This window comes from Equus caballus, chromosome 24, assembly GCF_041296265.1.
Source record: "Equus caballus isolate H_3958 breed thoroughbred chromosome 24, TB-T2T, whole genome shotgun sequence".
Classification (NCBI taxonomy): domain Eukaryota; kingdom Metazoa; phylum Chordata; class Mammalia; order Perissodactyla; family Equidae; genus Equus; species Equus caballus.
The window spans coordinates 53,987,018-54,058,906 of NC_091707.1; the positions used below are offsets into that span (position 1 = coordinate 53,987,018).

At 50.0% G+C, this 71,889-nt stretch overlaps 1 long non-coding RNA gene across 4 annotated transcripts; it reads right to left on the minus strand.

The window, feature by feature from the left end:
* Window positions 1–28,411: 28,411 nt before the first annotated feature.
* Window positions 28,412–43,981, minus strand: LOC106782549 (uncharacterized). 4 transcript variants are annotated; one of them, XR_011431867.1, is made up of 9 exons: window positions 40,855–40,988; window positions 40,184–40,392; window positions 34,392–34,516; window positions 34,146–34,201; window positions 33,086–33,178; window positions 32,699–32,799; window positions 31,683–31,775; window positions 29,295–29,773; window positions 28,412–28,882 (listed from the first exon to the last, which is right to left on the minus strand). It is a non-coding gene; the product is annotated as an uncharacterized lncRNA (long non-coding RNA). The 4 variants fall into 4 exon arrangements; XR_011431868.1 differs by lacking the exons at window positions 28,412–28,882; window positions 40,855–40,988 and having other exon boundaries at window positions 28,910–29,773; window positions 33,836–34,201; window positions 39,980–40,242; XR_011431870.1 differs by lacking the exons at window positions 28,412–28,882; window positions 34,146–34,201; window positions 40,855–40,988 and having other exon boundaries at window positions 28,917–29,773; window positions 39,980–40,207.
* Between the last annotated feature and the right edge of the window lie 27,908 nt (window positions 43,982–71,889).

Sequence of the window (71,889 nt, forward strand, 5' to 3'; positions counted from 1 at the left end):
AACATCACCAACAGGGTGACTAAAAAAAATAATAATACAATAAATGATGCTGGAAGAATTGAATATCTACATGGCATGGGAAAAAAAATTGACCTAAATCCATGCCTCACACCATATACAGAAATTAACTCAAAATGGATCACGGACCTAAATGTAAAACCTCAAATTATGAATAAGTCTTCATGACCTCATTTTTCTATCCCCGGACATTTTCTCAGGCCATTTTCTCTACCTGGAGTATCCTTTCCTTCAGCTCTGGGTATCAAGATGTTACATGAACAACTGTTCTTTCAAATCCACAATTTTTCAGGATGCAAATCAAATACTATCTCTTCCACCTTTCCTGAAATCTTCCTGGTAGAATTTCCTGTTTTGAAACTTCCCAACCCATTCTAGTTTTTCAGCATTTCTCACTGACAATCTAGAATTACATATCTTGTATATATCTCTTAATTTTCCTGTAAGACAGGCAGAGCTCCTTGAAGGCAGAAATCAGGTCTAATTTAATTTATATTCTAATTTCTCCCAGTGCCTAATAAGGTACTTGGCCCAGAGTAGCCATCACGAACCTTCACCAAGACATTACCATTTGCCAGGGGAGTGACAGAGGTGACAGCACAGAACCAGCCTGCTGGGATTTTAAGAGCTGGAAACATGCCTGATGGATGAGGCTGACCAATGAAATATCAGTCATTAAACCCACCGTTGTGCTGTGAGCACCAAGCGGTATACACTTGGGCAACTGCACCAACAGGTCCAGTTCAGACGGCTGATGCACCTGCATAATGGAATCGTTTGATCACTCAGGAGTTGCATTGCCATTTTCACAATGTTTTATTATTTTTTGAATGTCCCTTCTACTTGATTGCATAATATCACTGAAACAGGGTCTTGGCCTCAATTCTAGCTTTGCTGGGAAAAAAATGTAGATTTAATTATAAATTTACACAAAAGAAGGTGAGACCAAGGGCTTGCGGGACCAGGGAGGATGTTTCTGGTATAGGACGGCTCCCGAGGAGGCTGCAGCCGTCTTCAACCAGATCCAGGAATTCGCAGGAAGAAACTGGCATCTACGACTTGGCCCGTTAAATGAATAGTTAAATGTGTTGGCTTCTGTGCTGGGTGCCAGGAATGCCACCCCAAACACAACCAGCCTCTCCCTCAAGACAATTTCAGTGCAACAAATGTGTAAGAATCACAGTAAGCCCAGGGATTCTTGACCACACAGAGGAAGGGCACTAAGTCAGACCTGGGGGAAGGAGAGAGGTCTTCCCGGAAGAGGAGTCAGGAAGACAGACTAAAGGAAGCCTACCATCTAACCAGAAACAAGGTGACACATGCAGAGCCTTCTGGGCAAAAGCCCAGATGCAGGAGAGCAGAAGGCCGCTCTGGGCCCTCACGGGAAGGGTGGGGCGGCTGGCACCAGGGGGTGAAGGAGCTAGAAGTGAGGATGGGCTGGAGCAGGAGGCCGGAGCCAGATCAAGAAGGACAAAGGGCCCAGGGTGCACAGCTCAGCATTTGGGCTTCACTGTGAAGGCAGTGGAGGTTAATGAGAAGTTCAAATACTCTGGAGAGGGTGTGAGGTTGGCTGCACTGAGTGGGAGGAGCTTCAAGGACCCCAGAGCCACCTGAGAGCCACCTTCACAAGGAGGGAGGGCCATTTTGAATGGGTTGTGGGGCCAGAAGTGCCCAGACAAGCATCAGATTGTCAGAGAAAGAAATGTTAAACTACAAACTGAGATGAATACCAGGAAGTTTTGCCATGCGGTGCTACAAGAGCCTCAGGATGTAGGAGAAGACTTCCCAAAAAGTGACATTTGGGTGGGGACCAAAGAGATGAGAAAATTAGATGAGAAAGGGTAAAGCCCCACCCTCCAGTCCTCCTGAGCGAACCCTGCAATCTTGTCTGCCTGTCTGTGCTGCTCCTCCTTTCCCTGGGGCCCCTCAGGTCCGATCCAGGGGCACCTCCCCTGTAGCTCACCAGGTGCTTGGCCACGTGCCACTCTGTGTCCCCACGACACCATGGACGTGTCTCCCCTCTGGTGTTTATCGTTCCTGACGATACTGACGCATTTGGCTTTCCCCCAGAATTGTAAGCTCCTCGAGTCCGTGTTTTGTTTTGCTTTGTTTTCGTCTCCGGCGTCCCCATGGTCTGGCGCATGGCAGGCCCTCCGTGCGGGGGGATTCTTACATCAAGAGATTAATCCAGGTCTCTCCACCTCAGCTCCGTTGACATTTGGGGCGGATACTCTCTATTGTGGGGACTGTCCTGTATGTAGTAGAATGTTTAGCAGCATCCCCTGATCTACCTATTGGATGCCAGGAGCAACCCCCACCCCAAGCTGTGACCATCCAAACTGTCTCCAGATGTTGCCAAATATCCCCTGGAGGGAAGTCGCTCGCGGTTGAGAACCACTGGATTCACCCATTCTGAGCTTTCACTTTTCCAGGCCGGGAAACCATGAACAGGGCTTGGCTGTGGGCCAGGCGTTTTCTCTTCTCTCGCTGAAGGCCTTCTAGGTGACAGGTAAACAGTCGAGAAAGAAGTTAAAGTCAAGCAAGAGGGAAGGAACCCAGCCGCCATTCACACAGATGGTCTCATCTTGACTCTCCTGCCAGCAGCAACCATTTCACCCTGGAGTTGACGCCCATCTCGTAAACAAGGAGGAGAGTGGCTCACAAGACAACGCTCTCCCTCCCAGGCATTGAGAAAGGCCTGGTCTCTCTCCCACCCCGGGACAGGTGGCAACTCTGAGTGTCCCCATGGAATGCAAGGCCCTGCCCCACTGCTGGGGGAAAAGGGACACCCGGAGTCCATCCTCGGAAGTGCCAGCTGGGGCTGCGAGTGTCAGGCTGAGGAAGGAGCAAGTGAGGAAAGCAGCCCAATGGGAACAGGCGGAGGAAGGACACAGCGAGGCTTTCTCACGCGAGAGTTTTCCCAACTAGGAGAGGAGTCCCAGTTTAATGGTTAAGAGCATAGACGTGTGGCCAGCTTACATAAGGCTTGGATTCTGGCTCTGCCACCTACTGGAAGTATAACATTCACTAAATTACCAGCCTCTCTGAACCTCAGTTTTCTCACCTGTAAAATGGGCATCATTATAGCACCTCCCATGAGTCAACTGAGTGGAGTCCTTAGCACAGTGGGGATCAAGTACAGGGTAAGCACATCTGCAGTCATGCACTGCATAATCACATTTTGGTTAGTGACAGATCGCATGTACTACAAAGGTCCCATAAGATTAGTATCATCTAGCCTAGGCGTGTAGCAGGCTGTACCATCTAGGTTTGTGTAAGTGCACTCTACCATGATCGCACAATGACAAAATCACCCAACGACGCATTTCTCAAAATGTTGCCCCATCATTAAGCAATATGTGGCTGTACGCGTCACCTGCTATTACGATTGCCTGTACGCACACCAGGTCAAGAAAGTGGGTCTTCCCTGAAAGATTTCAAGTGTTTTAAGAATGGTAAGGATGCAATGTGACATGTGGACTTGAAGTGAAAGGAGAGGAGGAGAAGCCTGGGTCTGCCACTTAACCTACCTTCTAATTTTGTTTTCCTCATTGATGCAAAGCAAATAATGAAAGCTCTTCCGCTTGCTTGTCAAAGCCATAGTGAGGGTCAAATTGGATCAATGTTTTCCTTACATTTTTGACTGTGACCCACAATAAGAACTATATTATATAGCAAAATCTAGAACACACACACGACAAAAATTCCACAAAGCCTGACTATGTGCCATGCACTCTGATAATTCTATTCTCTTTGATTTAATTTTTTGAAACCCACTAAAATGACCTTATGATCCACTAATAAGTCTGGACTTCCCATTAGAAAACCACTGAATTTTAGAATAAATGGGAGAGGAGCTGGTAAAATTGTAGAGTGATAGTCATGCATGAGTTTGCATATTAGTATTTAAGTAGTATTCCAGTTAAGCATTGCTGCATAACAAGTAACCCTGAAACATGGTGGTTTTGGGGCCGGCCTGGTGGCGTAGCAGTTAAGTTCAAACATTCCGCTTCGGTGGCCCAGGGTTCGCCAGTTCGGATCCCGGGTGCAGACATGGCACTGCTTGGCAAGCCATGCTGTGGTAGGTGTCCCACATATAAAGCAGAGGAAGATGGGCACGGATGTTAGCTCAGGGCCAGTCTTCCTCAACAAAAAAAGGAGGATTGGCAGCAGGTATTAGCTCAGGGCTAATATTCCTCCAAAAACCAAAACCAAAAAAAAACATAGTGGTTTAAACCAATACTTCATTATTAACTGTCACAGCTGGTAGGATTGACTGAGCTAAGCTGAGTGATTTTCTCTCGGGTCCAGCTGAGACTGTAGTCATCTGAAAGTTCAACCAGGCTGGACATCCAAGATGGCGCACTCAAATGGCTGAAGGTTGATGCTGGCTATCACTGAGAGCTCAGCTGAGGATGTCAACTACAGCACCTACACATGGCTTCTCCATGCGACTTGGACTTCTCACAACGTGGCAGCTGGTTTCAGAGAGAAAGAACCAAGAACCAAGAACAGATGTTCCAAGAAGCCAGAAGGAAAAGACTCTAGGCCATTTAAGGCTATGCCTGGAAGTGGCACAGTGTCACCTCTGCCAAGGTCTATCGGTGAAAGCAGTCAGAGCATCACCCCAGATTCAAGGGAGGAGAAATAGACTCCACGTCTGGAAGGAAAGGTGGCAAGTTCGCCTTGCAGAAAAGCTTGTGAGACGGGAGACGAGGCTGCATCCATCTTTGGAAAATACTGTCTGCTGTAATTGGTGAGACGACCAGCCTTTCTCAATCCCAGCTCACTCTGTGACAGCGAGCAGATCCCTTCATCTGCCTGGGTCTCAATCTCATCAATAGAGAAAAGGAATTGATTAAATGTGTCAAAAGACCTTTGAACTCTAAAGTTCTGCGTTCGGGATAAAGTTGGGGGACATACACGCCATCTAACAGTTTGTGCGTTTGGCATAGGCTAAAACCGCCCCCTCTAACTCACCTTGATTCCTGCTTTGTATTGGCTAAGCACTGAAATCTTCCCGTTGGTTTTAGAACCCGAGAAGACCCCTCCGTTTCCTCCTACCAGCCCGGCAAAGTCATGCTGACAAGATCCTGAGGGCTGTCCTTACTCTTCACTCCTCAGAGCCATCAAGGCAAGAACAAGATTCTCTGAAGCCCTCATTTGGCCAAAACCGAACAGTCGCACGATGAACATTTGCAGCAGGTGGAGAACCGCGCTCTCTCATCGGTCCTGCACAAGCCACACGAGAAAGAAGCAAAACCACTGGGACGTGATGAAGCATCATGTTGTCAGGCTTAGGGGAGGTGGGAAAGAAAGGAAGCAGCAACAGCTCCGAAAAGAACGTATCTGCCAGACTTCAGGATCAGTTCCAAATATAAACGAAAATGACTGCTTTTCAGAGCGAGTCACGTTTCTCGTCCACTGTACCAGGAAGCTTTGACCCTTAAAGTATTTGAATCTGCTCTCTTTCTCCTTGGATACGATCACTAATCTTTCTTCCTTGCCTTCTTTCTTTTTTTTTTCCTGGGGATGAAACCTACTCACTTGGCACATAAAATACTCATATTACAACACCCAGGCTTTAGAGATTTACATGGAATCAGCAAACCTTATTTCAGCCCAATATAGAGAAGGTGCGATGCATGGAGGGAACTCTGGGCTTATTCCCCAGATAAGTCATTTATTTCTTTCCTCAGAGAAAAATCCGATATTCTGAGATCAGATGCATATTGAAGCTTTGCTGGAAACGAACCAGACGGGGCTGGATTAACACGTTCACTTTGGCCTCTCCCTGGCATAGTGATCTGTGAGGCTGCAGGGAGCATCCGTGGAGGAATATCCACTCCAGGCAGGGGCAGGACCCCTGACCTGGTCATTGGCCACACTATCCTGAAATGGCTAGCATCCCTCTCATCTTAGCGATTCTGGAATTTACCAAGTCATGAGAGACGAGTGTGTTTCTCTCTGTGCTTCAAGATGCTACTTACAAGCCAGCAGAAGACAACAAGCCAGGCCTTCATGCCTATTCCGGACCCTCCTTCCTACGTCTGGTCCTGCTGTTGCCCTCCGTGCCCTGCAATGCCATCTGAGCCAGGCTGTTGCAGGCCCCTGGGCCTAGCACATGCTGTTCCCCCTGCCTGCAATACTCTTCCCTGTGCCGTCCCTAGTTAGTAGCACCTACTCATCTTTGGGTCCTTAGGAACCCCCTGCCGTGACAGGACCCTCAGGGGAATTTGCCTGTCCCCATCCCTGTGCCAACAGCCCCGTGGTCCCTGAACCAAATTCAGTTATGCACTTTTATATGTTCTCATCTGCCTCACCAGAATGGCAACTTCTTAAAGTCGGAAACTCATATTTTTGTGTATTTGGAACCCAAAACAGTGCCTCACACACAGTACATTTTTATTAAATAACTCGATGGACAGTGGAAAGAAGGACCATCAGCCACCAGCTAGGCTGCAGGTTTTGTTTCCCAAACATCATCTTTCAGGTCAATTACTTGGCACCAGCCTCAAAACATGGCGCCACCCTCCGCCTAGGTTCTCGCGGCAGAAATCCAGGAATCTTTCCTGGTACCTCCCTCTCCCTCCTGCCACACATTTCTCCCATCCCCAGGTCCTGGCCATTCCATGTCTAAAGCAGGTCTTAAAACTCCGCCAGCTTCCTTCCACAAGGCACCACCATCTCTCGCCCGGCCCCCTGCACGTGTCTGGCCACATGCCGACCCCACACATGTCCTTCCACTGTCTGTTCTATACCTGTGACCCGAGTCACATTCGTAAAAGCAAATCAGGTCATGTCACATCCCTGCTCAGCCCCTCCAGTGGCCCCCCTGATTCTTCCAATTATATCCTAATTCCTGTGAATTCCGACCACACCCCGCACGATGGGGCCCACCTTCCCCTCACCCCCACCCGGCTCTCTCCTCTCTCCCCTCGCTGACTGTTCCAGATGCCCGGCCAGTCTCCAGATCTGAGAATACACCAAGCTCTTCCCTGCTTCGGGACCTGGGTGTACCTTGTTCCCTCTGCTGGGATGTTCATCCCGCCCCTCCCGACTCCCCTGGACCCTGGGCACACGGCTGCCTCTGCCTCATGCCCCAGATCTCAATATAAACGTCACCCCCTCAGTGTCCTTACTTGACCCCTCCTCCAAATAAAGTTATGCCTTCCCGTTATCCTCTGCCCCAACACCTGAATTCTTCTCCAGAGCGTTTGTCAGTTTGTAATCATATATTTCTTTGCTCCTTTGCTGGTTTGGTGCCGCTGTCCTTGCTAGAGGGAAAGCCTCAGGAGGACAAGGACCCTGGCTGGTTTGTTCACTGCGGTACCTCCAGAACCTAAGCCAGCGCCTGGCCCAGAGCAGGCCCTGGACCAGGATGGGAGCAAGAACAAAATCAAGAGTGCTTTCCCACAGAAGCATCACAATGAGTGAGAAGTGGCTCAAAACCCGGAGCCCTTGGTAAGCCACATCCACTCCATGTTAGCAAAACTGTCAGAGGTCCAGCGGTCAATGGCGTCATAGGAGATCCCCTCCAAAGTAAGTAGAAGTGTTATGTTGATTACCTCCTTCCACAAAGAGAGAAGCACAGTGCCTGGTAGGCCTCTGAGCTCTAAAGGCAGCATATTCCATCCCCAGGAATACTGCCCTGGACCATGTATCAGATGACACCGACAGCTGCCAACTTCAGCAGGGACCGGGTTACCGTACAAGCAATGATGCCACTCAGGCCATATGACCCAGAAGATCCTCTGATGTTAGGAGTGTTGGTCGTGGGAAGGGGAGCTACACAGAGCTTCTGGCAGGCCCCAGTGAGAGAATCACAATGCAGGAGTCCCCTGGGGCCTGCGGCAAGGTCACCCATCTGCAACGGAGAATCAGACGCCCTTTGAGAAGCAAATCCTGCCGTGCCACTGGACCCCGATAGAGATGGAAGCCCCGGCCATAGGATAATAAGTGACCAGGTATCCAGAAGCACCATCATGAGCTGGGTCTCTCAGAACCACCAGGACGTTAGGGTAGGCAGGCCCAGCAGCAATCCATCATAAAGTAGAAGTGGTGCATTGGAATGGATTGTGAGGAGGACCAGAGGGCAAAGCAAGCTGCACGAGCAGGTGGCCCAGGCCTCTGTCAGGCAGCACAGCTGTACGTGCCCTCTCCCTCAGCACACACCTGTAACTGAGCAAGGGGTCCCTTACGAATCCTCCCAAGGGGCAGAGGCGGAGCCCCTGCTCATCCACCTTGTGTAGAAGAAGAAGTGGAGTGAAATTGGAATCTGTGTGGACTCAGGGGCAGAGGTGAATCACCTGGATGGCTGAACAGGGGCTTGTAAAGAGACAAACTAGAAGATTAGGGAGAAGAAGGTTTGGGGTAGAGGCATGCAGATGGATACACGGGAGAGGCGGAAAGTGTGGTCTGTGCGGCACACGTTGATGCCCACCGACAGCGCCTGTCCCCAGCCACCCTATATGCAGTAACTGCAGGGGGAGAGATGGAGGCTGTGCATGAGATCCCCTGGGGTCCCTGCTCAGACCCTGCTTCCCGATCACAGTGCTAACCAGACAATGCAGCAACCCAGGCCCGAGAGAGTCGTGAGCAGGATCTCAGGCCTCTCGTGCCATCAGTTGAACCACTGAGACCAGCAAAGGTTCCAGCCAACGGGAAGGGGAATCTGAAGGAGGTGGTGTGGGAAGGCCCCCACGAGCATCGGCTGCAGCCTGAGACACCTGCCGTGCTGGAGGCTGTAGTCCACCCACTAATCTTGCTCTTCTCAGTTCCCCGAGGAAGATGCTGGCCGGAGTCCTGAAGGAGCTGCTCTCCACGTATAAAGAAGGGAGTGGACCAGGCTGGGCTGGGCATGGAGATGCACCACCCAGATCCCCCTTAAACAAGAATTTCTTGCCCCAGCTGCCAGCAGACGGCCTCCAGCTGTCACACCCTTCAAGGAATGCCTCAGCTGCAGACACCAGACTCACCCAAGAGCGTGCCCTTCCCAGAGCAGTCCATAGCCAACGGACTGTTTCAGCTTCATATGGCACAACTCTGACGGGCCATAAGTGCTCCCCACAGGGCTGCCGAGGTGCTGGCAGCCTGCGTCGCAGCTGGACTTCGTCCTCTACCCAACTCTGCATCCTCCATTGCCCTCCCACATGTTTATCCCTAAGAAACACCCTGTCCATCAAACTCCAGCTCAGCGTCTGCTTCCTGAGAGGCTAACCTGCAATGGGGGTGGGTAGGACCCCACCTGAGCAGCTGCACTGTCATCAGTTTCAGCTATTGGGGGCTGTCGTAGTCCCTTCGGGCTGCTATAACAAAAACAGCCTGGACTGGGTGGTTTACACACAAACATTTATTTCTCACCATTCTGGAGGCTGGGAAGTCCAAGATCAAGATGCCAGCAGGTGGGGGTCTGCTTCCCAGTTTTAGACGGCTGTCTTCTTGCTGCGTGTTCCCACAGCAGAAGGGCGGAGGGAACTCTCTGGCGTCTCTTTTATAAGGGTACTAATCCCATTCACCTCCCGAAGACTCCACTTCCTAGTACCATCACACAAGAGATTAGGGCTTCAACAGAGGGATTTCGGGGGCACAAACGTTCAGTCTGCTGCAGGTGCCATGTCCAATTGCATTTTTAAAATGGATCCCTTGCTAAAAACTAGGAAACTGTGACAGCTGTTGCACTGCACAGCACTTCCTCCTAAACGCAGCGTGCCCAAAGATTGTTGGTAAAAGGCAAAAAGAAAATAAAGACGAGGAGAAAAACAGAGGGAAAAGAGGAAGACGACTTCTGGGGCCCTCAACACAGCGCAAGGCTCTGTGACGCTCTGCCTCCTCTCTGCCCTGTCTCCCACCTCATTACACACACACGCGCACGCGTACTCACACACTCTCATACACACTCACACACATGCACTCACACTCATACACTGTCGCACTCACACACTCATACACACTCACATGTATTGACACACTCATGCACACTCACACACTCTCGTGCACACTCACACACTTTCCGCATTCAGCCTGTCTCCTCACTGTACTGGAGCCCCTTGAGGACAGGGATGGCGTCTATCCCTCTGCGTGTCCCAGGCAGGTCTCAGGCAGGGCGCATTGTATTTTCTCAGTAAATGTTTGTTGAATGAAGTGCATGAGCCCTTAGGTGGTTTGTGCAAGAGCATCAGTTAGCTGGAGGGTCTACATTTATTTTTGTTACTGCAGCTACATCATAATTCTTGAAGTCACGTAAAATGATTACTCCTACTTCACTCTTCTTTTTCAAAATTATTGTAGCTATTCTAGCTCCTTTGCCTTTCCATATAAAATTTAGTATAATCTTGCCCATATCTACAAAAGCCTGGCTGGAATTTTGACAGGAACTGTGTTAAACCACTTTATTAATTCGGGAGAATTTATCTCTTTCCTGTAACGAGTCTTCCAACATGAACACAGCACGTCGCCCCCTTTATTTAACCCTCCTCTGACTTCTTCCATCAGTATTTTACAGTTTTCGGCCTGCAAGTTCTGTACAAGTTTTGTTAGATTTACACCCAAGTATGTTTTTGTGCGTTTGTAAATGATATTGTATTTTTTGTTTTGATTCTCAGGTGTTCATTGCTAGTATGTAGAAATGCAATTGACTTTTGTATGTTTATCTTGTATCCTGCGACCTTGCCGAGCTCGCTTATTAGTTCTGGAGTTTTGGTGTAGATCTCTTGGGATTTTCTCCGCAGACCACCATGTCATCTGCAGGTGGATGCTTATCTTGATTATTGCCTTCTCTTTATAGTACACGATCCTGATTTTCCATTTATAATAATAGCATAATGTTTCCCTTTTAAACAAGTTTATGTAAAGTGGACTGATTTAAATAAAAATATTCTACAAAATAGTAGCAGAGGAAGGGCAGAGATAGGACAAAAATTGTAATCTGTGACACAGCTGGAGAACCCCCACGTTATATCGTGTAAGGCTCACACCAGCCCTGCCAGGCAGGTGGACATGAGTAAATCGAGGCTCACAGAGGTGAATTAACTTGTCTAAGATCCCACAGAAAACCAGAGTCAGAGCTGGGATACAAACCCAAGTCCACATGGCCCCATGGCCCCTGTGGCCCCAACCGCTCCCTGTGGCTCTGGAAGGAAAATGGTGGGGGTCCCGTGTGAAAGCATCAGGGAGGAGGGGCAGACAGGAAGACACTGCTGGTATTGGTTGGGTTTTTACCCCTATCTTTATGGTTCGCTGCTTCTTAAAAACCCAGAAACTGGCCGGTTGGTTCAGCTGCAGATAAAGACTCTGGAGGAAGTCTTTCCACTTTGAGTTAGGTAACCCAGAGGGTCTTCGCCGGTGTATCTGGTACACCAAAGCCCTCCTAACACGCTCCCCCTAGCTTCTCCTCCAGGTGGCTGTCCTAATTCACTTTTATGCAAACAGCCTCAACAGATCTAATAAAAATCGCTCCCTCCAAACAAGACGTTTCATGACATCACTCCCCTCCTGGGAAGCTGGGAAGACGACCTGCCATTTGATGAAAGAGGAGGATTCGTTTTATGGTCTGCCCCTGCTAATGTGTGTTTAGATGGAGCAGGACGATCAATACCAAGGAGGGGATGCCGGTTTGACTCACCAGACCTGGGGAAAGGACGCTGCTTCCCCATCCATTTTTATAAATCACTTTAAGGCCTATTGATCTTTCCCTGGGCACCAAGGGGCACTAACCCCCGGGACAGCGGCCTGTCAGGCCCCTTAACCCTTTCTGATGTCCCCTCTCCCAGAAGGAGCCATCAGTTCATCATCCACCACGGGACAGCAGCTCACAGAGACTTGAGCCGATGCCCCCTCCTGGGGTCCCAAAGTCTGGCTGAATTCATTCACTAAACATTGCTTTCAAAGCATTTGGGAAATAAGGAAGTGCCCTTTACCCCCCCGCCCCACACACACACACACATATACATGAATACACACATGCTTACACACACCATCTCATACACACTTACAGAGACTGGTGTAAACCTGGCACTAAGATAAATCAGGGGCACGAAGCTCATTTACAAGCAATAGGTCTGTAACCACCTGTAGCCACCAAGACAGAAGCCCATTGAGTGTCTCTCCAACCAGATTCATTTGGACCCAATTTCACAACTCGGGAAGGTGGGAAAATGTTGTATAGAGGAGTTTGTTCTGGGCCACCCCAAGTTGCAGGGATGACTCTCCTCTGGGTCTCTGCCCAGAGATGTCACCCGCACATCAAACTAACAGTTCTCAGCCACACACTACTAAGCACGTGCACCACAGAGATAACCCTTGATATGTCCCAAGTTGTTACTAAAAACAATTGTGTAAAAGAGGGTTTGGGATATTTTTATAACTTAGAGCAGAATTCACCTCTGGAGTAGCACGGCGATCGAGCATTCGAATCCCAACCTGCTTCCTTGAGTTGAGAAGTCCTTGGCCCTGTGGCCTGACACGTCTCTATCACGGCAGCTGCTGGTGGTCCTTCATCATTGCAGGGGATTGTGTGGCATAGTAGCGTCAGTGGGGTTGGGGTCCACACATGACCATGGAGGGATGGGATCCAGCCAGTGGCTGGGAGCGCATGTGGGGCTCGGGGTGCAGGTGAGGCATCAGAGACATGGGTGCTGGGCGGTTGGCCGTGGTGAGGGGACTCCTACAGAGAGCCACCAGCATCCTCAGTGATGGCCAATCATGGGCGGCCTCTGAGAGGGCATCTGCTGGCCCAGGGTCCAATGGACACCTCTCAAGGGTGGGAGCCCCAGGTGCTCCTGGGAAAAGGAAGCAGGAGGCGTGGGGTGGGGACTTGCTCGGTCCTTGAACTAACCTTGAGGATGCCTCCCTTTTTATCTTAATCACCATCGGAGCCATTGCTTTTATGGAATTAAAACCAAAACTTCCAACAGGAATAGGAATTAGATACTGCAGATTCCGTGAGGGCGGGGGAGGAGAGCGGAGGGGAGCCGTGCCTCTGGCCTGACGCCTCCTCCATTCCTCAGCCCTTGCCCCCCACTGATCTTCCTGCTCCCCTCTTGGCCCTTCCAGGCCATTCTCTCCAACCTGGCAAACAGGGTGGTCTTTCCAAGGCACCAGGGGACCACGTCACCTCCCACTGAAAACGTTCAGTCTTCTGCCACCGAGAGGATAAAACCAGACCTCGTTCCCTGGCTTTGAAGATCCTTTAGTGTCTGGCCCCAGGGGCTTTGTCTGCCTGCAAACCCCGCCCCCCTTACAGCCACAAACCCCATTCCAGACGCCGGGCCCCTTGGAGCCCCTAGGGGCCCCTCTCATGGTGTGTCCACATGTCCTCTCATTTGTTTACATTCCTGTTTCATTACCTCAACTTCAGGTGGAGAAATCGAGGCTCAAGAGGACTGAGCTGCTTGCCAGAGTCACACGCCCATGAACGCCCAGACCCAAAGCCCACACACTCTCTCCCCCAGGAAAAGGGCTGACAGTCAAGACTTGACGTTTTCTCTGCCCTTCACAGCCACAGGGGAGCAGGAGCAGCGTCGCCCTATGGTTCACGGGCAGCCCTGGGGTGCACCCCACCTTCCCCTCTTCCCACAGGGTGACCTTTGGTGGGTCACTGAACCTCTCTGGGCAGTCAATCTGTAAAGTGGAGCAAAAAACCCAGCCTGGAATGACTGCAAGCCTTACCGTGAGGGATGGATGTGATTTCCTGGGCTTTTCAAGCACGTGTAATAGGCACCCACCCACAGCCCTCCCAGGAGCTGGATCTTGCCACTTGGGAAGGTGGGAGAGCAGACAGGAGCTTGACCTGACCCCCCCACACACACAAACTTCAGGGATAACCCTGCTCTGGAAGCCCCTAGGATCTCCTTGCCTCTCCATCCTGCAGGTCTCCATCAGAACCAGGAGCTCTGAGTCAACTCCAAGAGGCTGTGATCAACAGCTGTGCTGGGAGGACGAGAGGGAAACAGATGAGGCCGGAAGGAGCTGGGAACACTACTACAGGCCTGACTCTAGCAGACAAGCACTGATCTGGAGAACCGTTTGCTTGTGGAAGAATCTATTTACCCATACCTCGCTGTGTGACCCTGGGTGAGTTCCTGAACTTCTCTGAACCTCAGTTCCTACAACCCTAAAACCAAAACATTAGGCTAGTCTCTTAGATCTTTCCAGGCGTTAGAAGTCCACACTGTATCTCCAACACTCCCAACTCTGTGCCATGAGGCATGATCACCCCGCCCCCCTAGGGGCTGTCTTGATCCCATGTTCAACGTGAGGAAACTGAAGCTTCGTGAACCACGTTGTTCCCAAGGTTGCAGAACGAGTGGGGGAGGGGAGACAGGAGCAGAACCAGCTCCATCTGCCTCCAGGGTGGTGCCCTGCCCTCCCGCTGTGCAGGCACTGGCCTGAACCGGCTGGCCGGCCCCCCAGCCTCCCATGCTGGTGGGAGGGCCGCCAGGCACAGCCAGTGTGTCCTCCACGGCGCCCGTGCCAAGCGGCCCTACCCAGACCGCACGAGGAGCTGGCCGCAGCCTGCCAGCCTGGTTCTCATTTAGAGCGAGCCCGGCTGCAGCCCAGACATTCCAGAGGGGACAGCCGACGCCAAGCCCGCCCCTGGCTGGGGAAACCGGGCTGCACACAGCCCCGTGGGCAGGACGCACCACAATGTTTTCCCTCCTCTGTGGACATTGCAAAAGTTGCTTAACCCCCTCGAGGAGTGCAGTCCACTCTTTTTGGGCCCTGACCCCGGCCTTCAAGGCCCCTGCAGCCAGGAATCAAAGTGAGTCTGCAGACCAGGCCGGACGCCTCTTGGCTCTCCCGCATCAGCCCTCCTCTGGATCCGGGCTCAGGCTGGTCTCCACCCCTGAGACAGCCTCACCTCCAGCTGGGAGTGCATCCCGAGGCTTCCTGGCGGAGGAGGCATTGGAACAATACAGTTGCCACTAACTGTGTGTCAGCTGCTGGCTGAAGCGAGGTCCCCTCCCGCCTCCCGGGAAGGTGCAGGTGGAATTGCTCTAGCCGCCCCTGGAAGAGTCCTACCCTTCACACATCCTTGAGTGAGTTAATTATAGATTGCCGCCTAATGACATAAGTAGCGCTCCTGAATTCCGCCAAAGTGACAATTTGCCATCAGCATAAAGCCGCCGCTTGTGCTGCTACCTGGCCGGCCGGGCATCTGGGCGCGAGGCTCCTGGTTCGTTCTGCCACCTCCCTCCGCCTCCCGTCACGCACCCAGATTATGCTGGCTCGGCTTGCTGATCACAACAAATTCTCTCTCCTGGTGGGGCTGCCATGTCAGCCCCCGAGGTAGGGCTTTTTCTTTTTTCCCTTATCTTTTTTTCCTCTGATTTATAAACCCTTGCTAAGGGACTTTAAAAAAAAGTTCCCACAGTCTAGTGGTTTCTCAAAAAATTAAAAATAGAGTTACCATATGATCCAGCAATTCCACTTCTGAGTATACACCCCAAAGAATTGAAAGCAGGGACCCATGTGCACAGTGGCCTTATTCTCAGTAGCCAAAGGTGAAAGCAACCCAAGCGTCCATCGATGGATGAATGGATAAGCAAAATGGGGCATATACACACAACGGAATATTACTCAGCCTGGAAAAGGAAGGACAATCTGACACAGGCTACAACACAGATGGACCCTAAGCTGGTCATAAAAAGGACAAACAGTGTGTAGTTCCACTTATATGAGGCAGCAGATCAGGCAAATTCATAGAGACAGAAAGTGGACGGCGGGTGCTGGGGCGGTGGGAAGGGGTCGGAGAAGCACTGTTTAGTGGGGACAGAGTTTTACAAGATGCAAAGAGTTCTGGAGACAGACGGTGGTGATGGTTGCACAATAATGTGAATGCACTTGATGCCACGGAACTGTACGCTTAAAGATGGTTAAGATGGTAAAGTTTGTTACACGTATCTCACCACAGTAAAAAAAAAAACTGTTACAAAACAGCAAGCAGCTCCCTCCCCCGGCTCCCTGGAAGTGGCCTCCATCCGAGGGGCTCACAGGTCGATCCGATGCCGGAGAAATCAGCACCCCGAAAGCTCGGAGCATCCTGCACGTGCAGGCGTTGCAGCAGGATAGCTCGACCCAGACCTCGCTTGATGCCCAGAGACCCACAAGGAGAGCGAAGGAAGTGACCTGCCCAGGGGCACCCACCTCCGGAAGCAGAACCAGACCAGGGGCGGGCATCCAGCCCTGACTCCACGGCTGCTCTCTCTGCTGCACAGAGAACCACACGCAGTAAAGGAGGATACATGCCCCCCTCCCAGAGACCCCGTCCAGGGAGGCAGTTGGGAAGGATGCTAGCGCCTTCAGTAAAGTCTTACAATGACATTCTGGCCTCCCCTCCCGCAAACCACACACCCGGGGATAGGGGCAGGCGGGTCAGGAGGCCGGGCCATGGGTTGTGCCCCTCCTGACCAGGGCCCTTTGGTCGTCTCCAACCTCCCCTGTAGATCAGAGCGTGCTGGGCGTAGACAGAAACTGGCCCGAGGATGTGGATGTGCTTTCATCTGGGTCCAGTGTGTTTGACCAAAGCTGGTCCCACCCTCCACCAAGTTCCAAGGGTGGGCACATGACCCAGGCCTGGCCAATCAGAGCACTGGAACCCCCTACTACCAACCACAGGAAGCACCAGAGGTGGATATGTGATCCAAGTGGGTCAATCAGAGTGGACTCCAGAACTTTCTCTGGAATAATTGAGAAAAATACTACCTCTTCCCTCGAGGATGAATGAGTCACTGTTTGGAGCTCCTAGTAGCCATCTTTGCCACCTTGTAGAGAATGCAGCCAACATAGAGAAAAGCAGGATGATGGAGAAAGAGAGCTCGCCACTGTCTCTGAGCACCCAGATCCAGCCATACCTGAGGCTAGAATTATCCCCACAGACTTTAATAAACTCCATTTGCTCTTTAAGTCATTTTGAATGAGGTTTCTGTCACTCGGAACCAAAAGAATTCTATTTGATGCAGAAAAGCCTCCTCAGAATGAATCTCTGCTGGCTTTGGCCCACTGATGTTCCCTCTCCCTGTATTAGTTAGGGCGTGCTAGCAGCTGTAACAAACAGCCTCCAGCCCTCAGTGGCTTAACACAGTGAAGGTTTATTTCTGACTCATGGCCCAGTCCTCTGCAGGGAGGGGGAGGTCAGTGGGGGGTGGCCTGGCTCCAAGTAGCCATCTGAGAACCCAGGTTCTTTCCATCAAGTGGATCCACCCTCCCAACCCCCTCCCACCCCCCCACCCCCACCCCCCCCCCCCCGCCAACCCTTGGCTCTCAGAGTGTCCACTCGGGCCTGTGTTTGCCCCTGATGAATGAGGAGAAGACACAGCAGTTTTAACAGCCCAGCTCGGAGCTGACAGTCTCATCTGCTGGTCCACCATGAGTGAGAACCTGGCTCAGGGAAAGGAGGCCCCTCATGTCACCTGGCATCCTCTGTCCTCCCCACCCCTCCCCGGTCCTTCTACACTCGCCCTGCCCCCAGGCTGAGGCTGTTTGCCTTCGCTACTGGACTCGCCTGCCCCCCACCCTTGACTCACTTGCAGTTTCACTGTGATGGCCTGGAGGGCCTTTGCCCTGTCTAAAGGCCTGGCATGATTTGACCTCTGGCCTCTGACACTGCAGGGCTGGCACCACCTGCCCCACCCTCCCTTGGAAAGGTTTCTGGGGTGGAAGGGGAGGGCGCTGGGTGAAGACCAGGGGAAGGATGGACACAAAATGATGCCCGTAACAGCTGGGATGCCTGCTGCCACCCTGCTGGCCTCTGTCTGCTCCCCCTCCTCCTTTCCTCCTCTCCCCCCCCATCACTGCCCAGTCAATCCTCAAATGGAGACCCAAGAGGGACTTGCAGAATGTGTCATTAACCCAGCACACTTTACAGATGGGGGATGAGTGAGTTACGGGGCTGGGCGCAGGCTCAGGTCTCCCCTCCCTGTCCAGGGCTAGACCTGGGCCAGCTCCCAAGCCTTGTCCAGGAGAGGACAGAAGAACAGATGGACAGACGAGTGGACAGGAAGGAACCAGCATTTAAGGATCACCTGCTGAATGCCCAAGCCTGTGGAAGCTGCTTTTGGCATCATTTCACTTAATCAGTTCCCAGTTTGACATGACAGGTGATATGGCAGGTCCCTGTGGAGCGAGGGGAAGTTCAGGCTCAGAGAGGAGAAGGGGGCAGCTGGCCAGGTGCAAGGACCAGCGGCAGAGCCCGACCTTGCTGCAGACGGAGACCGAAGGGAGCTCAGCGCCGCCTGTCGCTCATGTCTCCTGTCCCCGCACCAGCGGCCCTGGACGCCAGCTCCAGAGAACCTGTGAACTGGGCTCTGGGGAGGGAGAGCCGGAGAGCGCAGAAGCTCGGCACACAAAGGCGCCAGGAGGGAGGGAAGGGGAGAAAGAAAGAGAGCCAGTGAAAACCAAGGTGCTGGGAAAGAAAAGCCGAGGACAAAGCCCATTAACATTGCGACTTAAAAACCCATTCAATGTAAAGTTTCATTTGTCCCCTAACCGCCCGGTGCCCTTGGCTGGAGCCGCCGTCCCAGCTCCCCTTCTTGTCACGACTGATCCGCGCTTCATGGCAGTGGAACAGGGGCTGCGTGCTGACGGCCCTCCCGACATGCTGCACGTGGACATTTCTGTTTGAAATTTAAGGAGAATTCTCTCATGGCTGCAAACATGGTGCAAAAGGCCACTGCGAGGCCTTTTCTCCATTTCTGCTGCCCCCACCCTTGGCTCATGTTCAGGGGCCAGGACGGAAGCCTCTGGACTGTGGCCGCGGGGGTCAGAGGCAGAGGAACACACGGCCCACGTGGCCTGGGATTCTGCCCACCCTCCGAGGCTCCCGGCGCGCCCTCGGTTCCATCCTCCTCTCTGTGTTCCCACAAGGAGCCCGAATGGGGTCTGGGGACCCCTCCCCACCAGCAGGCCACCGTACGTGCCCCAGCTCCTGCTTCAGCCCCAACCATGTCAGAGACAGCAGAAGGGTCCTGGCTAGGGAGCAGGGAGTGTGAAAAATAGTCTGCTCTTTGCCAAAACTGACCTCTTCCCCGAGACCCGGGTGTCCATCACCTAGGGGTTTTTTCATTTCCCTCTGAGACGGTGAAGGCAGGTGACACAATTTAGTCCATTACACCTCACTGTGTTTTTGAGACCTCTGTCATCGCTCACACGACCATCATGCTGACCCACAACTGGCTGCCTGCCTGCAGCCTCTCTCCTCCCATCCAAGTCGGGTCAGAGTGACAGAGAACATTCTAAAGCATGAACACATGACACCCCAGGCCTCCTCAGCCAACTTCCTTAGCCAAGAACTTAAGATCCTACAAATCTTGGACCTTTCCCAGCCTCCTATCTCACTCATCCAAGGCCTCTCACCCTCCCTGCTCACACTGGACTAAGTGACTCATGGTTCTGGCAAGGCCTGTGCTTCCTTATACCTCAGGGCCTTTGCACATGCTACCTCTGGAAACCCCCCCACCCCCACCCTTTCCTCCTTCTTTACTTGGCTGACTCCTGCTCCATCCTTCAGGCAGCCCCTCCTCCAGGAAGCCTCTGCTCACCTCTCACCCCTCCCCAGGCTGGCTCTGTGCCCCCTCTGTGGGCCCACAGTCCCATGCAATCTCTGTGGTAACTTCTGCGTTAGTGTTGCCTGCTTCTGGCCTGTCTCTCCACCAACCCAGTAAGTCCTTGGGGCAGGGACTGAGTCCAAGTCCTCTGTGTTTTCACGCTCGGCAGTGGGGGCCGTCACGTCTGTCGCTCACACGTGGTGTCTAGCTGCTGATTGCCGGGCGCAGGGCAGCCGGCGGGCCTGCAACAGCTCCGCCTTCCTGAATGCTCCTCAGCTCTCCGACTCCCCGCCCGCGTGTGTTTCCCTTCATGATGAAGGACGCCGGCTATCCAGGCGGGAGCCCCTGGAGAACGTCATCGGGGTTGGAGGCAGCGAGAGCGGACACGGGTGCCCATCCATCCCTGTGCCTCCCAGCACTGCTCGAGATGCCAGCTGACTCCTGACCTTCCCACTTCCCATCGCTCCTCCCTTCCCAGCTGCCTGCTCTGCAGGCTGGAAGCTCCAGCATCGGAAGTGAAGCCAACAGACGGACAGCGGCTGCTTAAGCAGCCCCCGCGGTGGTGCGAGGTCAACCCCTGAAGCAGATCCCTTTACGTCTACACTTACTGGTATCCACTGGTGCTTCTGCTTCTCGGACCCCACGCTCACTGAGACAAGAAGACAGGCCCCCGAGTGGCTCCACGTCAGACTCAAATGCAAGCAAGGTTCTGAGATGGGGACACCGCAGCCTCGTGGAGCAGGAGCGCCAGGGAGAGCTGCAGGCAGGGGTGACGTCTGAGCTCAGCCTTGAAGGGCAGGAGCAGAGCTGCAGGAGAGAGAGGCCCCCAGGCTGAGGGAGGAGGCCCAAGTGGAATGGGTGGCCTCACCAGGCCCCACCGGAGCCAGCCCTCCGGCGTGTGGGAGGAAGTCGACCCAAGGGTCCCCAGCCCCAGCTCCCAGGCCTGAGGGGTGATGCCAACCCAGGCCTGGCTGCTTTGGCCTTCCCCCCAGGCCTGTGGTCCCCACCATGGAGAATGAATGTCAATCACGGGAGAAAACTGCTCTGAGCCCAACATAAAGTGGAGGCTCAGGGGCTGGCTTTTTTGATTGAGAAGAGGGCTGAGCCCCGGGTGGCCCCTGGTGGCAGAATTTGACCGATCTAGGAGCAGAGTGGAGCTCTGCCTTGCTTCCAGGAGAGTGTGGGGAGATGGCAAGCCCATGGCGCTCCCTCCGCCCAGCAAGGCTGCCTAGGAGCCGTGGTGGGACCTCAGCTGGGTGAGGGCCTGAGATGCTACAAACAGCACTCGGTGGCCTGGGAAGATGGTCTTGGGCCTCCCTGCTCGCCTGAAACAGCTGGGAGAGGACCACCTCCAGGAGACCAGCAACATGCCAGGGACCACACAGAATCGGGAGGCCTGAGCGGTGCCGATGTGGACAGGCGATGACCACGGTGGACCATGCACGCTCCCCTCTACAAGCCACTCAGAACATCTAAACTCGACCACAGGGGGAGGGGTGAGCCTCGGCCCTGTTTCTGTCATTTGGAACTCAGTCTGGTCATAAAACCTTCAAGGAGGCCCCTGGCACAGCCCCAGGCAGTGGCCTGAGATTTGCAGAGACCGATCTCCAAGTTCGTGTTTCAAAACGACCCCCATGCAGTCGCTGGCATTAGAAATGCGGCCGCCTCTGGAAGGACCGACAGCTGTGGGGGGAGGATTTCCAGCAGCAGTGGAAAAAGCCAGAGCAAGATTTAAAACTAACCAGCAAAACCAATTGGAAACAGCAGGGGAATTTGCTGTGAAAGTTGGTCTCGAGCGCACCCCGTCCATAATTACTCATTTCTAAAGTGTCACGATTCTCCTGCCAAAATGATGGCTTCTCTTCACTTATTAAACTCCGTTCACACCACTCCTTCTTTGTCCTGCAAAAATGGATCTCACTCAAAAAAGAAATTAGAAAAATAATTGATGTAATAACCATAACCTTGAAAATACTTCTGCCAGAATTTAAGAGCAGAAGGGAAAGAGGCCCAAAATAAAGTCATCGCTCTGGAAATCAGAAACCTAAATTAGTTCTAAGCGCGGGCTGCACCCACTGCTCCGCCAACTGCCTGGAGGTGAACCTGAGTGATCCTTGCTCCCGTTACGCGGGAGGTGGGACCGAGCCCTGCTTCACAATGCACAGAACGCAGACCTCAGCTGCCACAACTAGAGAGGAAGGCCAGCGGGTCCTATCTCCTGTTTTTACAGATGGGGAAACTGAGCTCGCAGATATACCAGTTCTCTTTCCAGGTGCATGACAAGACGGCAGGTCCTCACCTCCTGTGAAGGAAGGTGTGGCCATATGACTCGCTTTGGCCACTGAGATGTGAGTGGAAGTAACGTGTGTCGATTCTGGGCGGAAGCTCTGAGACTCTCCGTACGATTCATCACGGTCCGTTTTTGCTGCCTTTGTGATTATAAGGCCCCAGTTGGGGTGATTCTGCATCAGCCTGCATTTCTGAGTGGCTATGACAAACAGCCCTCCTGCTGACCAGTGTTAGACATGTGGCAAGAGCTCAAATTAAGCCTTTGTTGTGTTTAAATCACTGTATGTGGGGGATGCTTGTTACTGCAGCATAGCCTATCTCCCCCTGACAGATACACATTTTTGTGATGGTGGCACTGATCTGTTGCTCTGGTTTTTCTTAGTAAGGTCAATAATGGCAGGATCTATGTTTCATTTTGGCTACCATGGACACCCAATGCCTACCACCTAGTTGGCCTCAGATGTTTGTTGAATGAATGAACAAACAAAGACTCAAAGAATGAGTCAAAAAACAAGACAACGTAAACTGACGTTTCCTGAACTGTGGAGACACATCTGATAAGTGTGCAGATAAGATAGTCCACCCTCTAGGGATGGAAGAACATGGCACACAGGCTCTTAATTCTAAGCCCAAACCCACCCAAGTAACTATTCGCTATTATGTCTTAAAGTAGGGCAAAGAGGTCCAGAGCACATGGGTGAACTGCCCAAGGTCACAGCCAGCAGTGGAGAAGCCAGCTTGACTCCAGAGCCGGGCATGGTCCCCTGCCTGCTCGGAGCTCCCACTCCAGGACAGGAGCCTCAGGCAGAAGCCCGTACCCTCGCTGCCCTGCCCCTCTCTGTCCAATTTGCACAGGCGGAAGCTCAAAGATGAAGTGAGCAAGCGTGTGTCAAATGTCAATCTAGCATCAGCCTTCAGACGCCTCTTTGAGAAAGCGGAACCCCCAGGAGTCAGGAAGCCTGCTGTCAGAAAGAGCCCCGAGCTGCTTATCAGGGATCCTACATTCCAGGCCTGCCAGCCGCGTCATCTCCTCCCTGGGCCTCAGTTTCTCCTATTAGCATGGCAGACAGGCTGGACAAAATCATGCCCAGGATGCGTTCCAGCTCTAAAGTCTTCCACTTCCTGCGAACATCCCTCTGGCTGACGAAGGAAAGTCAAACCCTTTTAAGAAAATCACTAAAGCCCTAAAATTACGTGGAAGCCTTTGAGATCCCTGAAAGAAAAGCATTTGGTAAATCCCCTCTATTATTTCCAAAGGATATTTTCTATTATTATTATTTACCAAAGGAATTTCTGGACAGAGTTTAAGTGCCCCTGAGCCTACAAAATAACCATCTCTTCGAAACATAACCAAAGGGTCTGAATATTCTTGGCTCCTGACTTTTCCTTTGAAACGCGTTCTCTGCTGTACAAAGGATTTTCTTCTTTTTTCCAGTTTCTCTAAGTTTAAGTGAAACACACACATTTTCCTCTTTTTTCCAATTCCTCTAAGTTTAAGCGAAACACACACACAAAACCTCATCATGATTACCAACCTAGAAAACTTTTAACTTAGCCAAACAGCCTAAGAACACATCATTTAGGATGTGCCCTGTATCGTCCACTATCCTGGGGATCGGTTATTAGAAGCAAGACCAAAATGCTCCATATTTATTGGGAACTGCGAGCCAGGCTCTGTTCCAAGACCTTGCTATGCAGTATCTCATTTAAACCTCCGCATAACCCGATGAGATGGGGAAACTGAGACTAAGAGACATTTAATCTAAGCGGGTCTGAGATCACGCAGCTGGAGCTGGAGTCAGGATTCGGACCTGGTTCTTACAGACTCTTGAGTCCATGCTTTTAAGTATTATGCTAAGTTCTCTCCCATGCACTGGCTCATTGAATCCTCACACCCAGCCTACAAGGCAAGTTTAGGAGCCCCATAATGCAGATAAGGAAACTGAGGATGGGCCAGATCAAGTCATTGGCCCAAGGTCGTGCAGAGTGAGCATCTGTCTGTGAAGCCAGGATTCCAACTCTATTCCATCGGACCTGAACGCCGTTTGCCTGACTCCACACTACTCCTGGGCAATACAGGCATCATGGCGGACGCTCCTGTCCCTTGGGCCTAACGGGTGGCCCACTGTGTTGCTAGTGGCAACTCCCAGAACTTCCAAGTCTTATGCGAACAAGAGAACAAGGGAATTCTTCATGGTGCCAGCGAGCATGTGTGGCCAAAGGACAGATGAAACCTCAGGAGCCGGGTGGTAAGCTCAGCATTTGGTGGGCATGGCAGCCATGCGTTCTCCTGCCCAGGGACCCGGGCCCTGTCAGGAATTCCACGGCAGGCAGCTGTTTGAAAAGGTTAATAACTCGGCCCATAAAAATGTACAGCGAGTTGCAACTTGGCCCCAGCTGCCTCAGACCAGGAGAGAAGCTAGAGTTTGCAAAATATGGTTTGAATAGTCCCACCCCCCTCCCTTTTTTTTTTCTTTAGTTTTAAGAGTGGAAGAAACATAGAAGTTTTGTGGTTTCACACTGGTCTTTTTATGGTTCAAAAGACTCCCAAACAGAGTTGATTTAAAAATGTGCCCGCAGAGTGCCAACCGTTGGGCGGGCGTTTTCAAGGACGCACGCTATCCGGGGCCGAGACTGTGGAACTTGAATTCCTCGTTGGCTCAAAGAAAAGGTTTTGTTCTCAAACAAAAGACCCATCCTGACTCAACAACTGTTTGTGTCTTGACCTCTGCGCCCAAATCCCAAATCTGCTCACAAGAGGCAACTTGATCCAAAGGAATGAGCACAGACTTGGATCCCGCCAGCAAAACTCGACACCTGGCCCTGGCTCTTCTTGGCTTTGGGACCCAGGAATCTTAGGAATCCCAGAGCATCCTCACTCTCCCCATCTCTATAAGGGGCACAGTGAGTTCTACCTGTAGGGTTGTTGAAAGACCTGAAAGAGACAATATTCATAAAGCGTAAAGTGGACTCGTCCATCCTTTCACAAGATAATTGCTCACCACTTACTAAGTGCAGGGTGTTATCTTAATACTAGAAAGTGAACAGTGAACGACACAGATCTCGTCCCTGCCCTGGTAGAGCCCACGTTTTTGTTGGGGAGAGACCATAATCTAGTAAAGACATAATTGAGATCATATTTGGTGACAAAGGCTTGAAGAGCAAAGCTGGGTAATGGAATCCAGGGGGAGGGGGAGGGGCCATTCTGCTTCAGCAGAGGAAATCCGTGAAGGCTTCTCGGAGGAGTTGGCACTTGAACTGAGGCTGAAGGATATGAAGGAGGTAGCCATGGAAAGATGGTTGAGGGCAAAGTGTTCCAGACAGAAGGATTGGCAAGTGCAAAGGCCCTGGGGCAGAATGAGAAGGCCAAGTGAGAGCAAGCGAGCTAGCAGCGAGTGGAGGAGATAAGGATGCAGGAGAATGCGGGGGCCAGATCAGTGGATACTGTGAAGGCTGTAGTAAGGGGTTGTATTGAGCTTTATTCTACGTTCTATGGGAAGCCATTGGTGGGTTTTAAGCAGTAGAATCAGAGGATTAATTTGTGCTCTGACTCTGCTAGATGGGGACAGATAATGGTAAAAGAAGTTGGAAAACAAGGGACCAGCTAGGAGACTTCCTCAGTCCAGGCAAAAGATGACCAACAATCATGGCAGCAATGGAGATGGAGAAAAGCATATCACTTTTGGGACTTACCTTGGAGGTAGGGCCATGGACCAGATGGCACCCAGAGAGGAGAAGAAAGCCCACGGGCGCCCAACCTTTAGAAGCGGATAAAGGACAGCAGGAACAGTGGCCAGTGACGTGGGAAGAAAGCAGGAGAGTGCAGCGTCCTGGAAGCATTGCAGAGAAAGACTTTGGGGAAGAAGGGAACGGTCAGCTGAGCCGACTGAGCAAGAGGAGGGCAGAGCACGGCCCCGTGGATTTGGCCAGATGGAAGTCTCGTTGGCGGCCTTGGAACAAGCCTCTTCGGTGAGGGAGATGAGGAAGCAGACTGCAGATGCAGCCAGCTCTCTCAATAAGTTCAACACACACGAGGTATTTTTAAAACTCCTCCTTTAGGAATGGAAGTTGAACACCTCATACCTTCCATTGATAGAGACCTTTAAAGTTTACACAGCAGTTTTACATCCTTTGCCTTATTCCTGGTGACTTATGTGGCTCCTTTCATGATAATAAAAATATCCACAATAATAACAACTTTTGATACTCAGATGTCCATCATATGGTGGACTGAGGGGCCACTGAAAGACTGTCCACCCCATCCACCTCAAGTCCAAACAAACAAAAACGCTGGATACAATGGAACAACAAACTATTTAAATACAAAGCCAAGTTCAAATGCAAGGAAAGGAGAATCTCCAGAATTTAAAATGAAGAGAAGACTCAAACCAGAGGAGCTGAGAAAAGCTGAAGACAAACTGCTCATAGGATATCAGGACTAGATTATGCCTACTGGAGACAGGAGAGGAAACGGGGCTTCACGCCTTGGGGAGGGAGAGAATGTCTCTGAGCCCCTGCGTAAAGCCAGGAACCAGGAAGCGTGGCCCACCCATGGGACGTCGAGCTAAAACATGGTTACAAAATTGGCCCAGAGCTGATCCAACCCACAGGACCCTAGCCGAAGGAAACGTGAAACCACTCAGAAGGAATGGAAAGCTCAAGAGAACCAGGCTCCCGCGGAAAGCTGCCCCCATTGAAGATGAGCTCACAACAAAAAAATGACAATCTGCTTGAGCAAAGAAACACCCTGAGGTCTAGTACAACCAAAGACATAGCAAATGAGAGACATTCACCTTAAGAACTTGGAATAAAAGAAAAATTTGAAAGAAACTTTAAAATAAGCATATTTAAAATCTTCGAAGAGAGACAGGAAAAAATACAAACCAAGAAATACATACAAAAACCAGACCGTATGTAAAAGCAAACACGCATCTGAAAAAAAACTATTAAATAGAGATTCTAAAAATGAAAAATACAATCATTAAAATAGAAAAGTTCAACAGGCAGGTTAAACAGATTAGATACCTTAAAGCAAAAATATTGAACTCTAAAACAGACATTTGGACATCACACAGAAAACAGAAAAAAGAGAGGTAAGTCAAATGGATGATATGAAAGAGGAATTTGAGATCTTCAAGACAGACAGAGAAAGTCCAATTTAGCTAGTTGAACTATTTTTGCAGGTCAAAAATGGTTGACTGTCAGTAATTTCATGCCGTTATATCTACGAGGTCTAATAGTTGCAGAGAGGAAAACAGAGACAATGCAGGAAAGAGACAATGTTTGAAGAGCTGAGAGCTGAGGATTTTTTGGATGAAAAAGCGTGAGGCCTCATATTGACTCAAAGCAATATAAATAAACCGTAGTGAACCTAACAAAGAAAAAAGCTTAAAAACCACCAGAGAGAAGAGACAGGAAGGATCGAATAAAGCAGAACTCTTGCCATCACTCTTCAGGTCTGGAAGACAATGATACAATTTTGAAGATTTACAGAAGGTACTAGAGCCCACAGTTCACGTGTGAGAACCATAAAGGGCATACACTGCAGATACACAAAAACAAAGACTTTATCACCTACAGACTCTTACTAAATAAAAGTATTACAAGAAGGCGATCAAAGTCAGAAAGATGGAGGGGACCTCAAGGAGAAACGTGTCTATCAATTGATAAACATGTTGGAACAGTAAATATGTATTGACTGCAAAAAAATAAGAATGACTAGACAAGGGGTTAAAATAAGGTAGAACTAAAATATTGGACAACGGTAATATTTTTTAGGAGGGGAGAGTTCAGAATTAAAGAGTTCTGAGGTCACTGGGTAGTTAGGGCTGAGGATAGAGATGGCTTTAGATTTTGCTAAATATTCCCCTTAAAATTTTGAGGGCAACTCCTAAAAAAAATAAATGTAGAATGTATTATTTCCAAACCGGGAGTTACAAAAAAATAAAATCAACCCCACAGATAGGAATTGGCAAACGTTTTCTGTAAGGGGACAGAGAGTAAACAGTTTCAGCTTTGGCAGCCGCACAATTTCTGTCAAAACTATTCAACGCTGCCATTGCAATGCACAAGCAGCCATAGACACTAAGTAAATAAATGAGCATGGCTGTGTCCAATAAAGCTTTATTTACAAAAATAGGTGGCGGGCCAAATTTGGCCTGCAGGCCACAGTTTGGCACTCCCTGCAATAGAAGGTGAATGAAAGGATAAAAGTGAGTAATAAAGAACACACAAGCAGGTAAAAAATAAAAGAAAATAATAAGTCCATTAGGAATCGCAATAAATGTAAATGGATTAAACTCATCTACTAGAATATTCAAGTTGCAGAATGCGACAGTGTGATGCCGTTTATATACAGGTTTAAAACACACAAACAATACCATTTATTATTTAGGGATATGTTTATGTGTAGTAAAAATACAGGAAAGGACACATCCCATTCCAGAAATGGTGTCTCAGGCAGGGAGTGAGAAGGACAGATTTGGAGAGGGGTATAGTGGAATGTCAACACAACTGTCAAGGACTTTGCTTCCAAAAGAAACAAAAAAGCCAAAGCCAACTTAACAAAACATTAATATTTATTTATTCTAGGTAGTGGGTGCATGAGTATTAGTTATATTACTCTCCATATTTTTCTTAAGTTCAAAAATACTTGACTTTTTAAGCACTTGTATACCAATTGAATTTTCACAATCCTTAGGGGGAATAGTACTATAAATTCCATAATTGCAGATGAAGAACTTGAGGTTTTAGAATGTAAGAGACTTAGAAAGACGAGACCATAATCTTCCAAGGCTGTTAAATGCCCTGTAGATTCTGCATGACATTTGGTGGGAACTTATAGATGAGTATTTAGCCAACACTTCCTCTCTCCATCATCCCTGGGGCCCTGGATTCCCAGATACTCTTCTCTCCTACCTAGTCTTCCTGCCTCATCCCTTCCCACCCATCCTCTGTTCTCCCAACATTTATGGTGTGAAAATATAGCTTGAATCATACCACACTCCAGCTCCTGAGTGCCAGCTGTGGGGCTGAGGAAATGAAAACAAAGAAGACAGTTCTCTTGATGTGATTTAATTTCCAACTCAACCAACCTCTACCTGAGCAGGCATTAACTTCTCTAAGCCTCCATTTCTTCATCTGTAAAATGGAAATCACCATCCCTACCTTAAATGTTTCCTAGGGCTTTTGCAAGAATGAAGTGAAATCATGCAGCAGATTTCTGTTCTTACAGAAAAAGTCCAAAAGCATGCCATTCAGAACTGTCTTGAACTCCCTCCTCACTGTCTTTTAGCCTTGTCGCCTATTACCTTCTACACCTCTGTATCCACTCCCAAGTCAAGCCATTTATTCCACCCTGTCCAGGCATTTCTCAGGCTGTTCTCGCTTTCTGGACTGACTTCCTGCCCCAGCCCTCCAACATTAGTCAAAATTAAATTGTACCTGAAATAATATGACTTTCAAGAAGCCTTCACCAGTGAGAAGTAGCTGTTCCTTCCATTGAGCTTTAAAGTCTTTGCTTGTATATTACTATCTACATTCTTCATATCCAAACTCCTTATTTTAATGACTAAAGTATGTGTTCCTGGAGGAATCAACCACATGAGCCTCTAACCTTGATACTCGGTTAATGCCTCCCTAATTGACTGAATGTAGCCGTTCCCAGTTGAGCTGAGTTGAGTTAAGTGGAGTTGAACCAAGCAAGCCTAGTACAGCTGAGTTGTGTTGAGTTGAGCTGCACTGAGTCGAGTCAAGGTGGGTCCATTGAGCAGAGATGATCCACTCTGAGCACTGCGTTGAGCGGAGCTGATGTGCACTGAGCTAAGTCAAGATGAGTTGACCTGCATTGAGCTGAACTTAGTTGTGATGAGCTCAGTTGAGTTGAGTCAAGCTGAACTGGATTGAGCTCCACTGGTCCAACTCTGGAAACGAAAAGTCTCACAACAGTTTGGGCTTCATAATATACACTCCGCCACCTGGTCCCAATGATACCCAATTACACACGGGTAATTTGTCCACTAGGAAGATTCTCTTGTCCTTCTTTCATCTAAACTACAAGAGCTAATCCCCCACCAGGTGGGGGGCCCCAGAGAGTTGGTGGTTCAGTGACTCATGTACATTTCCTGGGCCGTGGGACGCAGGAACCAACTGGGAGGATTTTGGGGGGTTTTGTGTAACTGTTGACTTCTGCCTGCTTAGGCAGGGCCCTTGAGTAGGGAGAAGAGTCCAAGGGAATGGCTGTCACCCCATGACTGTCCCCAGTGACAAACTCCTCCAAAGGAGAGATCAGGGTTGAGTACCAGCTGGCCAAAAATTAGTAAATACCTGCCACACCTGATGGCCCTCACAACCAACTGGAATCCAACAAGTCCATCAGAAAGGAATTAGGTTCACAGAGGCAGCGTGTTGGGGTGGGAAAAACGTGGCCTTTGGAATCAGAGAAACCCTTGTAACTCGAAGGCCGTGTAAACCTAAGCAAATGATTTCATCGCTCTGAATTTCAGTCTCCTCGTGTATCACAGGAATAAAATAATGTAACAATATGAGCTCCCACCCCATAGTTGCTAAGAGAATTAAATGAAACGATCTTCATAAAGCTCCTTACAGTGCATCAGACACACAGCAGGTTTCTGAAGGGGAGTCGTCCGTCCTCTCTATAAATCTACAACTGCTGTTGCTGTTTCTCTGAACCCTTCCTCGAGCTCACAGGGCTGGAGGGTTCACCCGGTCACAGGAGAGATCACGTCTGAGAGGGATGGTGTGACTCTTGGCACACCCCTGGCCCGCCCTGGAGCACCCGAGGCCGGCCACATTCCCTCTCCAGGCCCCCGCTTCCCAGTCATTAAAGGACAGGTTGGGCCACACAGCCTCTAAGAACACTTTCAGCCCTGCCATTGAGGGTCACCCACTTGGTTCCCCTGGGACCCATGAAAGCAGAGTCCCTTAGGGCCTGTCCTATGCAAACATCAGGGTGAAGAGCATGGCATCATTAGCATTGCTCATGATAAGTGGGATGTCGAGTTCCCTGGAAATGAAAAGGCTTATTTATCCGGGCCTGAAAAGGGGGGCCAATCTTCCTGCTGCTGCCGCCACCACACTGAGCGCCTCAGTTTCTGAATGGGTCGTGCTCCTCCCACCACTGGGCCTTTGCACACACAGCACTCTCTTCATGGAATTCTCTCCCCATCCCTTCACCTAGCTAACACCTACTCCACTCTGCCAGCAGGTCCCAGCTCAGTCTCTGTTTGCTCAGGGAAGCCCTACCTGACCTCCCAGACTGGCCACATTCCCTGATTATACATTCTCACGGATCTCCCTGTATCAGGCATGTATTGCCATGGTAATGCTGCTTGACAAAATCACCCCAAAGCTTCACACACCCACCATGGATTACTTCTACAAGTCTGTAAGAAGGCTGACAGTTCCACCACTCTGGGCCAGGCTCAGGTGGGCTGGCCCTTGTATCTGTGATCAGGCTGGAGGCCGGCTCCCCTGGTACAACTCCACTACGTTCCACAGTCTCTTATCTGCAGCAGGCTTGCCTGGGCACGTTCTCATGATGGCAGCAGATGCCAGCAAGGCTTCTTGAGGCCTGGCCTCGGAACTGCCACAGCTCCACTTTCACTGCACCCCATTGGCCCAAGCAAATCCCGGGCCACCCCACATGCGAGAGGTGGGGAGAGTTTCCACTTCATCCTGGGGAAAGTCACACTGTGCGGGGAAGGGCAGGGAATTGGGGCCATTTTTGCAATCAGGGTCCCACGCTCCCCTTTAAAGTCCATATCAAAATTATAATTTTCCCTTTCGTTTACGTGACTCTTACTATCTTACCCCCTAGCAAGTCCAGGAAGGCTGGAACCGAATCTTGTTTTTTCCTCACCAGTCTACTTCCAGTATTCATCCCTTAGTTAATTAACAAATGACCTAAAAGGAAAGGAGCATGGTTCAGGGTGTTGTTGTATATTCTTTCATTTCATCCTTAAATTAACCTGTTGAATAAACATTATGCTCCCTACTTTACCCCCTAGGAAACTAAGCCTCAGAGGGAGGAAGCAGCTCACCCAGAGTTATACACTGAGTAAGTCTCAAAAAGATGGTGTAGTGGTCACGACACAGCACAGCCAATATGTTAAGTTCTTTTCCTTCTGAGAACTCGGTAGGGTTGTATCTTTCAGGCCCCTTGAAGTTAGGTGTGACCGTGTGACTTGCCAATGAAATGTAGGCAGGAGTGACATGTGTCACTTCCCAGGAGAAGCCTTTAGGAGCTAGTGTTCAGTTCACCCTGTTGCCCCAATAGACGACAGTCTAGATAACGGCTGTTCTTTTGGCCGAGTCCCTGAGTGAGGACAACATAGAGCCGAGCCTCCAGCTGACACTTACTGGACATGTAGTATGAGCGAAAAATGAACCTTGATGGTATTAAGCCGTTGAGACATTGAGGCTATTTGTTACGCAGCATAACCTAACCGATCCTGACTGATACAATGCCCACAGCTGCCAGCAGATCCTAAACAACCAGCTCTGTCCCTGGCCTATAAAGTCAGCAGAAAGGCACATCCCTGTGGTCATTTGGAGGTTAGCGCTCTGACCTTAATTGAGACTCTTAGTATATTGGCCTCTCTTATGAGTGCCAAGCATCTGTGGTGTAATTTTATTTCTTCACACACAGAGGGCTCTCCAGGAACGGACACAGGGGATGCTGGGAGGGGATCAGGGGTTGGAACAAAAGGATCTCTCACTTGATGATTTAAGTTCCACACCAGCTATTCATCTCCACAAATATTAACAAGAACCTACTCTTCCAGGCCTTGTGTCAAAGCCTAGGCATAGAAAAGGGAGAATCTTACCATTTAGTGGGTGATTGGGTCCAGCTCCTGATGAAGCAGACACTGAGCACAAGACCCTGTACCAGTTGCCAGGGCACACCCATGGATCAATAGTGGCTCCCCTAAAATATACGCAGAGTAAGGCTAAATCCACCTAGTGTCCATTGACCCACCCATCCACCCATCTACCCATCCATCCATCCATCCATCCACTCATCCACCCTCCACCCATCCATCCATCCACCCATCCACCCATCCATCCATCCATCCATCCACCCATCCATCCATCCATCCACCCATCCATCCATCCACCCACCCACCCATCCATCCATCCACCCATCCATCCATCCACCCATCCACCCATCCATCCACCCATCCATCCATCCATCCATTCAATATCTCAGGAACCTGCTCTGTGCTGTTGTAGAGCACCGTGTTCTAGGCACTGAGGATATATCAGAGGACAAGAGAGGCAAGATCCCAAGCTGGGAAGCATCCGTTCTGGTGAGGGGTGGACAGAGAGAGACAAAGCAATGCACAGAGGCAGCACATTCAATCACCAGAAGTGCTTTGGGGCCCACCCTTCTGTATTTGCATCCATATCTACAGAAAGTTCTCCAGGAACGGGTCCTGAAGAAGTGTTTGGAAACACCGAGGACCTAAAAGGGCAGGGGTCTGGGAGTGAGGACTCCTCAGATGTGGTTGGTCCCACAGCTTCAGGAGAGCTCTGCACAGTCCTGTGAGGGAGAGAGACTCACGCCGAAATCCCCAGGGTGTCCCCTGCCCCAGCCACATGCCAACCAAGAGGGAAGAAACAAGAGACCGTGGGATCCCAGGACACACGGGGGCTCTTCCCTGAGCGCTCCACGCAGACCGCAGTGAGGAGCTCCTAATAGCAGGTTGTGGCTGGTGCCCTCAACTAGCCACTCGGCTCAAAAAACAAATCAACAGCTTTTGTTGCCAGAGAAGCCACAGCAGCCAAACCCTCTTTGAGGTCTAGGGCCACACGTGCTTGAGGCTTCCAGTCCTGGGAACCAACGGGCTTGCATTTCCAGAGGGTGGGCCCTCCAGAAGCATCAGTAAAACCTGCTGCCATTGGCTGACACGAGGCCTCGCACTACCCAGCTGAGCTCCCGGAGGTCCACCCTCCAGTCAGACCTGGCTTCGTTGTGCTGTGGGTCTCAGCAGGCCCTGAACCTGGGCTCAGGTGAGTGTGGCAGGGAGACCCCACTGGCGGATTTGGCAAACTCCGGGGGATTCACTTGGCTCTGCCACTCTTCTTCCTAAGTCTAGGCTTCCTTATCTACAAAGTAAAGATAATAACAACACCCCCCCCCCACCAGGGTTATTGTGATTTTTTTTAAGTGAGATACATGGAAATGACTCCTACCATAGACTCAGAATGCAACATCTGTTTGCTGACTTACAATATCCATACCTTCACATTGCACATTCGCCGAGTCCTTACCGTGAGCCGGGCACAGGCATAGCTGTCCTCGCGCATCACGCCATTTAATCACGCAACTGTATGGGTGGGCATTTTTATTATTCCTGTTTCATAAACACTGAGGCTCGGAGAGATTAACTACATGCACGTGGTTAGAAACAGGGCTTAAACCCCGGCACCGTGTGTGTGCGAGCCACCCGCTGACTCGGGAGGCTGCAGAAAGAAGCAGTGGGCGCCCCCCGCCCTAGCTCGCGCCCCTGAACTTGCCTTCTCTCTCTTTGTTTCGGCAGCCGGGCCTCCTACCCGGCTTGTCCCCAAACACCTTCCGTTCCCAAGCACACCAGAAGCGTGGGATCCGAGACGGTGGGACCCCAAATCTGACGTGCCCAGGCCTGTCAAGGAAGAAACATGAAAATGTATTAAGCAGGGTGGGAATGGATTTTTATGATTCCACCAAATGTCTGATAGTGGGAACATCGCCCACGACAAGTATGTATCAGCTCACGGGAGGCAGAGAGCGTTTCAGGACACCAAGTGTTCCCTGCCTAGCCGTGGCAGCTTCGCGGGAGGATGACAAAGCGACCCAGAGGCCTCTCTCTCCTCGGAGGCTTGTGCCTGACTCCCAGGGGGCTAAGAGGCTCCCGCTGAAGTTGAGACAGGACTCAGCCAGCCTTTGCCCCAGCACTTCCTCTGTCTGAATGTCCTCTCCATCCTCCTGCACCTGCCACCCTTCACAGTCAGCTCATCTAAATCCCCATTCTACAGATGAGGAAACTGAGACTCAGAGAGGCGACGTGACCTGGGGCACAGAGTTAGTAAATGGTGGAGCTGGGATTTGGCCCAGGTCACAAGCTCCAGGCTCATGCCCATCACTCTGGCCATCCTCAACGGCCCCTGTGAGCCGTGAGCTGGGAATCAGACAACACGAAGGTGGAGGAAGTGATTCCAGCTCCTGGGGCTGAGATAGGCCGGCTCAAACCGGACTGCAAGGACGTATGGCCGCTCTGCCACGTGCATGCTATGTGACAGTCTCCACACCCGTAAAGGGGGCCTGTGAGCTCTCGGGAGGGTCCAGCAGGGCCGTGGCGGTGAGAATGCCCTGCAGCCTCTGGGCAAACTTGGACTTCAGCTTGTGTCTGCAGAGCACGCGCCCCAGGCAGGAGCTATGTGAAGCCCTCCACATGCCTCAGCTCCTGTTCCTTGCCTTTTTGATGATGATTCTTCTCACCCACACAGCAGCAAGCCAGTTCCGGAAGATCTCCTGGAGAACAGAGCTACCTCCTAAGGACCAGCTTTGTCCTTGAACTCGTATGGGTTCTAAATCCCAGAGACTCAGACGCTGCATCTCCTTTGTCTGTCAAACCCACCTTGTACAACCAACTTTCAAAGACAATTTGCTTGTCTCACGCCCACACACTCACACACTAGGATGTTCAACAAAATCTGAAATGCTGACCAGAAGACAGATTTCTGCAAGAAGGATATCACCTCTCCATCTGCCTCTTTATCCCCAGGGATTGAGCAGGCCTGGCACATAGTAGGTGCTCAACAAATATTTCTTGAATGGAATAATAATAATGGACATTTGTATAAAAGACCATAGCACACAGTCCAGCCATTGCCTTATCCGATTGATGAGAGGTAGTTATGATGTTCACACTTGATCGATAAAGAAATGGAGGCTGAGAGAGGGAAGAACAGAAAGCTCTTCTCTTTAATGGCAAATCAAACCCTCTCTGCGTATTGGATTCCTTGTCATCCACCAAGGCTTAGATTACATGCCACCTCCTCCACGAGGCCCTCCTGGTTTTCCCCACATTGACCTTTTCCTCCCACGTCTCCCAGAGCCCTTCCTCAAACTTCTATTGTTTTTCATTCTCACTCTGGTAAGATTAGGACTGGCTGTGTGTGTGCCTGCCTAATAATGGTTTCTTATACTTTTCACGTCCTCAGAGGTAACACAATGTCCAACACACAGTAGGTCCTCAACCAATGCGTAAAGGGTTTTAAAGATCATCTATCACCCTCTCATTTAATAGAGACTTCTCTGTGTTATGGGAGACTTAGCAGCAAGTACGTCTCCTGATGCCTAACTCAGGACCTTCCCCACCGACCAGACTCTGGCTAACGGCTAGATTTGCCCTCCTGTGCCAACTCCCACGGCTGCCCCTGGCTCAAATGGAAAGAGTGCCAGAGTCGATTAGTAATGTCTGCCACTGGTACAGGCTGGGGATGTGATAGAGGGCTGTCAGCTGACCTTGGCGTCAGACCATGCTGTTCACATCAGAGTTATTGTTTACTGATAGGTTCTGCAACCAGGATGGCATTCCAAAGTGACCCATTCTGCATCCTCTTGTCCAATTTTCCCTATCAAGCCCTTCTCTCCTGCTCTGCCTGTGTTTGTCTCTTCGATTAGTTTAGGGTGTTCCTCAAAGGCAGAGACTTTGTCTGGTTAATTTCTGCACTCCCACTGGCTGTACATAATACAAGGTCATCAGTGAAAGTGGGGAAAAAAATAATTTAACTTGGTTCAACAATGAGTCCGTAAGGTAAGTAGGTGGACATGCAAATGGACAGGAGAATCTCAGCGAGCACTCCTCCAGATGTCCCACTGCATCAGCCTCACCAAGAAGGGGCAGGAGAGAGTCGGGCTCGCACTCTCATCGCCACTTTATGCATGAGCTCACTTTTCAGGGGTGTGGAAAACGCACGCCCATCTTTCCAGCTGTGGGTTGGCACATTAGCAAAATATCCACAAAATATAGGTTTGGGAAAATCATCCTATAAAATGGAATGAACCATTTTCCAAAATAGAAAATTGCCCGATCATTAAAGGTTTTTTTTAACCATTCAAATATCCGTGGACTTTATTCCCAACAGCCCGGTTCCTGCTGTGTTATGGAGGGAGGAACATGTGCATTTATTTGCATTTCGTAATGTCCCTTTTCTCCATATGAGGCTCACATGCCAACTATGTGTGAAGAGATATAAATATTCCAATTCAGTTATAAAAAGATAGAGATTTGGAATTCTGAACCTCCTGATTTCAATTGTCTACCAATTCTTTCCCCCACACTGTGATTTGTCCAAGGTATTTAACAAGCAGACGAGTCTATAAAGAGACAGAAGGTATAGAGTTTTTCACTAAAGGTGACCTTATGGTCACAATCTCTTAAAACTATATTCTGCTTTTGCCTTTTCTGGGAGAATGGAAACCTTTAGATTTTTAGAGGCTAGGAGGGGAAAAATGAAATGCATAAATTATAAACAAACAACCCCAAACAGAATGAAATATTTTTTAAGTCTAAGTAACAGTTCTAGAAGGTTCTAACAGTGCCTCTCGAAGCTGCATTCATCCACATGTCTGAGAAGCACAGGAGGGGGTAAGATCTCATCCTGGGATACGGACCTCATGTCAGTCGGACAGGATGCTCGTCAGGATCAGAACGCACGCTGCTGGGAAGGCAGGCCCAGGGACCCGTTTCAGGTCTTGTGATCAGCTCTGCCATTTGGAGAGAGTCCTGTTTCCATGTTCCCTGTGGGTGTCTTTGATCAAGCATTCTTCCCTTGTTCCAAGTTATATGCAAAACACCTCAACTCAGAGCAGGCCATTGGGCTGGGCTCTGGGGACACAGAAACGGCTGATATCAACTCTTCCCTCCGGACACCCACAGCGGAGAGCAGACGCCCCCGCCTCCACTGAGTGCCATGGAAGGGGTCCGGTGACAAGCTGGCGCTCCCTGTGGGAGCCAGCAGGGTAGGATACTGTGATTTATAGCCAGAAACACGTATTTGGTCTTCATCCCATTTCTGGCACAGAGCTCCTAAAACCCTTGGAATTTCCTAAGTGACAACAGCAATAATGGTGTCTTGGGATTCATGCCACACCTGAGTTTATGGCAACGAGATGACTTTTGGAAAGTACCTAAGGATGGAGGCTGGGTGCCAGGAGAACCAACCATGTGATGGGAGGCTTGGAACTTTCAGTCCCATCTCCGGACCTCCAAGGAGGGGAGAAGGGCTGGAGGTTGAATGCATCGCCAATGGCCAATGACTTAATCGTTCACACCCATGCAATGAAGTGTCCATAAAAACCCAAAAGGACAGGGTTCAGAGAGCTTCCAGGTTGGTGAACACGTGGAGATTTGGGGACAGTGGCGCACTCAAAAAGGGCATGGAAGCTCTGTGCCCTTTCCCCGTACGTTACTGTGTGCATCTCTTCATCTGGCTGTTCCTGAGTTATATCCTTTTATAATAAAGGATTTATTATAGTAATAAATGATCATATTATTATAATAAACAATTTACAGCCAATCGGTCTGAAGCACAGGTAACAACCTGGACTTGCGACTCACGTCTGAAGGGAGGGGTCAGCCTTGTGGGAGTGAGCCTGTAGCCTATGGGATCTGACACCATCTCCAGGTCGATAGTGTCAGAATTTAGTTGAATTGTAGGACCCCCTAGCTGGTGTTGGGAAATTGCTTGGTGTGTGGAAAACCCACACATTGCAATTGGTGACCAGAATCATAGGGGGCCTGGGGTCTCGGACAACACACACACACACAAAGAGTCATTCTCTTTCTCAGAGGACTTTAAAGATTTCTTTGTACATTTGGTTGTGAGTTTCAAAGATTCAGCGCCTACCACGTGGCAGGTACTGAGCTGAGAGCTCCTCTGATGTCAGCTGACTTGATCACTTAGTCAGACTCAGAAGACTGAGGCTCGAAGACCTGAGTAAATTTCTCAAGACCCAGAACTCGTACATGGCCAATCAGGATCCAACCCAGCTCTTCAGGCTCCAAACTCGGAGATGCTCCCTTCCCAGCACCACATTCTGCCTTAAGAGATGAATCCTGGGCATCTTTAAGTGCCTAGCTGACTTCCAGACGTCAAATGAATGAGCATGTCTGCTGAGTGCGTACTGGAGACACGCACCCAGGAACTGGCTGAGTGAGCCAATCACTTTATCTTGCAAAAGAGGAAATGGGGGCCCAGCGAGGGGAACTGACCCGCCCAGAGTCACACAGCACTGAGCTAAGCCTAGAATCCAGGTCTTCCGACTCTCAGTGCCCCTTGCACAGCTCCACGCCACCTGCATGTTGTCCCTTTCCTCCCTCCCGCATCCTTCAACGACACGTGGATGCCAAGTCACAAACCGTCTCAATGGAGTCGCTGTAAATATTTTCCACTCGGTTTGCAGGTTAGCAAGATTCCTTTTCTGCCTCGCAGTTTTAGACAATTTACGCTTCCATTCTCAAAATAGATTTTTATCCTAATAAAGGCTTTTATTACTATTATCCACCTGTCATTACACAGCATTAGACAATTACAGAGCTCAGACTGGCTCTCCCACCGCGAGCCTTTCCCTCTGCTCTAGGCGGGGGGAGGGGTGCACATAAACAGAACATTTCATTAAAAAATAGAGATGAATCTTTCTTTTTTTTTTAAGCACTGCCAAGACTGCTACCTACGCTTTTTAAAACTTTGTTGTGAAAAGTCACTGGCGTGAGCGAGAGGGGGATAAAAAAGAAGTGTGGGCTCGAAACCGTCTCCAGCCCCGTTTTGATTGCCAGACGATTGACAAAATAATTTGTACCCGTTGATGCTCATGAAGAGAATTTTTACAATGGATTTGCCAGGCAGATTTTTAATTTTAATCAGTAATGAAAAAATGACAACACGGATCACAACAAGACATCAGTTGCCGAGCGGGCTTTGCAGTCCCTGTCAGGCAGCCTCCATCAGGGACCCGCACCTCCGTGAACATCACTCACTGGTTTCAAACTCCTATGCATCTTCGCGATTTAATTAGACATTTAAGTTCTTTACCCACAATTTGCAAAACTGTCACTTACCAAAGGCGCAAGACGCTAAAAAATGTTCCGCTTGAGTCCCGGAAGCCTGTTTACCTCCCTCCCGGGGGAAAGCTGGACATTGATGTTCGGACACCCACACACACTCTCTCTCGGCCACTGACCCTGAGCCGCGGCTACAGATATTTTCAAAAAGCAAAACATTAAAGGTTGATGATTGTGATAAAAAGCAGCCTCAAACTCTACCGTGGACGGACATGGGAGAGGAGTGGATGTGACGGAGGCGTGTTCTCTCTGTGTAGACTGACTCTGAGACCTTCTTGGTTGAGACGACTGGCCGTGGGATGGAAAACAGGAGGGCCCTAGGAGCAGGTTCATGTCCTGGCTTCATTGCGTTCCAGCTGTGTGACCTTGGGTAATCACTTTGCCTCTCTGAGCCTTTGTTTCCTATAAACCTAGAAATAGATAAGTAAAAAAAATAAATAACCTCTCTTTGATCACGAGTTGCAACAATGTATATAAAGTCCCTGTAGCACGCTTTAGTGAAAGTTAATCCTGCTCTGCTTAAAGGATACTTTCTTTCCACCAGCACTAGGAGAGAATCAGGAAATATCCCATCCATCTGAGGAGGGTTGTAGAGCCGGAGACAGATAGACCAGCAACTCAACCTACCGTGGCAGGAAGAAGGCTCCCGCCCACCGGCTCAGCTGCCAGGCACTGTGACAACCGGTCCCGGCATCGCCGGCCCAGGAACCGAAGACACGCACAACATACAGTGTATTGTGCTGTCTGGGGCTTTTATCTTTGACCTTCAACAGCCCCTAAAGCTGTGTTTGCTTTGAAATCTTTCGGACCTGGGGGTTTTTCATTCTGTTTGGTTTTCTGGTCCAGATTAAACAGAAGTATTCTTGGTTTACCTTTCCACCGACGGGAGAGTGGGTTGGAGGATGAGCCTTCCAAAGTCGGCTCCGGCTCTCAGCTCGGTTGCACCACGCAGGAAGCAGCTCGGGAAATAACACAGCCTTCTCCTTTAAGAGACCTTGGCTTAGGGAGGCGCATTATTGAAAAGAACATAAAAGGTGGATTGTGAAAAACCTATTACTCACAGATAAGAAATGCACCCCAGGCAAAGCTAAGGAGCAGAAACTCCTTTTCTACTGAAGTTTCTTTCGGGTGGTGGTTACTCCCCACCCAGAAGAGCAGATGGATGGGGAAAGGACGGGCCCTTCTCCCCTTGCACTGGTGCGGTGGGCGAGCGCCCCAGACTGCAAGTGTTAAGCCAATTCACCAGTCAAAATTGACCAAATGGAGCTTGCGATTTCACCCCTATGAAGATTATCTGTCCTCACCGGAGTGACTCCTCACTGCTTTCCTGCAGGAGACAGACAGGGCGCTGGCTCGTCACCCACCAGCTTTCCTTACATGCTCGTCTTCTCAGCGACCACGAGGCCCCTTCCCGGAGGACGCAGCCTGTCCTGTCTGTACTGCAGACTCGCAGAACCCAAATCCCGTGACTCAAGAGTCGGCAGGAGCTGAGACCTGGCCAGCCCAGGCTGGGGCTCCGAGGCCGGGGCTCTCATCCGGCTGGGGTGCCAACCTGCTGTGTGACCATGGCAAGCTGTCGCCCCTCTCTGGGCCTCCTCAGCTTCCTCACCTGAAAATCGGGGGAGCTGGTCAGAATGGCCACTAAAATTCCCTGCAGCCCATGATGAGCTCTGATGCTGTGAAGCCAGGACCTTGGATGAAAAATCTTAATCTAGAACAAGCCAAAGCAAAAAAACACACATTTTAGAGTCAGCAGACCTAGGTTCATATCCCAGTCCTGCCTGCGTGTGCGTCTGGACCAATCCTCCTGCGCCCATAGGTGTCGCCTCCTCCAAGAAGCCCTCCCTGAACTCTCTTCCTTGGGCTCTGGTGAGGAGGGCTGTCAGGATGCTCGACCCAGGCTCCCTGAATGCACCTCAAGGACAAGCTCAGAGGGACAGTTTGTGCTCCCAAGCTCCCTGCGGGATGAGGCTGAGACGGGGCATTTGCCTGAAGTCCCACCCTCCCAGCTTCTTCCTCTTCCCTGGGGTTCTCACCCCTGCCCCTACCTCTTACCAGTTTCTTGTGGGAGCACTTCCTTAAAAAACCATTTAACACACAGATTCTTGTCTCTGGATTTGATTCTGGGCAACTGAAGCCAAGACACCACGATTGCTAATGATGAAGGGCATGTGGGGCAGGCTGCTCAGTAAATGTTTGTTGAATGAATGAATGAATGGCTATCTCCATGGGCTCAGTAAGTGTTGGATGGATCTGTGACTCATTTCATACAACTAAAAAGCCAGAAAAGACCGGAAGAGGTCTTCTAGAAGATTCTACCTTGGAATATAAGCTCCATGAGAGCAGAGATTGTACCCATTTTTGCACATCCAGAGAGCCTGGCCCATCGTGGGCTCTCAGTAAATATTTATTGTCTGGATGAACGTGGTCCGCCCTCTGCTGCCAACAAGTGCAGCATCCTCCAGTTAAACACTGCCTCCTGGGACCTGGCTTCCTGCCCTGACGCTGAGCAGAGCCTGGGCATCCTCCCCTCCAGACCCCTGCCTCCCACCAGAGCCCACCGCCTGGGACCAGGACCACAGTGGAGACGCAGAACAGCTAGTCCCAGCTGAGCAAATGTGTGTTCATGGTCCACACCCACAAAGGACGCCCCGGGCAGCATCACCCCAGGTGACCTCCCTGGAGCCTGGGAACAACGCCTGGGCAGAGCGATGCCAGCCCTCCGTGGGCCGGGGCACGCCGGGGCGGCAGGTTCACACACTCCAGACGAGTGTGAGCGCCCTTCATAATAGGGCTTTGTCCTGGCCCCAGTGAGCCAGCGTCTGCAGAGCCCTGGGAGGGCAAAGGCGGCCGCCTGCATACACAATGCCACCTTCCAGCTCTGAGAGGCTCGGCCCAGAGCCCGGAAACGTGAGGGCGTCCAGGGTGAAGGGAGGCTGGTCCTGGGAGGTCACCTGCCAGTGCGTCTCTGAGGGGCCACAGGAGCACCAGGAATTTCAAAAGCAGTCTCATTGCCTGGCCGTTTGCAAAGAGGGACGCAGTGGGGACCACGAGGAAGAGGGAGGAAATCTGCCGGTTGACACGGCCCTGCGCCATGCACTTTATACTCTTTATCTCGTCTCACCTCTGTGAGGGGTGCATTATCACACCTGTTGCACAGATGGGGAAACTGAGGCTCTGGGCAGGAAAGCGGCTTGCCCACAGTCACCCGCACTCCAGATGTCTCTGCCCCCAAGGCCTGTGCTCTTTCCCCTTCTCCACGTACTCTCCCAGCGCTCTCTCCCTCCCTCCCTCCACATCCACCCACCTCTCGCCTCCTCCAGAGCGGACCCACATGGGCGGAGTGGCGTCTGGACACCCTGAGCATCCCCCACCCCGTCCCCAGCTGCTTCAACTGCCCTCAGCCTCTTGCTCCACCTGAGTCGTTCAGAGCGTGGGGAACTGGCTACAAAGTCCTCATCACCGGCCACCTGCCGGCTGCCTACAACACTTTCTCATCTCCCAGGATGGGACGGGGGGCGCACGGGAAGCTGGCCTTTCTCCACTTTCCACCCCTCGCCCTTCACAAGATGGGCAATGGCTCCCAGGGGCAGACACCTCCCCCAGAGCAACCGAGGACCAGACGTGGAGCCCCTCTCAGAGAGCGGTGGCTCACCACCCACTCCTCCCCTGTGGGCCAAGCCTCAGTGTCCCCAGATGGAAAAGGAGAGGCTGAGAAGACTTACCCAAGGCCACAAGGTCCCTCAGCTCTGGAAAACTGGTCCAACGGTCCACAGCACCATCTGCATCTGACATTTCTCCACATCCACATGCACCCGACAAGGCCTCCAAAAAGGGATTTATATTTTATACAAGTCTGGAGACTAAAAACAGAGATTCTTCATAAGCAGAAGGCAGCAGAAGGAGTGATACGATAGCTGCAGCAAGAGTGGGCTGCTGACCTGAGGGTTCGAAGTAGAAAGACCTGGACTCAAGTCACAGCTCCACCACTTCCAAGCTGTGTGACCTAGGGTGAGCTCCTTAACCTCTCTGAGCCTCTGTTCCATCATCTGTATTCAGGACAAAGTATCAGGCCCACCTCATAAGCCTGTTGTGAGTATTATGAGAATGCTCTTGGCACACGACAAATACTCAATAAAATTTTCTATTAATGCTACCCCCAACCATCCTCCTCCTCCTTGTGGGTCAAGGCTCGGTTCTGGCATTTATTGCTGAGGAACTGAGACAAGTTGGTTCACCCATCTGGGTCTCAGTTTCTTCGTCTATAAAAGGAGAATAAAACTCTCCACTGTGGGAGGCTGTGACAATTAAGTGAGATAACGTACATTAATGTTCTTAGCATGGCGTCCACGGGAGCAGGAGCCGGCATATCACACCACCCGCTTCCTGGTAGATGTTAGTTTATTTTTTTCCTTCAGCAGATCAACTTGATATGTCCAGTCCTCAAAGATAACCACAATAATGGCCACCACTGACTGCATGCTGTGTCCACCCCAGAGACATCAATGGCCTGGGGAGCTAGCCTACACCAGCTCATCTCTTCCCAATTCAGTGTGCAGCGGTGGCCTTTAGTAGCTTGAAATTGGCCAGGGTGGAAGTATTTACACCACAGAAACTGGCAAATGCTACAAATCAGGAAAATTTTTTTTTTTTTTTTTGGAGAGGAAGATTGGCCCTGAACTAACATCTGTGCCAGTCAGTCTGCCTCTATTTTGTCTGTGGGTCACCTCCACAGCTTGATGAGTGGTGTGTAGGTCCACACCTGGGGTCTGAACCCATGAACCCTGGCCCGCCAAAGTGGTGCGTGCAAACTTACCAACTACACCACCAGGCTGGCCCCAAGGAATGTTTTGCCCTGGAAAGCTGGTTGTTACACATTAACTGCACACCACTGACCATCGCCATCACTTCATTTGCTCCCAGAACAACCTCGAGTTACGTGTAACGACCAGAACAGCACAGGCGCCATGCAGCCAGAATGCACAGGAGCTGAAATGCCAGCCGTGGGTCTAGGGCCCCAGTACGGATGAGCAAATACAGAGCAGACCTACTTCTCAGCACACTCTTGAGTCCCCCTATGGAGTGACACCAGGCCATTAAAAGTACAGGGGTCATCGGGAGTGCCCAGCAGGTGTGCACGGACTGCCGCGGGAGGCGGCGTAAAGCCTGAACTGTCAGAGGCTGAGCACGTGCCAGCACCCGGAGGACACTCCACCTCGGAGAGAGGCCAAAACTTGATGCGTCCAACTGAGTGGAGCCAAAGGGACGGTCAGTCTTCCAACGACACATTCTCTACAGGAGACATCCGTGTGCACACACACGGCCCTGCCCTTCATCCACGGGGATGTCTGCAGCCACAGGTCGGGGGTGCCTGCCAGGAGAGAAAGAGGTAAACACTCAGGGCATCACTCAGGCCACTGAAGGACCCCCTGGCTCCTCCTGGCCTCGGCCCCACATGGCCGTTCTGCCTTCGGAGGCCCCCCTGCCGTGCTCCCTGCCTCTCACTCCAGGCTCACAGGGAGCGGGGGGGGCCACCCCCCTTCAGGACTCGCTCAGTCTTCCTCTCCATCCTCCCCCAACGCGTGGCTCTCAGCTTCACGCCCGACCGGGTTCTCCCCCTCCGCTTCCTCCTCCTTTCTCCCCTCTTCATCTTTCTCCTCCTCCCTTTCTCCTCCATCATGGCAGCTCATGGTTATTGACACTTGACCACATGACAGGCCCAGAGTGCTTCGGTCCATTAGAACACCTCCTTCTCCCGGTGCCCTGGGAGGCAGGCAGTGCTGGGGCCCCACTCTACAGCTGAAAAACCAAGTCTCAGAGAGGCTAAGCAACCTGGCCAAGGTCACTCAGCTCTGTGACCTTGATAAAGTCAATGACAGAGTGACTTCAAAGTCCAAGGAAAGAACCAACCAATAAATATTTGTCAGGTGAGGGATGAGTGACTGAAGGTACGAGTGAATTTTTTAAAGCCCAGATTTGATCTGTTGCTGCTCTGGGCCAGGCTCTTCTAGGGCGCTGTGACCTTCAGACTGCAGCCCATCTCCTTGCCCCTTGTTCAAGGCCCCGTGTCAGCCTCTTCTCCCTCACTGCCCGCGCGGTACTGGAAGCCCAGTCAGGGCACTATGGGCAGCCTCCTGGGCCGGCCGTGTTTCCTGAGCTCAGCACGTGGTCGCCCAGAGAGCGCCCTCCATCACACAACACCTCTGGGATCCAACAAACCCCGCTCGGCCTTCACTCTCGTCCATGTGCGGCCTCCCATGGAGGCTTCTGGATCCTCCCAAGCAGACTGAGCGACCATTTCTCTGCTTCCAAGGTAGCTCTGTCCAATTCCGTTGCAGCGGTCCATGCATCCGGCCTTCCCACTGGTCCTCATGTCTCACGTTGAATTGTTTCCCCCAAAATTCATACGTTGGAATCCTAACCCCCGTTACGTCCGGATGTGATCACAGTTAGAGACAGGGTCTGCACAGAGGTGACTGAGTTAAAATGAGGCCATTAGGGTGGGCCCTGGCCCAATACGACCGGGGTCCTGATAAGAAGGGGAGGTTTGGACATAGAGACACACATGGAGAGAACACCACGTGAACACGAAGACGGCCACCCACAAGCCGAGGAGCAGATTCTCCCTCACGGTTCTCAGAAGGAGCCCACCCCGAGGGCACCTTGCCTTGGACTTTGGGCTTCCAGAAGCTGGACGTTTGTGACCTGGTTTAGTCCTCACCAACCACCGTGGAGGGAAGCGCTATTATTACGCCCATTTGGCAGACGAGGACACTGAGGACGGAGAAGATGAAGAACGTACCAGAAGGCACACAGCCAGGAGGCGGCCAGGCCAGGACCTGCCCCGGGTTTCTGACCGCTCTTCAGACCTCTCAGAGCACTTCCTCCCATGCATTGTGGGCTGTTGGGAGCCGGACGGCTGTGCCCCGCGAGAGCCTGTGGAGCTGCCCCCACACAGCCCCAGCATCCGCAGGGACCACCTCCTGAGGGAGCCAGGACTCCTGGGCCCAGGGAGGGCGGCTGCCTGGCTGGGAGCTGGTGGACGGGGTTCCCACCATGGGCAGAGCCACGTGAAGGCGGAGGTCAACGGGGCCTTGTCAGGAAGTCGGATCCACTTTGGAGAAAAGCCACTGAGATGCAGAGACCAGAACCTGCTGGAAGGGGCCAGGGACAAACACAGCTTTCATCTGACCTCCGCACCAGCTAAGGGCCACAACTGTTTGAGTTTGAGAAATAAACATGCACGCACAGCCATCAAAAGGTGAAGGGACCCTGCACCCTGGCCTAGACAGAGGAGAGTGAGTTTGGAGACTGCTCCAAACCCCATTCCTGCTGTCTGTAAGCTGTGTGACCTAGAGAACCTCATGGAACCTCTCTGAGCCTCAAATGCCTCCTGCAAAGAATGGAGACCAAAGTCCTTTTCAAGGCTTATGTGTAATTTTAAAACATTTCCTCCCACCATGCCCAGCGCCTAGGAGGAAAGGCAAATTCTCCTCTCTCTAGGAAGAAGGTAGAGCCTTCCACCAGTTCTTTTCCTCTCAGTGGCTGCCCATCCCATTCCCAACGGACCAGGCCCCCAGCTAATTCGGCTGAGCTGAGTTCATGGGGAGGAGACTGGAACGGGTAGCCCCCAGGAGCCCCCAGCCTCTAGGAGGGAAAGGGAAGATGCACAGGCCTCCAGCCCACACGTCGTGGGAAACCCTTTACCTGCCCCGCCTCGTGGATGCCACAACCACTCTGCAAAGATGTCGTTCTTCCCATTCCACAGATGAGGAAACCGAGGCTCAGGTTGCTGAAATCACTCAGCCAAGGTCACAACCGTAGATGCCCCAGGATCCACACCCAATGCACAGAACTCCGATACCCAGCCACACCCCCTGGGAACCGCGTGCGGCCCAGAACCTCACGGGGGCTTCATCACACTGGAAATGGGAAGCGCTCCTCAGCTGGGAACAGGCCAGAGCGGAATCGAGCTGTGCCAGTCATCCGGTGGAGCATATGCATCTCAAGGATGGAACAGTTGTATGCTCTTTTTTACCCAAACTTAATATTTTGCATGTTCCTCTCTCAAACACCACAAGCTCTCCCATCGCCATGTTGCGTAAGCCCCAGAGATATTTTGTCTCCTATGTTTTACCCCACACAGCGGCTGTCTTCTGAGAAAAGAAATAGACCAAGGGACAAAATCTTGTAAATATTCCAGCCATTCACTTATCCAGCATAATTACCCTGCAAAGAGCAAGATTTGGGCTTCAATTCACGAGCAGATAACTGCATTATGCAATTAGCCAACACGCAATTAGCCGGGTTTGCAACGTGCGCGAGCTGATGGGGGCACCACAGGCTTCCAGGGGCCCCTGTGCACTGGGAGGGACACCGCAAAGTGGCACCTGCCCGAGGGAAGGAGCGTGGAGGAGGGTCATTCGGAAAAGTGGAGGTGAGCTCCTAAAACTCTGGAATCCACTTCCTCCCCTCCATCCAGTCTGCCTTCCCCCAGGCCCAGTGAGCCACCTCTGGGTCTCGCCCCCAGACATTTACTTCTCATTGATCTGTAGGCTGGGAAGTCCCAGGTCACTGTGCTGGCCGATTGGGTCCCTGTCAAGGACTCTCTTCCTGGCGACGGCGGCGTCCTCGCTGTGTCCTTGTGTGGAGGAGAGAGCTCTCGTGTCTCTTCCTCTTGTTACAGGACACCAGCCCTAATGAACTGGGGCCCCACCCTCATCACCTCATTTAACCTTTATCAGCTCCTCACCGACTGTCTCCAAAGATGGCCACACTGGGGTTAGGGCTTCAACACAGGAACTGGGGGGGGGTCACAAACATTTGGTCCCTGGCGCCCAGATGGACATCTCTCCCCAGACCACTGCCGCAGCCCCTTACCCGGCCCCCTCTGTCCTCCACCCGCAGCCAGAGAGCTTCCTGAACCCGCATCCAACCGCGAGCTCCTCTGCCCGAGGACCCGTCACCTCGGGGCACACGCCGCGGCACAGACCCCTTCCCCACCTGCGGCCCACGTGGCCCTCCAGCCTCTCACTCTGACACACCCAAGTGCCCACCCACATACTCATTCACGCCTCTGCAAACACGTACACACACACACCACACACTACACACCACACACCAAACACATACCACACACCACACACCACACACACACCACACACCACACACAGACCACACACCACAAACACACACACTACAAACACGGTACACCACAGACACACACACCCCACATACACACACACACCACATACACACACACACAGAGCAAGCAGTGCGCCCTTTCTTCTGCCTGGGCTGCCTGTCTCTGCTCCTCCGCTCTCCCACCTGTTGGACGACAGCTACGACCCTTCAAGTCTTAGATGGAGCGAGACATCCCCATGGACACTGCTCACCCCTCCCCTGTGCTCTGGAGCCCTGAGCCTGTGCTGGAATCACGCAGAAGACGACCTTGTGTCCCAAAGAGTAACCACAAACAGACTTGTCATTTCTTCCCATTGGTTAAAGAAGTCTCTTTTTAAAGCAGCATTCCAAGAAGTGGGCTCACTCATTCTTAAACCCCTTGCCAAATTATGCCAATTTCCCCTGCCAAAGGCAACGCCTGAAAAGGGCCCCTGACTCGTTAGGTCGTTATCAGGGCTCAGAATTAATTCTCGTGTATAAGTTTGCTCATCTGATGGGTAAGATCCCAGCAGCACCTCATTCAGCAGGTTCTCTCTAGTGAGGTCGAGCCTTTGTCTAGGTGCTTGCCAAGTGCATCCCACCTTGTCAGAATTACCTATTTTAATTGTTTACTCTTGGAGTCTGCTCATTACACAAACCAGGGGCACAGAGACATTCACTTCAGCATTATTTATAACGGCAAAAATGAAGAACCTCAAGGAGGGAGTACTTTAAACACTGATAGTGCAACACTTCAATAGAATATTAGGCAGCCGTCAAAAATGATAACAGAAAGGCTTTGCCTATGGCAAATGCTCACTATATGATGGGAGGTCAAAAGGGCAGCATATGAAGTGACTACTCTGCAAAATGTATCACGTGTTGAGTCCTAGAGATACAAGGATGAGCAAGACAGTCCAGGGAGGAAGAGGAGTATGGAACCAGAGGGCTCTAATGCAATGTAACAGTGTTTGGGGGAGAGGAACACAGTAGGTAGTGGAGGCTCAAAGTAGAGGCCTAAGGAAGGCCGCTTGGAGGAGATGGGGTCCGAGTGGACTCCGAAGGGCTGAGTCATCAGTCCTGCTGATGTGGCTGGTGTCCGCCAGACTGACAGCCCCAAGCACCTGACGTTCAGTGTCACCAGCTAGCCCTCCCCTGGGGGCTAGGTCCACCTCTTACAATCCGTAAATGCAGAACAAAGCAGCTTTTTAGGCATGATCCATATATTCCTCCAATGGCCCTCTAAGGGGGACATCCCTGTGGCTCATTTTACAGCAGGGGAAGTGAAGTTCGAAGCAGTTAGATCTCTGGGTCAAGTTGTACCAGCTTCAATCTCACAACCACAAAGCAACAGAGTGCATGCTCTTACCCCCGTGCCCATGTTTCTCAAAGCTCTTGCACTAGAACCATGTGGGACGAGCTAGAATAAAGATTCCAGGCCCCATCCCAGAGAACTGAATCAGAACACTTCGCGGGTATGTTCAGGGAATCTGGATTTTTTTAAAACACGCCTCCTAGGTGATTTGTATAGACAATGAAGTTTGGGAACCACTGAAAGACATGCCACTTAATGAGTTATTCTAGAAATAGTTGCACCTGCCTGGTTCTAAGCACCCTTTTCTCATGGCCCAACCTTCCACCTGTGTCGTCATCATCATTCGCGCTTTGCCTGCTGTTTAGGACAATTTGCATTCGAGAAATTTCTAAGAGGCAGCCCAAACCCGCAGTTCACTCTTCTCCCAAGAATACTTTTCTCTCCAGTTCTGACTGAGCTTGTTCTGTTCAGAGCTAGTGTGCAACAACCTGTCTTCTTTTTTTTTTTTTTTTTTTTGATGCCAGCAGCAGTGAGGCATCTTCTCTATCAAATTAATTATGTCCATCATCACTAAAAGAAATCCACTTGCCCCTTCAAGCTCGGCACGTGATGGAGGAGCCGGAATCTCACACACCGGCATCAGCAACAGAAACTGAGCGCTGGAAGAGGACAGAGGAGGAGAGGCCGACGCCCTGGGATGCCAGAGGTCCAGGACTTGACCTCATCAGCCAGTTGAGGGAAGAACCCAGAGTCAAGTAAACTGGGTTCAAGTCCCGTCTGCCTTCTGCAAGCCGTGCGACCCTGACCACATCTTTCACCTCTCTGAGTCTCAGTTTTCTCGTCTGCTCAATGAGCGTAACACTGCCTCCTGCGGCTGGGTGAAGGTTATCCGAGGGGATGTATAAGGCTGAGAATTAGACCCACACGCTGCTTCCAACACGCAGGTAGACGCAAGGATCGGGGTCTATGCTACACTCCAGAGCAGAGTTTCCTTCTTCCTAGGGGAAGTGGGAAAACTGCAAAGATGTTGGGAAAAAAAAGTTTATTTACAAATAATGTACATTCTTTCAAGGTATTAAAAAGCAGTAAAATATGAAGAGAAAGGAAAGGAGGACAGAAGAGGTCAGGATGTTTCTTGACTCCCCATTAACTGCCCATCTCACTTTGATGTAAGGCTGACTTATTTATGGTGACCAGCAAGGTCATGTACATCACGCGTAAGTACATTCCTCCCCCTCTACTCACCCCTGCTGGTCCCACCCCAGCCCCGGCCTCCCAGCTATTCCCCCAGGACTTCAACACACTCCCACAGTGAAGTCTGTGCCATGCTGTTCCCTCCACCTGACGCTCTTCCTACAAAGAGCTGCGGGCTCACTCACTCCTCCCTCCAGGCTCTGCTCAACTCCCACCTCATCAGTCCGGCCCTCCTGGATGACCTACCGAGGACCAGCTGTCCAGATCTCCACCCACCCCCACGCACAGACCACCCACACGCGTGGATCACCGTCCACGGGTCCAGGCTGGCTCGTCTACCTGGCTGTGTCTATTTCCACTCCCTGAGCACCCACGCTTTGTTAACATCCCCAGCAACCTCAGTTCTGCCTGGGCTTCCACGAAACACTCCATCTATCCTGTTTAATCAATCAATCACCTCTGCAGGATTTCTCTCACTTAATCCACACACCACCTAAGAGGTAGGTATCATCGTTCCCATTTTGCAGATAATGAAAAACGAGGCTCAGAGAAATTGAGCAACTGGCCAAGTCCTCACAGCCAGCCAGTGATGGTACAAGTGCGAGGAATTCAAATCCAGGTGCGTCTGGATCCCATGCGCAAATCTTACATCTCGCCCCACAGCCCAGCTGGTAAGTAGGTGATCAATGAGCTGGTGGCTGAGAATGTGCCGGACTAATCAGGAAACCAGTGCAGCCCCCAGCACGGCCCATCTGACCGTCCAATCCAGACGCAAAGCACAGCGAATGAACTTGACTTTGTGCCTCGATGCCTCAAGCAGGAGCCCGGTCCCAGGACGGCGGGGTGTAAGAAAGCCAGACACCCAGGGATCTCCAGGGACGAGCTCAGAGGTGCCGTACAGACATACTCTGCATGTGGCGAGAAGAAGGTCCTTCTCTTCAAAGTTGCCAGATGAGACGGGAGGCTCACAGCTCCCCACCCATCTGAGGGTCCAGGGAAGGTGGGCGGAGCAAACCTCCGTGAGACTCTCCTCTGCCCAGGCTCTCGGGGGCCCTTCCTTTGCCTCCCCCTTCCTGCCCTCGCCATAGCTTGCCCGGCAGAGGTCATCCAGGCCACGCAGACTGGGCCCGCACACCTCCGGGGCCACCGTTCACGCGGGCTGTGCTGTGAGAGGCCCTCCTGGTGGTTGTGCAGCGTGGAAACCCTGGACATCATCCAGCCCCTTTTAGAGAAATGAAAACAGAGGCTCGAAGACGGCAACCGACTCATCTAAGGTTCCCCCATTAATGAGCCGCCAGCCAGGATCCGAACCCAATCATCCAGCCACTCAGCCCACACTCAGCTCACCCTACCACACCTTGACACTCCCAGGCTCACCTTGTTATTTTGTCTAGTCTTTGCTGTGACCCAAGAAGAGATATATCATAAGTAAGCAAACTCCTTGTCTGCCCAAATCAAAGGACTGTGGCAGGGACAGCCTGTGACGTGATTTTCAACCAATAAATCCAGTCCTTTGTTAGACTCATCCTAATCTTAAAGCAAAGGTAAGACTTGCTGCAGGAAGGTCCATCCTCACACAGCACAAGTCAACAGCCACCAACCAGCCATACCAGGGAAGGACAGAGGGAGAGATACCTGGAGCAGGTGGAAAGGGTCTCCTAGTTTCACCTCCACACCCTCATCATTCAGGCCCTCCGTGATGCAACCCCCCAGAATGTGGTCAGCTTGTCCACGGCTGGGAAGTGATAGACTCAGAGTCAGAATCCGAGCCATTGCGACTCAGTCCCGACTCTTCCCTGTACCTCACTGCCTGTCGATGGTATTTCATTTATGCTCACAGTGATCCAAATGCCAATTCTCATGCTATTCTCCAGAAATGGCCCTAGAGGTTCACAACTCTGAGCCTCGTCACTCCTCCATTGAGACTGCAGTTTGTGTCTCCTCCCCTTGCCCCTGGATGGGGCTTGGTGAGTGTCTGACCACGGAGGACAGCAGATGTGGAGCTGCGTGACTTCCGAGGCTGAGTCGCAAACGACAAAGCAGCTTCCTCCTGACCTGCAGGATGCTCACCCTCGGAGCCCAGCCACCATGCCGTGAGGGAGCCCAGGGGACATGGGGAGGCCACGTGGGGGTGCCCGGGTGACGGCCCTTCTGAGATCCCAGCCAACAGCCCACAGCACCCCCAGACGTGCAAGTAAGGGTGACTTCAAACGACTCAGGTTCATCCAGCATCTGATCACAAGCCCTGAGGGATCCTGCGCAAGGCCGCCCTGCTGAGCCCAGGCGCCCCCAGAATCAGGAGAGAGAATGACAGCAAAGGAGTGTTGGCTTATTCCTCCAAGTTTGGGGTGGTTTCCTACACAGCCGTGGTAACCAGAACACTCGCCTTATGAAGGAGTGACAGGCTCCGAGTGGTGACGTGACAAGTCCAAAGGGAAAAGTCAAATCTCCACGCCACCTGTCTGACCCTCGGCCTCTTCCCGGGAGCAGGTGGAAGGAGGCGGGGCCACCACTGTGCCCCTTCTTCGTTCAATGGCTTGGGGACCCTTTCAGCTTATTAAACCACAAGAACTTCTTCTACTCAGCAAAATAAAGGAGGGAGGTTTGCTAGCATCGTTTCTGCACAGTTAGAGGAACACAACGCGATCATGTCCTGTGATGACTACTCATATCAAAACTATTTCTTCACAAAGAGCCTCTCTCCCTTTTTCTCTCTCCCAAATCAACCTAAACTGCAAGAACTATGAAAAGTACAGCCTCCGAGATGTTATTCAATCTGTCGGATGCGCAGTCCTTCATTATAAGCATAATCACAATAAATAAAAGATAAGGCTGAGTGTAGCAAACTCCATTGTTGAAAGGTGTAATCTCGCCAGCCCGTCTGCCGCTATCATTGCCGGAACATGTGGGTGGAGAGGGGGAAATAAAAGCGGGAGGAGGCGGCTCCATGCCCCCAGCAGCCGGGGGACGCCGGGAGTGGGGCCCACCAGCACGGGTGCGGCAGCCCAGGATGGGGCTGAGTGGATCCCTTCCCACACACTTTCTGGTTTCTTCTCAAACTTCTCCAAGGCAACAGATTTTCACTTCCTTTTAAGATTTCTTTCTGCTCAGAGAAAGAAAGAAGCTAGCATATACTGATTTCTTACACGCCAGGCACCGTGCCAGCCACGCACACAGGCTCTCCAAGCCTCATAACTACCCTGGGCCGTGGGTATTGTTACAGGTGGCAGGGGCTGTGGAATCTAGACAGACACAGGTTTGAATGCCCTCTCTGCCTCTCGGTAGCTGTGCAAATTAAATGCTAAATAAGTGAATGCTTGTTGGATAAGAAAATCAAAAAGTCTTGCCTTCATTCTCTCCCCGATCCTCGTCCCTCTCACCGTCGCACATCCCCACATTTAGATGCACAGGAAAGGTCTGACCCCTGCTTGAGGACTGACCTCCCGCTTCCCAAGATGGAGCTAAGGTGAGTGGTTGCCTCTAAGCCACAGATCCTGACTCCAAAATGCAGACTCGCCATCGCCCACGAGCAGAACAGAGCCAAGCCTCATGGCCTGTCTTCCCTGGACCTGGGACACCTGAAGGAGAGGGTCCTACTCCCAAGGGAGAGTAAGAGGCACAGGTCTCAGTCTCCCGACAGGCTGTGGAACTTGGGACAATGGAGGGAGTGGGGGTAGTGTCACAGTAGCCTGGAAGCCCCCAGAAGAGCGGCTGTGGGGAAGAGTAATAGAAGATTCCAGTAGGCGACCAGCAGTCGGCAGAATGCAGCACACCTCCTGTCGCCCCAGGCAGACAGGAGAGAACCAGAGCACCACAGCCCTGCTCTCCCCGAGATTGCCAGGTATTTATGAGAGGGGCTTCCACGCCCGGGTGCCCATCTTTCTCTTCTAGTGACATTACTGATCACTAAATACCAACAGCACATTGCAACTCACACGTGCATCCCCACCTTCACCCACAATGCCCTAAAACGGCATGGCAATGGAGTGCTCATAACTCAGGGCCCCCAACTCCAACCCAGTTGTAGGAGAATGGTGATTCCTAGGGGCCATTTTCTTGAAAGGCCCAAGGCCCACCTCAAAGGAGATTTATCCAGGACCCTCCTAACGTGAACACCCACTACACATCACCACAAAGGCAGTCTGTAAGCATCTGCTGAAAGAATGGGTGAATTAGGCACCATCATAATTTTTACACTATTTAATGAAGAACGCTGCTTATTACACTCTCTGAGCCTCGGTTCCCTAGTCTATAAAATAAAGATAATATTACTCACCTAACAGTGTGGCAAGATTAAGCGAAGTAATATATGTACAGGGTCCATGCACCTATGACAATCAATTTATGTTCAATTAAGTTCAGCAAATATTTAATCACCATCATCACTGTTATTAGCTATCATTTATTTAGCATTTGCTAAGTGCTAGAGGCTTTCTCGGTTTCCTAATCCTCATAATAATCCTTCAAGGGAGACAGTATGATCACCTTTATTATGCAGTATTTATGAGAGCTAAAGAAGGGAAAATGTAAGAACAGAATAAGATCATCCTTCCACTCTGGGAGTATGGCAGACCAAGTCCCCAAGGCGCCATCCCATGTCACAACAAGACCATCCTGAGTAACATGTACATTCGACATATTGCCAGGCTTGCAAGACATTTGGAAGGTTCCAAAGCCCTCCCCCACCGCCATTTTTCCCCAAATGTGAGCTAGGCCCGAAGCTGGGAGGAGCCAGCAGCGCCTGGACATAAGGGGCTTGCCCGCCTCGAGCACCAGCAGCAGAGCTGCAGTGAGGATGCTGAACTGAGGGCCCAGAGAAAGGCGGAGGGCTGAGCCTGGAGATCCCTTGCAGGTCTGCAATGCCCAAGGGCAGCAGATGTGTCTCTAGGTCTTTGGTGCCCCCGACTCACAGCAGAACCAGATGGAAATCTCTGGAGGAGAGCATCCCCAGTTAGGCCCACAAGCATCCCACAGATTAAGGATAAGCAGCAACCTCGCAGTCAGAAGTCAGAGAAACAGAAGGAGGCAAGTGTCCATGAGTGGCAGTGACAACAAACAATGGAAGTAAATACCAAAGATTGCAAACATGGACTAGGCTGACACATATTATATAACATCAGTGCCTGAAAGGTATAAAGAAAGAAAGATTGGAATCACCAAGATGAACACCCAACAAAAGGTTATCAGGAGTGATCAAACAGGTTTGAAAAATAACCAAGTGGAACTTCTAAAAGGGAAAATTTTAACTGATAAAAAAAATCAATGTCAATCAATCAATGTCAATGGATAGTTGATTACACACAACTGAAAATAAAATTTGGGAACCCAAGAATAACAGTCTGCTTAAATTACCAAAATGCAGTAGCCAGACAAGGAAACAGAAGATATAAAGGAAAATGTAAGAGCTATGGAGAATAGAATGAGAAGCTCTAACACATATCTGCTCAGAGTCTCAGAGGAGGGTGCAGAGATATTAAAGAGAGGTGACATTTGATGAGATCATAGCAGAGAACTTTCTAGAACACATGGAAGACAGAATTCCAAGACTCAGGAATCTCAATCCATTCCAAGTAAATGTGTTAAATCCTCTCAGACATCCTATAGTGAAACTTCAAAATTCCAAAGACAAAAATGATATTTTTAAAGCAGCCAGACAAAAAGAAGAGATAATCTTCAAAAGAATGGCAATAAGATTGAGAGCAAAGTTTTTAGTTCCAACGATGGCAGCCAGAAGACATGGAATAGTGCCTTCACAGTGTGGAGACGCACTTCCAGTCGTCCAGAACTGTGTACTGCACAAAACTGTGTATGCAGCAGGAGCAAAAACGAAACAAAGGTACATTCAGATACGTGTGGTTGGTGGCAAACCAGCAGACCTTTCCCAGGGGAGATCGCAGGAGAGTGCAAGATGCAAGAAGGAGTGGTGGGCAAAGGAGCTGATAGACACGCATGTAAAACTCACACGGTAAGATGTGTCTACATTCATAATAGTGTGATTCATAAAAATTACAGAAAAATCACAGAAGCAAAATATTAGGCAACAATAGCATGTAAGGCAGGAGGGTGGTGATTTGATTTGGGATATTCTAAGGTCCTTTTGTTCTTCAAAGGAGTTTAAGATATTGTTTAATTTAGTATTCTAAGTTAAATATGCACAGTAAAGTGTCCAGGACAATGAGAAAAGCAATAGAAAGAAAGAGTAGACTTCACAGCAGTAGAGGGAGAGTAAAAACGAAATAAGAGAAAAATGCAAATGAATAACTTTTTTAAAAACCTCAGTCGAAGGCAAGAAAGAAGACAAGAAAATCACAGAAAAAGTGGAAAAGGAGAAATCACAAAGTAAGATAATAGAAACAATGAAAAATAAATCAATAATCTAAATAAACATAAATGGATGAAACTAACCAATTCAAGATAAGATTGTCCAAAAGATTTTTAAAAACACAAGAAATACCCAGGCAGACCCACAACCCAGTTTAAGAAGTAAAATATTATGAGAAAAATTGAAGTATGTATGCACCCCTCCCTGGTCATAAACCCATCCCCAGACCAGAGAAAAAAATGACCAATCAATTCATTGTCTACTGGAACCATCCATTCCCATACATTTTACTACAAATGTAAGTCACAACATGTGCTCACACATATGCACACACGCACATATTTCTTTCTACAGATCACATTTTTCACTCAATATTGCATTCATGAGCTCTGTCCATTTTGATGCGTGTAACTTTAGTTCACTAATTTTCATTGCTGTATCATTTTTTGTAAAACGATGCCACAATTAATTTATCCATTCCTCTGTTGGTTGGCATTGCTATTAGAAAAACTGTTTACATTTGTGTACGTTTCTCTCCAGGGTAAATATTCTCAGGTGTGGAATTTCTGGGTCATGGAATGCAAATATCTTCCATTTTCCTAGATAGTGACAACTTGAAAGTAGTTGTACCAGATTGCCACATTTCTGGCAATGGCAGACTAGGTAACTAGGACCAACTTCCCCACTGTAAAACCTAGAAAATCTTGATAAATTTTCAAATTAAAAATTAAATGCCTTCAGGCATTGGAGAGTTATCAAGACAGAGAAGAATTACAGCCAAGATCCAGGAGAAGGAGGAAGCCCAAGGAGACCAGCTCAGCATTTGGACAGCTTTTCCCCTACAGGTGCTGGAAGAGGAGACTGAGAGCTGAGATTTTGACAAATTCACGGAACTGGAGGGACAACAATTAAAGTTCAGGGACCGTTAATAAGAGGGATTTAGCAAATGCCCAGCACCAGAAGTGTTACCCATTTATTTCTACAATTCTCTTTTCTTCTTTCTTGCCTTTTTGGAGGAATTGATTGGGTTTTGTTTTTTAACTGACTCTAAAGGGATGCACCCTAGAATATGCTGGGATTGAAGCCCAGTCTAACACATCTCCACCCCTAACTGGATTAAGGAGATCTGGCATTGCTAGCAGCCTGTGTCAGAATCAAACATTAAACCTAGTCCTCAATTTATCCCCACACTTTTCCCGGTAGTTAATCAAGACCAGGCATACAAGGAAACAAAATAATATGGTTGAAAACAAAGAGATACAATATAAGATGGAAACTTCTCACAGAACCTCCAGATAACAGAACTACCAGACCCAGACTTTAAAAATAACTAGCTTGCTGTGGCCAAGGAAATAAGATTGAGAATTACATCTGAAAACCAGAAACTATAAAGATTAATCAAATGTAAATTCTAGGACTGAAAAATAGAATAACTGAAATAAAATTCAGTGGATAGTTTTCATGACAAATAAGACATAGCTGAAGAAATAATCAGTGAACTAAAAGATATGTCAGAAGAAAATATCTAGAATAATGCATGGAGAGACGTGAGGATAGGGGAAAAATGAAAGAGATGTATGAGATACCACAAAAGGTCTAACATGTGAAATTGAAGTCCCAGAAGAACAGGAGGAACAGTGGGGCAGAAGCAGTATCTAAAGAGAAAATGGCTGAGAATTTTCAAAAAGTGATCAATTAAATTTAGAAAGATTCAAGAAGCATTATGAACCCCCTAGCAAAATAAATACAAAGGGAACCACACCTAGGCATAGTATACTAGAGCTATTGAAATCAAAGATGAAGAGAAAATCTTAAAACTCAGAGAGGAAGGGGCCGGACCCATAACAGGGTGGTTAAGTGCACACATTCTGCTTCAGTGGCCCAGGGTTCTCCCGTTCGGATCCTGGGTGCAGATGTGGCACTGCTTGGCAAGCCATGCTGTGGTAGGCATCCCACATATAAAAACGTAGAGGAAGATGAGCACAGATGTTAGCTCAGGGCCATTCTTCTTCAGCAAAAAGAGGAGGATTGGTGACAGCTGTTAGCTCAAGGCTCATCTTCCTCAAAAAAATAAATAAATAAATAAAAATAAAATTCATTCATTCATTCATTTAAAAAAATCGGAGACGAGAAAAAGAAGCATTACCTTCAAATGAGCAAGAATAAGACTGACATCTGACTTCTCAGCAGAAACAATAAAAGCAGAGAACAATAGAATGTTATCTACAAAGGTTTGGAAACAAAGTTTGCCAACCTGGAATTCCCCCAGCAAAAATATGGTTCAGCAATACAGGTGAAATAAAGACATTTTCAGGCTGAGAAAATTTCCACTGGCAGACCCACACTAAAGGAAATATTGAAAGGTATTCTTCAGAGAAAAGCTTGGAAAGGTAGGAAGAAACGAAAAAATGACAGAAGCGTGAGAGTGGATAACCGTACATGAATATCAACTGTATAAAAAATAATGATGACTTGTGGGATGTGGAATATACAGAGAAATAAAATGCATGAAAACTGTGATGTATAAGTCAAAAGGGAGGAGCAATGAAGTGAAAGTGCTTTAAAAGCCCTCAAATTATCGGAGAAAGTACTGTTTTATATCAAACTGAGAAAAAAGCAAAGATCTCTGTTGTAATCTCTGGGACAGAATTCTCAATATATGGTACCTAGAACTATAGCAGTCCCAGAGGGGTCTTCAAGGTCAAAACTATTTTCATAATAATACTAAGGCATTATTTGCCTCTTTTTTTCCATTGACATATGCACTGATGGTCATGTCATATGATGCACAGTGGATAAAACTGGTGGGGTCTTAGCACAAATCATAGCATTGACAAGAAACCACACCACCAGTCATTGTAGTCTTCACTACCAGACATTTCTAGGAAAAAAAAAAAAAAAAAGGAACAATTTCATTTGACTATCCTTGATAGAACAGTAAAAAAAATAAATAAGCATTAATTTTTATTAGATCATGACCCTTGACTACACATTTTTAATATTCTATGTGATGAAATGAGGCATAAGCATAAGCATAAGCTTAAAGCATAAAATGGTCTTCCAAGGGAAATCACTTGTGTGATTAAGTTGCAAGGTGAACTAGCCACTTTTTAATCCAACACCATTTTTACTAGAAAGAGCAACTGACAAACTATGGTTATTCCAGATTGGGTATCTGGCAGGCATCCTATCTACAGCTAACAAAGGGAACATGTCACTTTAAGGAAAATAGCTTACAGTGTCTGTTACCAATGACATCATTTGAGCTTTCAAATAAAAACCAGAATTTTGGAAAACTCATATTGGCCATCATGAGGTTAATGGCTCCCCAATATTTAAAGACTTTTCTGGGAAGATTAATGAGGATATAAACAAATGTAATTTTTTATGTCATGTAATCAAGTGTGTCAACACCTGGAAGACCTGAATAATTCAATGAAGTCATATTTTCCAAATGACCAATGCATAGTGTTATGAAATTATGCACAAGTGAAAGATCTATTCAAATTGCAAGAGAGATCAATTTTAATGAAACAGATTTTAATGAAACAGAATATGAAAAGTTCATTGATATGGTTTCAGATTCCAAATTGTAACTAATCTTTAAGAAAATACCACTTGTGTAGAATCAAAGAAGACTCTCCACAATATCCTGAAAAGGCTCTTAAAATATTCCTCTTTTTTCCAAACACATATCTGAATAAGCATTTCACCCAAAACAACATATCACAACAAACTGAATGGAGAAGTGGGTGAGGATATAGCTATCTTCTATTAAGCTATATATTAAAGAAATATGCCAAAAGAGATAACAATGGGGTAACCATTAAAAGAACAGCAAGAGAATGGATAAATACACCTAAGAGAAGGGAGGAAAAAATAATAATAACGAAGACTCAGTGAATCCAAAAGAAAGCAAGAAAGGAGAAAAAATAGCATAGCTCAGACTACCGCAGTCATTACATTAAGTATAAAAGGACAAAGACTGTAGACAGGACTTAAGAAAGAACATGGTCCAGTTGGTTGCTACTTACAACATCCATATGCTTAACTATAAGGGTACAGAAAGGTCAAAAGTAAAAGGATGGTAAGATAATCTCAATGAAAATACTAATCAAGAGAACGCTGGTAAAACTACATTAATATCAGACAACATAGACTCCAAGGAAGAAAATGTGACTAGATATAAGGAGGGGCATTTTATAAAATACAAAATCCAGTTAGCCAGGAAGATATAATAATTCTAAATGTGTATGCACCTAGTAACATAGCCTCAAAATTCATAAAGCAAAACTGACAGAACTAAAAGGAGAAATCGACAAAAACACTATCACAGATTTTAGCACATTTTTCAGTAACTGATAAAACAAATGGACCAAAAACATTAGACGTTTTAACAACATAATTAACCAATTTGAGCTAACTGACGTTTATAGGACACTGCACCCAACAACGGCAGAGTATATCTTTTAAACATTTACCAAAATTGACCACATGCTGAGCCGTAAAGCAAGTTTCAACACATTTAAAAGGATCAAGATCCCAAAGAGCATGTTCTCTAATCAGAGTGGAATTCAGCTACCCATCAATAGCAAAACAGGTAGAATATTTTTGAAAATTCAGAATGTTGGGGAATTAAGAAAGACACTTCTAAGAAATACACAGGGTAAACAAAAAATCCCAATGGAAATTAGAAAATATTTTAACTAAGTGATAAAGAAATGACTATATAATAACTTGTGAAATGCACAAAAGCCACACGTAGACAGACATCGGTAGAGCCGTAAATGTATGTATCACAGAAGTCTGGAGTCTGCAGAGGATGCTGCTTTGGGGCGACAGTGGTGGGCTACAGGAGGGCAGGTAGCCAGCCCACGAGGCCGGCTCCCTCAAACATCGGCTCCAGACACTTTCCATCTCCCGTCCATTACCTTTCTCTGCGAGGTATTTTTGCAAATCTAGTGCACAAGGTTTTAATTCACATTTCCCTGATTGCTAAGAAAGGTGGGGATCTCTTTAAATGCCTAGAGCCCCACATGATTTCTCTTCTGTGAATCATCAGTTCAGATCTTTCGTCCATTTTTCTATACATTTTCTTTTCTTTTCTTATTTTGATTTGTAGAATTTCTTCCTAGACTCTGGATACAGACTCATTGTTTGTTGTATGTATTCCAAATATCTTCTCGCCATTTGTAGCCTGTCTTTTCACTTCTTTTAGGATACCTTTCATTGAACAGAAGATTTTAATTTTAAGGTGGTCAACTGTATCAACATTTTCCTGTGGCTTTTCTTGGGGGTTTATTTCAAAAGTTCTTGTGTATCCCCAAAGTCATGAAGATATCCTATTATATTTTCTTCTAAATGTGTTAAAGTTTCTCTTTTCCCATTTGGGTCATGATCCACCTGAAAGTTATTCTGGGGTCCCGTGAGGCTGATTCTGTTTTTACAGTAGATGAAATCAAGGCTCAGACTGGTGAACGGACTCCTTGAGCTGTAAACGGCAGAACCAAACCCAGATCTGCCTCGTCCAAACCACGTGGTCTTTCTCTTGCATCCTGCTGCACCCTTCCAGAAGCCGCCAATCTGAGCAGAGCTGGGCTCCTGGCCCGGTGGCAGGTGCTGGGGCCACAGACATCAATTGGACCCAGGCCTGCCATGGAGGAGCTCAGTCCGACGGGCCCAGATTTGCGCTATGACAAGGAATGCCAGGATCATGTGTTCCTGATGGGCAAGGACTGCGGCAGCAAGCACAGGGCCAATTTGAGGCGCAGGGGCGAGGCTGGGGAAGTCCTGTCCCAAGAAATCAAGACAGCACAAAGAAAGTGCTTCTTTCCTAGTTACAAAGCAGCAAAACAACGCTCAAAAGTTCAAACGACAGGCCCAAAATTATACCTAAAGGAAAGCAGCAGGAGTGAAAGTGGGAGTCAGACTTGCGGGACTGAAGTTGAGTCTCTCTTGCTGTTTGGGCACTGCTATGCAGAGAGAAAGAAGAAAGTGGCAGGGGGACCGGGCAGCAGCTGTGAGCGGCCCACCCACCCCAGCTGCCTGACCCTCACCCCCCGTTGGGGCCTCTGGGGCAGGACTTCCTGGTTCCACGGTACCCTGCAGCCATGCGGGGGTCTCCAGTTTCCCAGCGATGCCCCCCCTCGCCAGCTGCAGCCAGGTGTTTCCAGCAACCCACCCGCAACGCACGCACACACACACACATACACACTCACATGCATGGGAACACACTCATACACACACACCCTGCCCTGATACTGTGTGCTGGAGCCACGCCCCCGCCCCCAGCAGGACCTCAGCCCCGGAAACCCAGCTCCAATTTTGCCATCTCCACCCATCAGCTCACCCTCTGTCCAGCTGTGCAAGCTGCTCTGCGGCCGGTGCTGGGTGACCCCAGGCATAGACCAGGCCGAGGCCTAGGGCTCCGGGCACACACACACAAGGTTCAACTTCAGAAGCCTTCTCAGAATTTTGCAGTCAGAAAACCTACCAAGAAGTGATTTTAAATCTCACCGTACGCATAAGGTTTGTGTCAATATGAAAAATAAAAGGTGAGTTTGAATTACACGGGGCTGTAGGAATCATTTTCTCGTCACAGCGTAGACATTGGAAAGGGCTGCATTTTGCCCTGACGGTGGCTCAGCCCCGAGAATATTTTTCCAACCTAATTCTGAGCTGTTTCCCTTCCCTCCTCCTCTGACCCTCATCTTCCTTTCTCTCCCTCTCTCTTTCCTCTCCCTCCCTCCCTCTCTCACCCCTTTCACTCTGAACGGCACATAATCATTTTCAACCCTAAAGCACTTCACATTTGGTGGAAAGCACTTCAGTATCAAAGTGATTAGATGTTGAAGATCCGTCGTTTAAAATTTAAATTAAACCGATTAAAATTACAGGAGCACTTCACATGTTTTAAGCAAATAATTATTTTTTACAAACAGATCCGAGAGGTTGGGCCAAGCCAGGTACCAAGAGGAGAGAGAAAGCGCACGAGCATATCTGGGGGGAACCAGCCCCCTGGGCTGACACGCCCCCCCCCCAAGGTAGCCCCAGGTGGCCTCCTCGAATTTGGGAGAGGACAGCTTCCACCCCCAGCAGGGCTCCTTCTGCTCCCAGGAACCACTCAGGAGCCTGAGCCTTCCCTCCAAGGCCCCCCAAAGAGTAGGACTTCCAAGCATCTATGTGGGGCTTCCGGCGTGTGGGGGTAGAGGGCCCCACTCACGGAGAAAGGGGACATTCTCCCACCACTCCTGCCATCCCTGTTACATTTCCGTGATGTTCCCGTGCCCCGCAGCAGAGGGGACGTAGACCTCAGGGTCACCAGTGTGCAAAGAGGACCTCACGTTTTGTGTCCTGGACACAAGAATGAATCAGCAAGGTCCCCACCTTCAAGGAGCTCAGCCCAGCAGGAGTAAAAATCTAAGTTACAGAAGTGTTGTGAGTAATGCAGAAAACTCTAGGAGGTACTGAAATAGAACAGAGATGGGAGTGACTAACTTCTGGGGTTCTCTGGGTTGGCCTCACGGAGAAAGGGCTGTGTAAACTGGGGTTTGCAGGATGAATAAGAGTTTTCAGGTAGACAAGATTGCAAAGACATTCTAAAGACCATGACATCGTGTTCCTGCTACAGAATGAAGTGTAGGATGAGATACTCAAGTGACCTTCTCTTCTCAAGTTGGAAACTGGTGAGTCAATGGTTTGAAGCTCCTGTCTGAGGTGACACAGCTAGAAAGTAGTCAACTCAACTCGTCTGACTCCAACATCCCAAGTACTTTTCATTCCCCCTCTGTTGATATCTGAGGCCAGATCGGTGTTGTAAGGCTTTTGTTTTTCTTCTTTATTCTTGGCCAAACTGCAGCCTAAGATCAAAACCAATAAACCAAGCCATGTCGGAGCACCGCCTCCTGCCACCCCTCATGCGCACTCAGCTCATGGGAAGGGGAGCTGGTCGTTGGGCCCAAGAGGCAGCTGGAACAGAGAGCGAAAGAAAATAGTTCACGGTCTGCATGTCGAGCGGAGACGGGCAGCCCCATCGGCGTCCAGGAGAGCCGGGAGGCCAAGCCCAGCCCAGACATTTCAAAAACAAACCTCCGTCCAGGTTTCCATCTCCTCGGGCCGCCCCACCCTCCAGGAGGAAGGTAACTGGGCCGCCCAGGTTCCTTTATTTTGGAATCCTTGTTTTGTAGTTTTCACTTTTCCCTAATTAGGTTTCAGAGACCAGAATAATCCGGGCAGCTTCTTGTGTCCCGCCTGGTTGGATGCGTGCTGGGGTGTTTGTTTAAAAATATTCCTGGTGGCTGGCCCATGGCCGAGTGGTTAAGTTCACACGCTCGCTTCAGCGGCCCATGGTTTCGCTGGTTCTGATCCTGGGTGTGGACATGGCACCACTCATCAGGCCATGCTGAGGCAGCATCCCACGTGCCACAACTAGAAGGACCCACACTAAAAATACACAACTATGTACCAGGGGGTTTTGGAAAGAAAAAGGAAAAATAAAATCTTTAAAAAAAATAGGTGGCCCAGTGGTTAAGTTCACACGTTCCACTTCAGCGGCCAGGGGTTTGCCAGTTTGGATCTCGGGTGTGGACATGGCACCACTTGGCAAGCCATACTGTGGTAGGCGTCCCACATATAAAGTAGAGGAAGATGGGCACGGATGTTAGCTCAGGGCCCGTCTTCCTCAGGAAAAAGAGGAGGATTGGCAGCAGATGTTAGCTCAGGGCTAATCTTCCTCAAAAGAATAATAATAAATTAAAAGTAAATAAATAAAATAAAAAATATTCCTAAAGAGGGAGAGTGGTTGGGGGGCAGGGAGGAAGACATTTTCTAAATAAGAATTAGCCCTGGGCCTGGGGGGAGGGGGCATGGGGGTTATCATCATGGTTGCGGGGTTTCTGTCGGGGATGAGCAACTTTTGGGTATAGACAGTGGTGATAGTTACAGAACAGCGTGAACGTCCTTAGCGGTACTGACCTACAGACTCAGGATGGTTAAAATGATCAATATTACGTTATGGATATTTTACCAGCATCATAATTAGCCCCTGCGATGTCTTGTGAATGGATGAGAAATAAGGACCTCTCCAGGGATAATTGTGTCACCAGTGGGGACAGAGCGGGGACACTTTTTCAGAAGGCCGGGCAGTGGAAGCCACCTGCTCTTGGCACTCTGGGCGCGGCTATGCAGCAGAACCAGGCTCCGGAACAGCGTCACGCTCTGGGGACATGCATGCAACCTGGAGGTCAGCAGAGGCGTTTCTTTTGTTTCGAGGAGAGGATACCTGTGTCCACTGGGAAGGAGCTCGGCTGCTGGGCGCTTCCTTGGAGGCGCATTCCTGTGCAGCGGGAGGCGGGAGGTTGAGGAGGCTGCGGTTTGATCGTGGCGGCCCAGAGTAGTGGAAAGGGCAGGGGCTCGCCCACGGATTGCCCTCCGTTCCAACCCCAGCACTGTCCTGGGAGGAGCTTGCCGGAGCTTGAGGATCCCCAGAGCCTCAGCACCCTCATCGTTTGAATGTGACTAAAATCCTCGGATGGAATGAGTCAAGGCTTGTGTATGTGCCTGGCACATAGTAGGTGGTCCACGGGAGCTGCCTCTCTCTCTCTCTCTCTCCTGAGAGGAGCCTAGTGCCCGAATGAGCCACGGTTTATTCTCAGGGACCAAGAGGGAGCCTGGCTGAGGCCGCGGCTGGCAGGCGTCACGGGCAGGGTGGAAGCCTTGCTCCCTCCCTTCAGTGGTCCAGGGTGGCACGCAGGTGGGAGGAGAGGGGGACCTGAAGCCAAGAGCACACCCCTGCTGTCGGCCTGTGCCCCTCAGCAGTGAGGGGCCATCACAGCTGCTCAGAGTGAAGAATCAGCGAGTCAGAGGCCCCTGAGGGCTCAGCTCAGAAATGAGCGCGAGGGGAGGTGGCCAGCAGGCCGGCTGGCTCTGCCTCCCTCCCCTGCCGATGAGGAGCTGCAGGCCCAGGGCCCACGAGGAGGGCCTCTGTCCTGCCCAGTTCGGGGCGTGCTAGAATGGGGGTCACATTGCCAGAGAGACCTCCCTCCCGCCCCCTCCTCAAAACAAGCCAGCTCTTCTCTGCCAAGACCACGTCCCTTGCTTAAAGGAGAGAGGACAGGGACCATTTTGGAAGTCCACCCAGAAGGCTTCTCAGACCGTGGCCCTCTGCACAGCAGTGTTCATGGGGAGCCTAACATCCCGAGACAGGCTACCTCCCGCCAAGTGTTTCTCAGTCTCATTTGGCCTAGGAGTCTTTTGACCCAGGGTATCTTGTGAGACTTCACTTCTGGAGTCATATTTTCAGAAATGTGAGCTTCATCTTTCTTAACTATGGCTACATCTGGCATGAATTTTTCTAAATTCTTCCTATAGATGTGAGCAGCCTTGGCAACCGATGTTCTTGGAGCCTCGGTCTTGACATCTGTAAAATGGGTATCATGAGTCGTATCCATGTAAACGGGTGCTGCAAGAATAAAGGAAAATATCTCATGGAACGTACAGCCCCGGGTTGCCCGCAGCGCCCTGGGGAACACGGAGCACCACCTTTGGTTACTCACTGTGTATTGCTCTTACTTATTTATTCGCACATTTTACAAACATTTACTACCTACAGACCAAGAAAGGTGTAATTATCCCTGTTTTTGTCACTGCTATTTGGTCTGGGATGCAGATGCTGAAGTGAGGAACGGAGCTGAGCTTGCCTGGTATCACACAGCTACAAATCCCAGGGCCAGGAGCAGAGCCCACGTGCAGGGGTTCTCCCCGACATCCGCCGGCAGGAGCTCCTGCAGCCGTTCTGTGCAGGAGCCGTGAGGAATACACCAAGGGAGGAGTCAAAGTTCCTTCCTCCAGGAGGTCACAGCTCCCTGGAGACACGGAAGTCACTGTGGGAGCCTGGGAAGGACAGACAGGTTTGGAAAGCCCGGAAGTGGAGACAGGGCTCCTTCACAGAGAGAAACGTGAGTAAGGCAGGTTAGCCACGGAGGAGGCCCACGAGGGGAGGAGGAGCAGGCGAGGGTGGAGGCTCCGGCGGGCCCACACTGTCGAGGAGCGAGGGGCGCATCTTGATGCTGTGGGCGCTGGGGGCTCGGTGGACTTTTGATTCGGGTTGTCAGACGACGTGGCGGTGCAGACAGACTTAGCGGAAAACTATCTGAGAACTGTCGTGCACCGCTAGCGGGAATGCAAAGTGGTACAGCCACTTTGGAAAACAGTCTGGCAGTTCCTCAAATGATTAAACGTAGAGTTGCCGTATGACCCAGCAATTCCACTCCTAGGCATGTGCCCAAGAGAAATAAAAATACATGTCCACACAAACGTGTACTGCAATGTGCATGGCAGCTTTATTCACCATAGCCAGAAAGTGGAAACAACCCAGATGCCCATCAACTGGTGAATGGATAAATAAAATGTGGTGTATCCATACAATGGAGTACTATTTAGCCATAAAAAGGAATGAAGTTCTGACACATCGATGAACTTTGAAAACATGCTCAGTGAAAGAAGCCAGTCACAAAAGACCACATATATGATTCCATTCATATGAAAAAGTCCAGAATAGGGAAATCTGTAAAGATGGAAAGTAGATTAGTGGTTGCCTGGGACTGAGGGAAGATGGGAACGGGTGATAACTACCAGGCTTCTTTTAGAGATTTTGAAAATGTTCTAAAATTGACTGTGGTGATGGTTGCTCATACCTGTAAATATACTAAAAGCCGTTAAATTGTAAACTTTAAATCGATGAATTGTATGCTACGTGAATTATATCTCTGCGAAGTTGTTTAAAAACACTTACGGAGCATCAAGTAGTTTCCACGTTAGCTTGGTTAGACCATTCCTCTATATGGGGAGCTTTGTTTTAGTTCCCATTTTACAGATGAGAGAAAAGGAAGTTCAGAGAGGTTAGGGACTTGTCCAAAGTCAGAGCTACTGAGTGGTCACTCCGAGAGTCCAGCCCATGCTCCAACATCCAGACTTGCCCCAGGACAGACATTTCAACCCCGTGGGGCTGTTAGGTGCAGCCTGCCTCCCCGCTGGCCGAGGGCCGAGGTTGGCGGTGCTTAGCCACATGCCCAGATCCCTCAGCCGCTCCGTCCGCCCCAGGCTCCTTGCCCCCCGCCCCCACCATGGTGTTCCCCCGATGGGCCACACGGCTGGGGTCGGGGGATGGGGAGACAATGACTTTGCTTCTAGCCCAACTCTTTATTTTCAAAGGCGATTTCCACTCCAAATATTTATGGCAAAATACACAGAGGGCCTTCTTTCCCTGGGCCTGTGTTCGGAGCGGTCTCCCAGCGTGCGTGTGTTTGGTAGTCAGCTCTCTCAGAGGGCACGGGATGATCTCTTGGCCGCTGGCACTCCGCACTGGCACCCACCCACCCACACAAGTCGTGAAGGGCCCCACGACATTCAAGGAAGTGATGGCACTCCCATGAGCTTCTAAGATGCCACACCCGGTGTGTTCTGGCTCTGACTCTGTCCTCTGGGGCCAGTGCTACTAAGGGAGGGTCCTAGGCAAGGTGTCCTCTCCATGGTGGACACTCGTCAGATCCAGGGGCATCCCTCGGAAATCCTGTACCACCGTTTACTGGCTGTGACCTCAGACAAATCGCTCATTCTTTTAACTGGTAAGTGGGGACAATAGTAACTACAGGATTTTACAAGATAGTTTTGTAAAGGGCTTACCGCATAGGCTAGCAGGGGGTAAGAACTCAACAAATGTTAGCTATTATTTTTTCTTCTCCTTCCCTGCTCCTCCTCTTTCTTCCTTCTTTCTCATTATTAAACACAGAATCCTGCAAACAAAAATAGCCACTATGTGTCTGTCGCATGTTTATTACATGCCCAGCCATTGACATGAGGATCTCTAGTCCTCAGAGGACCCTGCAGCATAGGCCTCCTCAGTGCCCTCATTAAAGAGAGGAAACTAAGGCTCAGAGAGGGGCACTCAATTGCCCAGGGTCACACAGCTCAACATGGGCCCACTGATTGGGAAGCTCACTCTCATTTACTACAGTCCCCGCTGGTCCTCTTCTTCCTCAAATGCAACCACAGTAAGTCTGACTTAGAAGTAGCCAGGGTGCCCGACCATCGATCATTCTTCTATCGGAGTCTTGGAACGTATTTAAGTTGTGAATCGCTGATGAAGGTTTGGGGGATGCTAAACTCAAAGCTGTCAGCACATTCCTGCTGTGGGAGAAGCCAGCCCCCGCCGATGACACAGCTCCGCATGGCCCCACCCGCCCCACCTCCCCCAGGTGGCCAGGCCAGGTCAGGCGGAGCCAGGCCAGTGGCTCAGAGGCCCTGGCAGGAGCATCCAAAGCCAAAGGCTTCTTCCGGCGAGGTGGCCCCAGGCCAAGGACTTGACCAGGCGCCCCTCCCGGCCTCTGCTCCTCACGATCGCATTTTTGAGGACTGGTCAGGACAAGGCTGGGGGCCTAGTGCCAGTTCCCTAGGGCTTTCGGCACGCAATGGAAAGAAAGCTCCCAAGCCCTGGAGGGCAGGGGCGGGACCTGTCCTGTATCGAGAAGATTCCCAGCGCTGAGCCGGGCGGTGTGAACTCTACAGGTGTGCTGTTCAGGCAGGGAGCCAGCCTGTCCTTCCACCAGGGCCAAGCCCTGAGGACAAGGGCTCCAAAGGGGACGGCAGAACATCCCGGAACACAGGAACAAGCACGCACTGTGCAGTCAGACAGACCTTGTGGGCTTGTCCACCACGCGGGGGCTCTGGAGCACCTTGACCGCTGAGACTCCGTTCCCCGTCTCCCGGTAGGAAGGGGTGGGTGACAGTCACCCCACCCTGGGCTTGTATGGGGAAAGGATACTGTCCGTTCATTCAACATTCCGTCCCGGTCCCCAAGACTTTACCACGGCCAGGGATGCTTGTCCAACACTCACTCATCTAAAACCCAATATAAGA